General features: G+C 38.4%; 1 protein-coding gene and 1 pseudogene across 1 annotated transcript; both read left to right on the top strand.

Annotated features, from left to right (window-relative positions):
• The first annotated feature begins 7,968 nt into the window (after positions 1–7,968).
• On the top strand, positions 7,969–54,924 carry TM2D1 (TM2 domain containing 1). Its single transcript, XM_025871743.2, has 7 exons — positions 7,969–8,153; positions 10,208–10,281; positions 22,051–22,159; positions 28,466–28,557; positions 39,359–39,432; positions 52,503–52,632; positions 54,607–54,924. The coding sequence occupies exons 1-6, from the start codon at positions 7,996–7,998 to the stop codon at positions 52,611–52,613; spliced, it is 618 nt and encodes a 205-aa protein (XP_025727528.1). The 5' UTR covers positions 7,969–7,995; the 3' UTR covers positions 52,614–52,632; positions 54,607–54,924.
• A 4,104-nt stretch (positions 54,925–59,028) lies between these two features.
• Positions 59,029–59,618, top strand: LOC112824064 (rRNA-processing protein FCF1 homolog pseudogene; annotated as a pseudogene).
• The last annotated feature ends 12,471 nt before the right edge of the window (positions 59,619–72,089 follow it).

Raw genomic sequence — 72,089 nt, forward strand, 5'->3', positions numbered from 1 at the left:
CCTCGTTCTCTCTGTGAGGAAACTGTACTCCTGATAGGTTAAGTGATTTGCCCAAAGTTTGGGACCACATGGGATCTTCTGACCCTTAAGTCCTGTTTGACTTAACTATACATTTGTAACATTTTTGGTCTTGATATCATAACTTGACATTGAGAAAGATCTGTGTAAAACTCACAATTCCACTCTCTTTAATTATCCCACTCTCTTTAATGTAACTAACTTAAGAATTTTGATGATAGGCCTTTTACTTTGTATAATAAGGTCCATGCATTAACCATAAAGAAAATCAATCTTCAGGTCTGTATTCATTGAACAGATGCAGTATTTGTTAGGCACTGTGATTGACTCTGTAAAATGTTAAAAAAGGGGATTCCTGTCCTCAAGGAAGATGAGGCATATACACAAAACAACTGCAACATAACATTTGTTGTAAGATAAAGCACTTGGCACTTCACAGTGTTGTTAGTTTGCTTGTTTTAAAGGAAATATTACTTTCTAGGCCTGGTAAAAAGATACACAATTGCGGCCTGCTTCTTAGGGACTAACAAACTATTAAGGGAAATAAATTTATACAATAACTTAGATTACCAAATAGAATGAACCCAGAACTTGCAGAAAATAGACTACGCTTGTTGAAAGCATCTGTTAGGACTTAAACAGGTTTTTAACAGGTATTTGGGATTAAGGTAAAATGGAGCAGTCACTGGTATGGCATACATGTGGAGATCAATTCTCTTGAAGCATCACCTGGCAAGCATTGGTTCTCTTCTTCGTCTAACATTTGATGGTGGTTGTGAACATATTCCCCCTTACCCATAAAATAATGTGACTTTGAATTGATCATGAAACAAAGTTCAAGCTTCTTTTCTTAATATGCAAGGTCCTCTAAATTCTCTTCCCTCCTGCTCTCTTCAACCTAATCTCCCAAACAAGCCTAGTGCAGGTCCTTGGAGTCACCATACCAGGGCTTTTCTGTGGGTTATTTCTTCCCTTTCCCAAGGCTGGAATGTCCTGCAAGCCCCACCTTTCCCCTAGGGCTAGACTCAAATCTAGCTTCTAAAGAGAAGCTGCCTCCCTGACTACCCCAGCAAACATCCTTCACCACCATATTTAATCTAATTTTCTCCACATTTTTGTGTTAATTTAATGTGAGCTTTCCTTTGGCTTTTACCTGGAATTTAAAAACATTTATTTAATGTATTCAATACATTTTTTAAGGAGCTTACTCTATGATAAACATTTTCCGGCACTGATTTGGTTTTTGTTTATTTTAACCTCTGAGAACCCTCAAGAGTGTCTTATTCATAGAACGATGAAGATGAACCAAATTTTTAAGAACACCTCTGTGAAATCAGAAGATCTGAGCTTGAAACCTGACTCCACTATTTCTGAAAATATGTGATTTTGGCAAGTTACTTAACCCTTCTAATTCTCATTAGTGAAATTGAGGTAACAGTGCTTACTTCATATGGTAGTTTCAAAGGTTAAATGAGGAAATGCATGTATTGCATATACCTGGCACATAGAAAGTGCTCAATAAATGAAGCAGCCCGTAGATGGGAATGACACTGACAGATACTGGTGACAACCAGGGGATCACCAAGAGTAGTAATAAATAAAGTGAGACCAGGGCAGATGGAGGAGGACCGGAAAATATTTTGGGGAACGTTAGGTTATGAAACTTTATCCTTCATCTTTAAGAAATTAAAGAACCACTGAAAAACTTCTGAATAGAATGTGTCTATTAAAACATTTAATGACTGATGTTTATTCTTTTTTCTTTTAAGATTTTATTTATTTATTTGACAGAGAGACAGTGAGAGGGAACACAAGCAGGGGGAGTGGGAGAGGGAGAAGCAGGCTTCCCGCTGAGCGGGGAGCCCAATGTGGGGCTCAATCCCAGGACCCTGGGATCATGACCCAAGCCGAAGGCAGACATTTAACGACTGAGCCACCCAGGTGCCCCTGATGTTTATTCTTTTAAAAACTATATATTTTTTTAGAACTTTTAGGGTCATAGCAAAACTGAAAGGAAGGTACAGAGATTTCCCTTATACCTCTTACTCCCACACATGCACAGCCTCCTTCCATATCAATGTCCCCCACCAGAATAGTATGTCTGTTACAACTGACGAACCTACATTGACAAATCATAATCACCCAAAGTCCACTGCTTACATTAAGGCTCGCTCTTGGTGTTGAACCTTCTATGGGCTTAAACAAATGTATAGTGACATGTATCCACCATTACAGTATCACACAGAATATTTTCACTGCCTCAAAAATCCTCTTGTACTCTGCCTACTCTATCCCCCACTCTATCCCTAATTCCTGGCAGCCACTGATCTTTTTATTCTGTCTGTAGTTTTGCCTTTTCCAAAATGTCAGATAGTTGGAATCGTATAGTGTATAGCATTTTTACATTGGCTTCTTTTACTTAGAGATATGCATTTAAGGGGCACCTGGGTGGCATAGTTGGTTGGGCACCCAGATGGCACAGTCGGTTGGGTGCTGGACTCTGGGTTTCAGCTGGGGTTATGGTCTCAGGGTCCTGGGATCAACCCCTGTGTCGGGCTCCGCTAGGTGTGGGGTCTGCTTGGGATTCTTCCCCTCTCCCTGAGCCCCTCCCTGCTGTGTTTGCACTCTCTGTCTCTAAAAATAAATAAATAAATATTTTTAAAAAAAACTATTTTAGAAATATGCATTTAAGATTCCTCTACATTTTCTCCAATGGTGGAGTCAGGTTTATAGCTCTTTTTTTTTTAAGCACTGAATAATATGCCATTGTCTGGATGTACCACAGTTTATATATTCACCTACTGAAGGACATCTTAATTGCTTCCAAGTTTTGGCAATGATGAATAAAGCTGCTATAAACATCTATGTGCAGGTTTTTGCATGGACATAAGTTTTCAACTCCTTTGGCTAAATGCTTTGTAACTGAATGAAGATTTAAAATAGAGTAAGGAGGCCTGAAGAGGAAGGGCTCATTCCCTATCAACTTGAGGTCAGTTGCAGACCCTCAAAAGAAGACTACTTTACTGCCCCAGCAAGAGAGAGGAAGATTTTCTCCTTGCCCAGCAATAGCCCAGCCAGTGAGAAACTGCCACAAGTCAGCTGATGAGAAACCATCACCACCCTGAACTCTCACTTGCCTCAAATGGATCTTTGTTCAAAGCAGCCCCTCCCAGCTTCCTCCTTTTTCTCTATAAAGTAACATTCATCTCTTTTGTTCTCCTGATTTGTCAATGGTTGTCATAGCTTGCATGTCTCAAATTGCAATTCCTCTGCTATTTCTGAAAAAACCCATTTTGCTAGTAAAATAACTGACCGTTTTATTTTCAAGGTCAACAATGCCAAGGAGCTTAAGTGGGATTTTGAATAAGATTTTGAATATGAAATAACAGGTTTTTCTTTTTTTGATGAAAGATTCATCAGAAGCAGTATAAAAAAAATGGACTGGCCAACTTAGAGGGCCTAGAATCAAAAGGAGGAAGAAGCCACTATAGCAACATAAATGGGAAATGATAAATACCTGAAATAGGGTAAGAATATAGGATTGAAAAATGAACACAAAAATATCAGTTGTTTACTGATTAGATAAAGGGATTACTGAAGAATAAGGAGAAAACTAAAGTGTAAAGATGATTCTAGGGGCGCCTGGGTGGCTCAGATGGTTAAGCGTCTGCCTTTGGCTCAGGTCATGATCCCAGGGTCCTGGGATCGAGTCCCGCATCGGGCTCCCTGCTCCTTGGGAGCCTGCTTCTCCCTCTGCCTCTCTCTCTCTCTCTCTGTCTCTCATGAATAAATAAATAAAATCTTAAAAAAAAAAGATGATTCTAAATTTTGAACCTGATAGAAGGGATATTGGTGGTGACAATGAGAAAAGCCAACTTATTCTGTGTTACTTTTTTGAGAAGCAGATTCTGGTAGAGTCAGTATTAGGTCCTATGCATAGAGTAGGCTTTATTGAGTGATGTCAAAGTTAATTAGATAGTAGGCTGTTAGACTAGTGTACCAAAGAGAGGACACAATCGGAAGTACTTGAGAGACAACAGCATGGATGTAGTAGGATTCCAGATATGCTAAATATCTACCAGGGACCCTTCCTGGCTCAGGGCATGCAACTCTTGATCTGGGGGCTGTGAGTTCAAGCCCCACATTGGGTGTAGAGATTACTAAAAATAAATAAATAAAACTTAAAATAAAAATCTACTAGAACTTTGATATTATGAATTTATCACAAGAGGAAAAAATTGCCCATCACAGTCAAATGAAAAAGAAAATTTTTTGGAGGGTAACAATCTTTTACCTCTTAATGTTTCTGTCCTAACCATGGAAATGGGAGTCAGGTTGGTTTCTTTTCTTCTTCTTCTACCCCCCCGCCACAAGATTTTATTTATTTATTTTTTTAAGTAATCTCTACACCCAATGTGAGGCTCAAACGCACAGCCCTAAGATCAAGCGTTGTATGCTCTACCCACTGAGCCAGCCAGGCCCCCCCAGGTTGGTTTCCTCAGGAACTTTGGTGATAGGTGAAACTATCTGTTATTGTAATAAGGTCTATACTAAAATCTTAGGAATGGAAAGAGCCAATGTGCAGAGCCCTTAAATCCTAGAGGAACTTTTTTCAGTCTTCACTGGTAATCTTTCCTAATGCTTCTATACAGCAATTTCCATATCGGACTGTGCTATTCATGTCTTTTGCTTCCTATAGAATTCTATATAATTTTTATGTGACAAAGAAATTTGGCACTGAAAACATACCTAGGATTGAGATTTAAGAACTTACTAAAATGAGAAGATGTAGTAATCATGTGATCAGAGACTATGTGTGCAAAGAAATAATGTATTTCACTGAACCATAAGAAAATAGATTAAGGGGCAGTAAGAAGAGAAAATGATTTTTTTGGGTGAGGGGTTATTTATTTGTATTTTTGGTGGAGAATGTGGGCAGTGACCTGAGAAAGTGAATTTTTAAGTGTACCATTGGTTCAAGAGTTAAAAATTCTCTATTGCTTCTTTACTTTTGTGGGAGACTCTTTTGTTCTTTTCAGTTTATACATTGTAGGAAAGAATGAAGATAATCATTAGAACCATAAAAATAGATTTTGTAATGGGATTAATCAGCAAAGCATAAGCATTTTCAGATAGTTAATTGTTCAAATCTATATGAAAAATGACACAAAGATCAGCAATATTCCTACAGTCATAAGCAAAATACCTAATTTTGTGGTACTTTCAATAAACTTGGACTAGAAAGTCTTCCTTTCACATTCTGATTAGATTGTATTTTCAAAATCAAAGCAGGACATTTTGAAAGTGTATCAAAATGAGGGGTGCCTGGGTGGCTCAGTTGGTTGGGCGACTGCCTTCGGCTCAGGTCATGATCCTGGAGTCCTGGGATCAAGTCCCGCATCGGGCTCTCTGCTCAGCGAGGAGCCTGCTTCTCCCTCTAACCCTCCCCCCTCTCATGTACTCTCTCTCTCTCATTCTCGCTCTCTCAAATAAATAAATAAATAAATCTTTAAAAAAAAAAAGAAAGTGTATCAAAATGATAGTCAAAATGCAAAGTCACTGTCTTTTATTACCAGATAATAAGGTAGCAGATATCCTGAAACGTATCCTTGGATTTTAACTAATCCTTGACCCCAACCCCTTTGCTAAATTTCATCTCAGGATGAGGCTGAGAGATGGTAGTTGAGTTGTATGTTATATATAGTATCGGTATTATTTTAACTTAAAGTTAATAGTTTTCTAGGCTGTATGTTTTTAGATGGTCATGTATCCTATGAAGATACAACTCTGTTCCTCCAGTTTGGCCTGGATTTTTTTTTAATTTTATTTATTTATTTGACAGAGAGAGACATAGTGAGAGCAGGAACACAGGCAGTGGGAGTGGGAGAGGGAGAGGCAGGCTTCCCGTGGAGCGGGCAGCCCAATGTGGGACTCGATCCCAGGACTCTTGGATCATGACCTGAGCCGAAGGCAGACGCTTAACAACTGAGCCACCCAGGTGCCCCTTGACCTGGATTTTTAATTATTCTTATGACTAGTGACAGAGTCACAACATTTTTAATTACTCTTATCTAGTGACAAAACATTGTGTATCAAGTACTGTTTTGGGGGGAATATCTAATCCAAACCTTTGTCCTACTACAGTAACTAGTACAGGCTTCTATTTTAACAATTGTCAAATAGTACTTTAACTGTTTAGCTTTTCCCCTAGTAAACATAACATGTTTAATTACTAGGTTCTTGTCTCCTCATTTTTTGAGTCTGTAGGGTCTTGCCTGATGTTGGGCATATAGTAAATGCTTGATAAATATTTCTATGGAGGGGAAGAGAGAGAAAAGAAAAAAGAAAAGAATAAAAGGAGGAAAGAGAAAAAAGAGAGAAGTCAACTTAAAACAGAAAGTTTAAAAATTGAACTAGTAAATTTCAAATTTCCTATCACTTAAATCTTTAATTAAGCATAAATATTTTAATTTAAAAATACCATAGTTGGGGCGCTTGCGACTCTTGATCTCCAGCTTGTACGTTCAAACCCCAACTTGGGTGTAGAGATTACTTTAAATAAAATCTTCAAAAAAATAAAAATAAAAATAAAAATAGCATAGTAATGCCGAAAAATTGGTTTAAGAAAAATTTTAACTGTAGTTACAATACTAAAATATTACTGCAAATGATTTCATGTTCTCTTATTCCAAAATGATACTTTGAATAATACATTATCCGATGCTTCTCAAAGTGTGGTTCTGGACCAGCAATCTCAGCATCTCTTGGAAACTCGTTACATATGCAAATTACCCTGCCCCACCCTAAATTTTCATAATCATAAACTGAGGGTGGGTCCCACTCTTGGTGTTATAACAAAGCTTCCAGCTAACTCTGATACGCCCTAAAATTTGAGAACCACTGAATGATGCAATTCGTCAAAATTAGTGCTACTGTGAATGAGAAGACACCAAATTCAAATATTTTTACGTTAAAAAAAAAGAAAGAAAGAAAAGATGGCTTAAACTTTCACTAAAGAAAGTAAACGTATTGGGGGGAGGGGGATGGGTTAGCCTGGTGATGGGTATTGAGGAAGGCACGTTCTGCATGGAGCACTGGGTGTTATGAACAAACAATGAATCATGGAACACTGCACCAAAAACTAATGATGTAATATATGGTGATTAACATAACAATAAAAAATAAAAAAATAAAAATAAAAAAATAAAAAAATAAAAAAAATAATAAATAAATAAATAAATAAATAAATAGAAAAGAAAGTAAACGTATTGCCCAGGATAAAAGATATGCCCACTACAGAATTTTTAGAATATACAGAAATTTAGAAAGAAGAGATGGAGGAAAAAACCTCCAACTTTTCACTTAGTGTAGTCGTAAATTCTTTAATATCCTTTTCTCACAGGCCCTCTCGCTCGCATAAATGTCCACTACTAAAAATAAGTGTAATGCCTATTTTTGTGATGGAGTCCTTAAGTTCTGTTTAAGAGCCTTCCATAAGTTCTTCTCTAAGCGAACAGATAGGTCATTATATCATAACAGTAAGAGCACAGATTCTGAAATTGGGCAAATATCAATTTGATCCCAATTCAGTAACTAAGGTCGACATGTTTTTTAGCGTCGTTGAGCCGGGCTCATTATCTGTAAACCCAAATCCTACCAGGCCTAACCGAGATAATGTTTGTAAAGCGCTTAACAAATCTCCGGGGTGCCGCTGGCACATTTGTAGGTGGAAAAGTCACAGCAGGGTTAGCTCGGGAAGCAGTGGATGCAGGGCCGCTGATTCTCAAAACTAGCCTTCTTGCCGATCTCAAAGACAAATCACAGCTCTCCCAGGAAAATCCGCGGCCCTGTAGGGGAAAAAACCGGCCTCCAACCGAGGCACGGTCCCTTTAAGAGCCTCGCTCCCTCCGCCCTTCTCCCGTCCCCGCCTGGGCAAAGGCGGAACCGGAAGTGGTGGGGGACGCGCCGGTCCCCAGCATGGCGGCCACTTGGCCGGCTGCTCCGGGGGCCGTGGCCCCCCAGCTCCTCGGTGTCCTGTGGTTCGTGTCAGTCACCACGGGACCTTGGGGAGCTGCTGCCATCGCCGCCACCGGTGGCGAGGAGACGCTTAAGTGCGAGGACCTCAAATTGGGACAATATCCTCTCTGAGGAGCCCCCCCTCCGCCTTGGGGGTGAGGTAGATTAGGGGTGGCGAGTGGGTCGCGGCCCTCAACAGGGGCCAGGGTTGTGTTTAAGGGATTGGTGACTTGTGGCTTTTAATGACCGACGGACTCTCGGATGTGAAAAAAGATGTGGGGGTGGGAAGGACAGCGTGATTTCCTTGGGATTTTACTGATTGTTAGCTCTTCCTCTTCTGATCCACCAATTTTTATTAATTAATTACTGGTGGGCTTATTTGTTCAACAAACACCTAGATCCTGAAGTATGCCAGGCCCTGTTCTAGGCACTAGTAATAAAAAGATTGTTAGCGCTTCCTCTTCTGATCCACCAGTTTTTATTATTAATTAATTAATTAGCGGTGAGCTTATTTGTTCAACAAACACCTAGATCCTGAAGTATGCCAAGCCCTGTTCTAGGCACTAGTAATAAAAAGATTGATAGGCTCCACCCTAGAAGTTAGCTGACTTGGGGGAGGAGACAAATAAGTAGTTAACGATATATTCCTTGTATATTGCCCAGTTATCATTAACTCTTTGCTTATTACCTTACATCATCGTCAAACTCCGTGAGATGCCAGACTGTCAGGGGCATACTCCTCCGTGTTCTAACTGTGGGCCAGTTATCTGAACTCTGTTTTCTCTTGAGTAAACATGTAGATAACAATGGTACCAACCTAAAGATTTGTTGTGAGAAAGTAGTGCAAGTGAATCACGTAGAACGATGCCTGGCACATAGTAAGGACTATCTGTGTTACTTATTTACAGATGAGGAAACAGGCTGAAGGGGTTAAGTGGATCTGTTCATTTTAATAGCTCTGATGATCCATATGAAATGGGAGTTACAGTCAAAATAGCTACTTTTGTACAAAATTAGATCATTTTATAGAAGTTGTAGAGCAGAAAAATTAATAACAGAAGCCAGAGATATAAGAAAGACTTGAGACAAAATTTTAAAATTAAGAAAATTCTATCATATACTATTTTTATGTAGGTTGGAGAGAGGCAGCCATTATTAGATGCTTACACAATAGCTCTAATTTACTGAATACCGTTATGCTTGGAGTTTGAGAATCACAGACCTAGTAAGTTGAGTCTTCTTTGGCAAAAATGTCAGAGCGATTTGAAGAAATAATTGGATGGTATTAAGAGTTGTACGATTTGAACCTTAGAGAGATTGGGCTGAGCATTTGGTGATGAAAACTGGAAAATGTCTGTTACTCCTGGCATGAAGATGAAGTTTCCAGTAGTGCTTAAAAAACCTTAAACAGGTGTCAGGTTCTCTGTTTCCAGAGACATCTTGTGAAAACCTTATTTATCCCATTTTAGTGACAATAAAATACTTAGGAAACAAAAGCCGCCTGCGCGTGTTTTGAAATTAGAGGACAGTTATTATACCTGTTTTCAAAACTTAAGATCCTGTTGGGGAGACCATGTAGACTCACCTAAAAGAACTATCTTCTCTGCAGTCTAATGGAAAGCACTCTAGGCTTGGAATCAGGAAACCTGATTTTACTCTCTATCACTTATTACATGACTTTGGATAGGTCTTTCAAACTTTGAGCCTCAGTTTGTGCTTCTGTGATATGGGAATAATACTATCTACTTCACAGGGTTATTTGTGCTACATGAAGTTATGTATGTGACAATACTGTGGGGCCCCATAAATTAGTTCAGTCAAATCTCTGGAAACTGATTTTTTCCAACCTGAAGCTCTCTTACAATAATTTGGTAAAGATTTTAATTTCCAATTTTCCTTTATGCTTTATGCTGACTGATGTTCTTTAAGGATGGCATCCTTTGCTAGAGCTTTTAATAAGTATTAAGTTAATATACTTTTCCTGTAATAAATTAATGTTCAAGTAGTATTTAGTAATGCTAAAGGTATATTTGTGGTTGTGCTTGTTGCTTTGGACCAACAGCTTTTTTTTTGACGTGTGAATGTAAACATGAGTATATAATACAAGATATTAAAGATAAGATGATAATGTATTGTGTTGGGATGTGGTTCATATTTCCTTAACTTTTCTCACATATATTTGTAAAGATCCAAAAATAAATGATGCTACACAAGAACCAGTTAACTGCACAAACTACACAGCTCATGGTAAGACTTCCAGAAACATGTTTTTAAAAACAATTTTTGAAACATAACTTCATAAGTCAGTGTATGATCACTAAAACTAATAAATGTGTGCTTTTTCTTGAGTTAAAACATTCAGTTTCTAGAACAACTTGGAGAACTGGCTAAGGGTTGTTAATATTTAATTTAAGAAGAATGTTATTAGTTTTGTGAACTGGAGAGTTTTATATACTCATTCATTTTTTTTAAAACCTTTGAAATCAGTTTATGTAGCTTAAGCAGAGATGCTTCTTAGATTTTTAATTACTTGAAAAGAACTTAAAATGGGACTCTTAGCCCTGTTAAGTCCAATGAGAAGTTGTATCACCCATATTATACAGTTGTAAAATAAACTTAGGTACATCCTAAGTATGAAAACAGTACAGTTAGGATTTTAAATATGCATCAATATTTTTTTTTAAGTATTATAGAGATGTTTTGATAATAGATACCACCCTCAGCCTAATGGTTTTGGGGAGCTTCTAAATTCTAAAATATGTAGAATGCCAGATAAAAACTAATGAATTGTTCTGAGTGGTCTTTTCTTCTATAGGGGTATGTGTTGGAAGGGAGGCAGACAGATGTATGTTGGAACTATTTAGCCTTCTTATTTGGCATCGTACATAATGATGGCAGTTACATGGTATTATTTTGAGAAAAGAGCACCTATTGAGTATATACTGATTGTTTTATGTATTAGGCAGGAAATAAGATAGTAATTGACATTTTCTTTTTAAATAAAGTCTCTCAAACAGATTCATTATGTAAATGAGATTAAAAGAATTGTTTTTCCTTTTTTTTAAAGATTTTATTTATTTATTTGACAGAGAGAGAGAGAGCATAGGCAGGGGGAGTGGCAGGGAGAGGGAGAAGCAGGCTCCCTGCTGTGGAGGGGGAGCCCAATGAGGGACTCTATCCCAGGACCCTGGAATCATGACCTGAGCCGAAGGCAATCGCTTAACCAACTGAGCCACCCAGGCGCCCAGGAATTGTTTTTCTTATAGCAAAACACTTCCATGTTTTTCAATATATTCAAATAATTGACCTCTTGATTATGAATTCGTATATATTTTATTTATTTATTTATTTATTTATTTATTTTAAAGATTTCATTTATTTGACAGAGAGACACAGCTAGAGAGGGAACACAAGCAGGGGGAGCGGGAGAGGGAGAAACAGGCTTCCTGCCGAGCAGGGAGCCCGATGCGGGGCTCTATCCCAGGACCCTGGGATCATGACCTGAGCCGAAGGCAGACGCTTAACGACTGAGCCTCCCAGGCTCCCCCATATATATTTTAAAAAGCAGATCTTCTTTTATCTTTTTATATCTTTATATTTTGGCACACTACTAGCCCAATTATAGTCAACAAAGATACTTGAAAATAAATTGTGTTAAACTTTTATAATTGGCATTTAGCTACTATTCTGAAGTAGTGAAGTTTTACCATATAAACAGTAATAGGTTTTACATATATGTATATATATGATTTGTATAGTAAATATTGCTTAATATGTATACATATATTTAATTTAGATGTGTTAAAGGAACTTTGTTTTTTTAGTTAATTTATAAGTATACTCTGATTTGTCTGTTTTACATTTCAGTCTTTTATATTGTGCTTTCGGAACACAGAATAGAGTTAACATATATAACGAAGACTCAGCTTTCAGATACTCAACCATTTATATGAGAGATATTAGAAATCTGTGAGTACTGTTTGACTCAGGTATCTAAATTAGGAAGCAGGCAGCCACCTATTTCAAAAAAGCGTTTTCTAGCCTATAGGGTTCTTTGCAGTTATGAGGATTTTGAAGGAAATTATGCAACTAAAAAGAATAGTTTCTGCCCAAAAGAGCTTTGCTCTTCATTTAGGAGTCTCTTGTGTAAAACAAGGTTGAATCCACTTGTGCAATTATTGATAAGTAAGTTTATAAACACAAAAAATCAAATGATCAGACTAATAGGAAGTAAAAGGACTTAGAGGTATTATGGTACTATCATGGCTTATCAGGTAAGTACTCATAGTTGATGTAAGTCAAAGAGCTACAGGACAATAAAAGGAAGGTTTTCTATAAAAGGGAATGATATGATTATTCATTTGGAGAGAAGAAACCAAGTACCATATTAAATGTGGGAACATATATAAAATGTAGATTAATAAATAAATGACTTTAAATCATTGTCATGATTTTAAGAAGAAAATAAAGTTTCCGAGACAAAGATGAGTCACAGGGTGGCTGCATATGGATGTACAATTTGTACATGACACCAGTATCTAGCTGAGAGCTGGGATAGATTCTGCTGTCCCAGCCCAGTGCTCATGAGGCTGTGTCTGTCCGTGGGAAGTTTTTCTTTTAATTGCCTTTTTAAAAACATACAAGGGCTAGTGGAGTAGTCATGGTGAATCACTTCTAAGTCCTGATCAGAGAGGACATCTAAATGACCCTTGAAACATGTTTTTGGGTCCTAACATGGAACTGATTAACAGGAGAAAAATATTAGGAGTTGTGAAAAGTGTGAGTTAAATGGTCTTTCTCAGCCTCCAGCCAAGATTGTTCTTCCTCTGTTTTTTCACTGTGTATACGAAGGACTATTACAGAATCCTCAAACTAAGTTTAATTTTCTTTCTTTTTTTTTTTTTTAAAGATTTTATTTATTTGACAGAGAGAGAGACAGCGAGAGAGGGAACACAAGCAGGGGGAGTGGGAGAGGGAGAAGCAGTCTTCCCGCCGAGCAGGGAGCACGATGCGGGGCTCGATCCCAGGACCCTGGGATCATGACCTGAGCCGAAGGCAGTCACTTAACCAACTGAGCCACCCAGGCGCCCCAAGTTTAATTTTCTTTAACAGTGCTTTTTGGGTAGGGATAAGAACAATGTTTTACAAGAGGGTAATTTCAAGATAAAAGAATTGGGACCAAAGGCAAAGTAATTCAACTGTAACATTAAATTAATGTGATCTTTTTTTTTTAAGGTTTTATTTATTTATTTGACAGAGAGACAGCAAGAGAGGGAACACAAGAGAGGGAGTGGGAGAGGGAGAGGCAGGCCTCCCGCGGAGCATGGAGCCCCATGCGGGGCTTGATCCCAGGATCCTGGGATCATGACCTGAGCTGAAGGCAGACGCTTAACCGACTGAGCCACCCAGGTGCCCCTAAATTAATGTGATCTTAAAATGGTTCCCAATTAGAGTACAGGCTTCCAGTTATGGAATGAATTAAGTCACAGGGATGTCAGGTACGGCATACTTCCAGTGACTTCCGTCACTGGTATTATAATAGCATTGTCTGGAACAGATGGTTGGTACACTTGTGAGCATAGCATAATGTATAGACTTGTCCAATGACTATGTCATACACCTGAGACTATTGTAACATTGTGTGTCAACTATATACTTCAATTTAAAAAATAAAAAATAAAAACCCTAAGGACAACCTATCACAAAAAGTCAGTGAGACCTTTCCAAATAAGGCAAATACCTTCTTAAGATATAACCAATCAAATAACTTCCTTGCTTTGCTTCCATTTCTCTATAGAAGTCTTCTAGCTCCTGCAGGTGGGTAGAGCACTCTAACCACTTCCAGTTTGGCACAGCCCAATTCAGATTGATTTTTGCTCAAATAAACTCTTACAATTAAAAAGAAAAATAGTTTCCATTTAACCCAGTGCCAACTAACAAGCATATTTATTTATTGAGAAATGATTTGTAATAAATAATTTGATAATTAAATTGATTAAAATAAATGGATCAAGATAATTACCTTAATGAAAATTTATATTATAGGATATTATTTATTGGGAAATTATTTACTGTATTTATTGAGAAAAATTACATGGCAGGCTTCTACTACGTATAAATAATATATGAAAGAAGACACAATCTCTGCCCTAAAAGAGTGTTCTGTCTACATTGTACAGACATACATAGGCAAGTGTTTTCAATTTTCCAATCAGTGAAATACAAAAGTATTTAGATTCCATCTCTAGAAAATTTTGCTCTGGTCCTTTGGCAGGTCTTTTTTATTTTGTTAAGTTTTTATTGAAATATATTTATAGGAAAGTACACAGAAGTGTAACTCAAATGATTTTTCTCAAGCTGAACACATTTGTGAATGTTCCAAATCAAGAAATAACATTATTAACATACTAAAAGCCCACTCATGCTCTCTTATACTCACTCTTCTGCCCTAGTGGATAACCCATTACCCTAACTTCTAACAATATAAATTAGTTATGCAAAGAGTGTGTTATTTTTAGACTCTTTATTTGGAGATAATGTCTTTTTTAAATATTTTTATTTTTAAAATATCTTTTTTTTAAGATTTTATTTATTTATTTGAGAGAGAAAGAATGAGACAGAGAGAGAGCATGAGGGGGGGAGGGGCAGAGGGAGAAGCAGGCTCCCCCTGAGCAGGGAGCCCTATGCGGGACTCAATCCCAGAACCCCAGGATCATGACCTGAGCCGAAGGCAGATGCCCAACCGACTGAGCCACCCAGGTGCCCCTATTTTTATTTATTTTTAAAGAGAGAGAGTGTGAACACATGCACATTTTCCTGGGTGAGGGGGAGAGGGGTGCAGAGGGAGAGAGAGAATCTCCAGCAGACTCCACTCCCAGCGTGCAGCCTGACACTGGGGCTAAATCTCAGGACCCTGAGATCATAACCTGAGCTGAAATCAAGAGTCAGACACTTAACTGACTGAGCCACCCAGGCGCCCCTACTTGGAGATAATTTCAAACTTACAGAAAAGTTGCAAGAATAAGAGTAGTACAAAGAGGGATGCCTGGGTGGCCCAGTTGATAAAGGGTCTGCGTTCGGCTCAGGTCATGATCCCAGGGTCCTGGGATTGAGCCCTGCATCAGGCTCCTTGCGCAGCAGGGAGCCTGCTTCTCCCTCTCCCTCTGCCTGTTGCTCCCCCTGATTATGCTCTGTCTCTCTTTGTCTCTTTCTCTCTCTTTCTGACAAGTAAATAAATAAAATCTTAAAAAAAAAAAAAGTACAAAGAACACCCATATATCTTTTGCCCAGATTCACCAGTTGTAAACACATTATTATTCTTGTTTTATCATTGTATGCTCATGCATTCTCTCTCTCTCTCTCAGTTTGTATGTATTTTGCTCCTATGTGTGTTTTTCCTAAGAATAGAGATTCTAGTTGCTGTAAACTTTAGTAAATTTAATATATGTAGTTTACCATCCATACTCTAATTTTATCAAATGACCCTAAGTAATGTTTTTATAATACTTTTTTGCAGTACAGGATCCTAAGATCAGGTCTTGACCCTTAAATCTGACAGATCAAAACTATAGTCCAGACTGGAGTAGGATCCCAAATCACTTAACTCCCTAGGTCAGTCCTTTTGATCATTATGAAACGTCATTGTTTATTTCTGATAGCTTTTTTCCATTTAAAAAATAATGCTACTTTTTATAATCAAGAAATACTGTGTACTTACTGGTTTAAACTGATGCCATTTAGGGCGCCTGGGTGGCTCAGTTGGTTAAGCGACTGCCTTCGGCTCAGGTCATGATCCCAGAGTCCTGGGATCGAGTCCCACATCAGGCTCTCGGCTCAGCGGGGAGCCTGCTTCTCCCTGTGACCCTCTCCCCACTCATGCTGTTTCTCTCTCTCTCTCTCTCTTAAATAAATAAAATCTTTAAAAAAAAAAGTTAAAAAAAAAAACTGATGCCATTTAAATCAGACATTGGCCAGAGCAAAACTTTTTTTACAGGAAATCTGAGAATTGAGTAGTTTTCAGGTTGTAGCATGTTGCTTAATTTTGTCTACTAGTTAACATTTATTGGTAACCGGCTTTCTTAGTCTTATCATATTGATTTGTTATTTTTGCTTGTTCCTGAAATCAGTGTAAGCATGGAATTTATGGTATAATGGAAAGAGTATTGATTAAGAAATAATGAGTGTTAACCTAGGATTTCCAGAGTCTTACTCATAAGGCTTTTGTCAAGTCATTTAATTTCTTAGAATCTAGTTTTCATGTTTGTGAAAGAAAAAAAAGGAACATATTACTAGTTTTGTCTACTTAATAGGGTTTTTTAAAAATAAGGGTCAGTGAGACACCTGGCTGGCCCAGTTAGTAGAGCATGCAGCTCTTAATCTCGGGATCATGAGTTCAAGCCCCACATTGGGCATGGGGACTAACTTGAAAAAAAAATAAGGGTCAAAAGAAATTACCATGAAGTATGTAAAAATAAACTCTAGGGTTGTGGGCTTTTTTTGATTAATTTCATTACACAAAATCTTCCCTTAGTGTTACAGCCACTCCCAATGTTATATTCATTTCTCATGTCAGGTTCATTCTTCGTTTTCTCAATATTGAAGTTCTCTAATTTGCTAGAGTGGAGAACCTAATACTTGTTGAACATTTTCTGTAATCAAGTATCATGCTTTACACACCATATGCTTTTACTACATACCCAATACCATTACAAGAATAATATCCACATTTCACAGATGACAAAAACAAGATTCAGTGAGGTTTTGTAACTTACTCAAAGGAACAAACTCGTTAAGTTGACAGAGTTTGGACTAAACCCAGATTTGTCCAGTTCTGAAGTCCTGCTCTTTGGAGTTCACTTCAAAGAAATCTGATTAAATCAGTATTGATGTTTCTCTTATTTTCTCATGTAATCTTGTATATATTTGGAGCAGCAGCTTATCCTTCCTCACTAAAGTATATAATTTTCATCCCTTGAAATAATTATCTCATACTTCTCTCAAACCTTAGAATCCTTTTAGCAATATGGTTTCTTCATTCTGGTACCTCTTTCCACTGTTTGTAGCTTTCCTGAGGTTCTGAGCCTAGAGCATTGAGCATTTTTCTCTCATATATCTCATGTCAAATATAAATCATTTCCTATAATAGAAATAAAATACCATTGAAAACTATAATTGTCAAAATTTATTGTTTGAACAATTAATAGTATCTAATTGAAAATAGAAAGGTATGATTTCTTAGTATTTAATATTCTTATAAGGCCTTTTTTCAACTCACCTATCAATGTTTGATTTTTTTTAAATGTACAGGAAACTGTCATCTCAAAAAACAATGGATTTTTATTAGGCAAGATGTATTGGACAATAACCCCAACTGGAATCATAATTACAGTGTTTTGCATTGCAAATATCTCTAAGATCTGATTTTAGATAGTCTGCAGGAAGATCTCACAAGATCTGGCTGTAAGACAAGAAAGTGACAGCTTCAAACTGAGCAAGTAAGTGCAAGGTAATACATTTAGAGGAAGATTATCTAAAATTTAGCAATAGAGGGGCACCTGGGTGGCTCAGTCGGTTAACCATCTGCCTTCGGCTCAGGTCATGATCCCAGGGTCCTGGGATTGAGCCCCACATCGGGCTCCCTGCTCAGTGGGGAGTCTGCTTCTCTCCCTCTCCCACTCCCCCTGCTTGTGTTCCCTCTCTCGCTGTTTCTCTCTCTATCAAATAAATAAATAAATAAATAAATCTTTAAAAAAAAATTAGCAATAGAATTCTGTTTAATGACACAGTTTGCCAATCCAGAACTTACTATTTTGAGGATTTAAAAAAATTAAAGATCCATTTTTAGGAAAAACTTGTGTTTATAGATTTCTTGCAGGTCACTTGTTTGTGGAAGTGGAATGGGCCTCATCAAGGCAAAAAAGTAACTTTTTAAACCAGACATCTCTTTGATTTATATGCCTGATGCCTAAACTCTAGTAGTACATGTACTCCTGGAGGTAGACAGAGCTTTCCAAGAGGTAAACAGGTATCATTGTTGAACTGGTTTCCTAAGGCTGTTATAAGAGTGTTAAAATAGACATTGACGGTCTCAGTCCTAGAGACTAGAAATCTGAAATCAAGGTGTTGGCAGGGCCATGCTCCCTCTCAAACTCTGGGTGGAATCTATCCTCCTTTCTTCTGACCTGCTGATGGTGGCCAGCAATCCTTGGCATTCCCTAGTTTGTAACTGCATCAGTCTGGTCTCTGCCTCTGTCCTCACATAGCATTCTCTCTGTGTGTCTTCAAATCATCTTCTTCCTGTTAGGTATGCATGTAATTTCCCCAGTTCATAAGGACAACAGTCTTATGGGATTAGGGCCCACCCTAATGACTTCATTTTAACTTGGTTAAAGCTGCAAAGACCGTACTTCCAAATATGGTCATACTCTGAGGTACTGAAGATTAGTACTTCAACATATCTTTTTTTTGAGGGGGGTATGGCATAATTCAGCCCATAACAGGTGTCTTTAAAGGAATTGATTTCCAGATTCTCAGATACTATGTGTTTACTTTTCCTAAAATTGATGTAAATTTTCTGAATTTTATTTTTTTTTAAGATTTATTTATTAGAGAGGGAGCTCATGGGGTGGGGGGCAGAGGGAGGGGGAGTGAAGCTGACTCCCCACTGAGCACCAAGCCCAGTACAGGGCTTGATCTTTAGATCCTGAAATCATGACCTGAGGCTAAATCAAGAGTCCAATGCCTAATTGACTGAGCCACCCAGGTGCCCCCAAATTTCTGAATTTTCAAGAGGAGCTCTTTCTTATCCATTCTCTGTTGGATGATGATGGCTATTTAATTGTTGTAGTGTTTAGATTCCATTGTAAAGCGTTCTATAACATTTAATGGCAATATTTATAATATGCTGGAAATTATATTTTTTCCAACCATTTAAGTCCATGATGAAAAACTTTAGATATCAACTTAAGTGTGTAAGGGAGTACAGAGTTGTAAAAAGTTACTTTAGGAAGTGTGCGAGTAAAATTTTTTGAAGACCACTGGTCTAGAGCAGGGTTTCTCAACCTTGGGATTGTTGATGTTTTGGATTATGTAATTCTTTGTTGTGACGAGGCTGTTTTATACATTGTAGGATGGTTTGGTTTTTTTTAAGATTTTATTTATTTATTTAATAATTTTTTAAAAAAGATTTTTTATTTGACAGAGAGAGAGAGAGCGAGAGCAAGAACACAAGCAGAGGGAGTGGGAGAGGGAGAAGCAGGCTTCCTGCCAAGCAGGGAGCCCGATGCGGGGCTCGATCCTAGGACCCAGGGATCATGACCTGAGCCGAAGGCAGACGCTTAACGACTGAGCCACCCAGCACCCAGAGATTTTATTTATTTTTTGACAGAGAGAGAGAGACAGCAAGAGAGGGAACACAAGCAGGGGGAGTGGGAGAGAGAGAAGCAGGCTTCCTGCCGAGCAGGGAGCCTGATGCGGGGCTTGATGAGGGGCTTGATGAGGGGCTTGATCCCAGGACCCTGGGATCATGACCTGAGCCGAAGGCAGACACTTAACGACTGAGCCACCTAGGCACCCCTGCATTGTAGGATGTTTAGGAGTATCCCTGGCCTCTACCCCCTAGGTGGCAGTAGCAGCTCCTCAGAGGTGACAACCCAAAATGTCTCCAGATATTGCCAGATGTCCCCTGGGGAACAAAATTGCCCTTGGTCATTGAAATAGAGCATATTGATCTTCTTTCAGTCAATAACATGGAATATAAGCATTTCGGACATTTGCTAATCTCAATTTTGAGTTATCTACTATATAGTGCTAGACATGACCTAAGATGGCAGATTTTCAAGAGATACCACCTAAGGGTCGTGGTAATAATTTATTCACAAAAGTCAATACATTTTATCCCAGTATCAAGGCAGGTGTTCAAACAGCTACATATAAATTGTCTGTTAACTTTTGCCCTATCTTTGTAGATTATAAATCCTTGCTTATATCTGGAGTCAAGAAATGGTTGTGTGGGAAACCTCTATGTTTTGTAAACCTTCTTATTGAGGACTTTCTCTGTGTTTCCCTGGGGTCATGAACCAAACCAAGTTCCTGCAGTCACTTAGAGGTGAATTGGAATGCTGTCTTTGAATTATACCACAAAAGCTCTGTAAAGCTTTCTGTCTTAACTATCAGGAAGCTCTGATCTAAATTTGGGGCTCAATTACAATGTCTTCTCTTACTTGTTTCCTAGTACAGTTGACCTTTGAACAGTCAAAGGGTTAGGGTGCTGGCCCCTGTGCAATAGAAAGTGTGTGTATAACTTGTGATTTCTCCAAAACTTAATTTCTGATAGCCTACTGTTGGCCAGAAGCTTTATTGATAACAGTTGATTAACTCACATTTTGTATGTTATATGTATTATATACTGTATTCTTACATAAAGTAAGCTAGAGGAAAGGATGTTATTAAGAAAATTATAAGGAAACTATATTTACAGTACTGTGTTGTAGTCACTGAGAAAAATCCACATATATGTATGCAGTTCAAACCAGTGTTGTTCAAGAGTCTACTGTATATTATTTCCTCACTCTTTGTCTTCCCTTCATTTTATTACTTTTTTGCTTGTTATAAATGAGAACCATATAAATGGTTCTCATTTATACTGAATCTGTGTCTTTTAGTGTAAATACCTGGTTTTGGACATGTAAATACATTAAATAAATTAAGTTTATAGGTGATATAGTTTGAACTTTCAATAACCCAACAAAAGTGTGTAAAGTAATTTTACATTTTTTTTCCGACATCATTTTCTCAGTGTACTACTCTGGCCTATAAAAGGACAATGATTTGTTGGAAATCATAAGATAATTATAAAGTAGACAGAAAATGAATACCGTTTTCCTTTCATGATAAAACTCTAGGCTTCTGTGGTTTTTTTTAGACTATTATACAAGGTTCTATTTTCATTTTCTCAAAAAAAAAAAAAAACAACAACACAATCCTGTAATTATTGATCCTAAACATAGAGATGTCTGAAACTAGCCTAAAAGCATTAGTACCTTTTAATCAGAAATGGTGAAGAGGAAAAGGCAATACATTTATTGAATAGCTACTGTATGCTGTGCTTTGTACTAGGTACTTTATACCATATTTAATCCCCACAATGGTCCTATGAAGTAGGTGATCTTAGTGCTATTTTTATCTACAAGGAATGCAAGGTTTTGAAAAAGGCAATGCACATAGATCTTTATACAATAAGGCTATAAAGGCTTCAGGACAGCTCCTGCCTAGCACATAGTAAGCTCTGTATTACTTCCTCTTATTATGTCATCTGGGATAGGAGTAAAGATCAAAAACGCTTAAGTGCTAAAATGGTATGCTACATCAATTCCTAGAGGGAATAGAGAAACAAATACACTTGGAATAAGTAATCTGGGAGGGGTGGCGCCTAGCTATCTCAGTCAGTAGAACATGTGACTCTTGATCTTGGGGTGGTGAATTCAAGCCCCATGTTGGGCATAGAGATTACTTAATAAACAAATAAAATGAACAAACAACTTTTAAAAAAGAAAATTATTTAGAGTAGATGAAAAGAATTTTAGTTTATAATAACTGTCTTCTGCAAGAGTTAATATAAACTGAAAATACTATCACATCATGTTAAATTTAATGAATTACCCAATGAGTTGCCAACAAAAATTTGAGAAGTATTCTTTACCCTAGAGATGGAGTAAAGGGCAGTAATACCGTACAGTTCTTTCCTTGTCACCTTTGTCAGAGGCAGAAGATTGAACTAGAAGGGTCATGCATTGAACCCAATGTGACAATTCTTATATTTTTGTGTTGAGACCACTATATCATATTATCCTTTGTTTAGATATTCCTATCTAAAGTCTCATGTTAGGTGTTATATTGGGAGGTGGTGTTTTATAATTTTGTATTTTCTTGTGCTTTTTGCTAGTCTTAAACATGATTACATACCTTTTCTGCAGAAAAACAGTGGTTTCTTGCTTTTTTTTTTCTTCCTGCCTTTAGTTCCTTGTTTTCCAGCACCCAACATAACTTGTAAGGATTTTGGTGGCAATGAAACACATTTTACTGGAAATGAAGTTGGTTTTCTCAAGCCTATATCTTGCCGAAATGTGTAAGTCTATTACTGAAGCTAAATTTTTAGGTTACTTGCCTATGTTGTATCTTGACTACATAGAATAAAGAGATAAAAAGTTAATTTATGGGGGGAAAATACTGCACTAATATAATTTATCTTTTTTGCCTTTCTCAGAAAACCTCTATTTTAAGTGTGCATATTGTTAATATAAATGCAATTTACCACCAAGTAAAGCACAGTAGTTCATTATGTGGGATAAATAAAGACTGTGAATAGCCTCATGCCATGTTAACTCAGTCAGTTTATGCCACTAAATGAGTTATGAAAAATTCTGTTTTTAAAATTTTGGGGATTTCTAGAGTGCAAAAAAGGATCGTGTAGTTCTAGTATTAAAAGAATGTTGGGGTGCCTAGGTGGCTCAGTTGGTTAAGATCTGACTCTTGGTTTTGGCTCAGGTCATGATCTCAGGATGATGAGGTCAGGCTCTGTGCTCAATGTGGAGTCTGCTTGAGATTCTGTCTCCCTCTCCCTCTCTCTCAAATAAATAAATCCTTAAAAAAAATAAAAGAATGTTAATTATTAATCATTTGCATATTAAGGGCATTCTGAAATTTGGTTTCATTCTTTGTAATAGGTATGGATGATGAATGGTTAAACAGAATTTAAAAATTCATTTGGGATGTTAAGACAAGTGGCTTTATTTCGTTAGGAGTGTTCTTTGTTTAAAGGACTTTTAAGTTTGCTTTTTATTTTTGCTGTAGTAAAGCTAATATCTTATATTTCTGCCTTGTACTAAAAACATGAGTTAGTTTTACCCATTCTTATTAATTGGTGGCACTATACTTTTATCTCTTAACTGTACATTGTTCCATTTTATTCGATGGCACCTATTTACAGTTGTATCAAGAAATAACCACTGTTTGGCTTCTTTCTCTTCCTTCCTCCCTCCCCCCCTCCCTCCCTCCCTCCCTCCCTCTCTCTCTCTCTTTCTGTCTTTCTTTCTTTCTTTCTTTCTTTTAAACTATTTGGCTATTTCTACCAGTTCTATTAGAATTCCTAGAAATTACTAGTGGAGTCTTATTTTTCTTTTGACCCTCCTTTACTGAGTTAATGAGAAGCTTTAGATTCTGTCTTGCTGTGTAATCCTAAGCCAATCACTTAAGCTTTTTGGGTTCCAAGATTTCTCATTAGTAAAGTAAAAATTGCTAAAAGGAATTACTTCCCAAGTACTTACATATGGTTTAGCTCAGCTTTGAATTTATGGATTGATATTTCTTTTTTTAAAAATATTTTATTTATTTATTTGTCAGAGAGAGGGAGAGAGTGGCCGTGCCCAAGCAGGGGGAACAGCAGGCAAAGGGAGAAGCAGGTTCCCCACTGAGCAAGGAACCCAATGTGGGACTCGATCCCAGGACCCTGGGATCGTGACCTGAGCCAAATGCAGATGCTTAACTGACTGAGCTACCCAGGCATCCCTGGATTGATATTTCTACCATAAAAATTCCAAATGACTACCAATTTATTAAGTGCTGATCTAAGACATCATAGGTTATAATACAACAACTTAGAAAATCAATCATCTGTTGAGAACAGCTAACCACTCAGGTCAGACTTACAGGTTTATATTACCTGTAATGGTAACACCACAATGGTCTGTTACTCAATTTCCAAGTTAATTCTGATTTTTCTTTCAGGGTCTATGGGTAGATTAGGCTCAGTGTGACTGAGCTATACTAGTCATGCTCACAAGACACTGATGTCAGTTATCAGAAGAAATGTAATTATCAGGGAGACCAGATATTCGCAAGTATACTGGCCAATTTATTCCCCTCCTATAGTAAAATCTGCAGTTCCAAAATAGAATTTGCCTAATGAGCATTGAATCAGAACAAGGGGAGCTAAATTGATGGGTAAATTTAATGATAAGTCACAAAATTAAGATCACCCCATAAATCATTTTCTTATATCAGAATATTCAGTACATGCCTACCGAAGAGCCAGCTCACTGACAAATTCTTACTCATTGAATGTTCCTTTCCTAGTTCACATATTTTCCTTCTCCTGTTAGCATATTCTTTTTCAAAATGTATATAATATTGATACTTGATGACAACTCCTGTCTTACTATTGCAGATGTGGTCATTCTATAATGTTTTCTCCAGCGACTGAAGTCTGGTAACCATGTCTGATTGATCACCAAGCCACACACCTCTTTATACTAGCCAGCTGTTTTAGTTGGAGCCGACTAACGGCTGCAACAGATGTCTTTAGAATTTCAGTGGCTTAACACAATACGAGTTATTTCCTCCTCACCTCGTAGTCCAGTTGGTGTTGGCGTGGAGGGCTGGGTGAGGCAAGGGGAGTGATTGTTGCTCCAGGCAGTCAGACGGGAGCCTTGCTCCTTTCACCTCTGGCTTGGCTTCCTCTTGTCCTCAGAGACCTTTCCTTTCAGCCGGCAGATGGGAAACAGGAAAGGAACCCCGGGGAGGTGTGTTTTATGGATCAGATCTAGAAATGGCATATACCATTTCTGTCCTCGTTACATTGGCCAAAACTCAGTTATGGCTACAGTTAACTGCAAGATGGGCTAGAATATGTAACTTCACTGTACGTCCATGAGAAAAAGGTCAGTGGCTCAGTGAACAATTAGACAGTCTCTGCTCTGCCACCCATTTTCAGGTTATTCTTTAGGGTGATCTAATATATAGATAATTGTGTTTCTAATTTCATTCCTCTTTCCAGCCAAGCTTTTTGAAAGGCTTGTTCCTATAATACTTACCTTTTATGAATTTTTCTGTTTAATGGAGTCCAGCTTTCGGCCGTGCTGAAATTCACCAGCAATCTTTGTTCTATCGCAAATGGATCTTTATAGTCCATATCTTAATCTTTCTACAGCATTTGGCATTTCCTTCTCTTAAAATTCTTTCCTTGACTTCTAGTATAAAACACTCTTCTGTTTTCTTTGATACCTCTTCTTTTGTTTTTTCCTTAAATCTCATGTTCCCTTTTTCATTCATTCACCCCTTTGGCTTTTTCATCATCTTTATATATATTAAGGTCCCAAACTCCATCTATCATCTCCTTCAAGTCATCTCGTCCTTTGTCTTAGTGAATGGCACCTGTCTTACTCAGTTTCTTAAGCTGAAACTTTGGAGCATTCTTGACTTCTCCTTTTCCCCCATTTCCCACATTTCCCTCCTCCTTTTCCCCCATTTCCCACTTCTGCCTTCTTAGTATTTCCCAATTTTGTTTACATTTCTGTCCTACTGCTACTACCCAGTAGGTTATACCTGGAGTTTCTACAAAGCCTACTGATTTATTTCTCTATTTCTAGTCTTGTGCCCCATTCCAGGGTAGATGGGACACCACTGCCCTCAGCAAAAAATCTGACTTTCAATATTAGATGCATAAACAGGATCTCTGGTCCATCTACCATCTCTCCCAACTCCCCCCAAATGTCCTAATTGTGAGTGAAATGCAAAAATAAAACAGGATTGTAAGACTGACATAATCAGATTTGACTTTAAAGTGAAAACTCCAGCTACCTCTCTGTTTCTTTCCTTCCCTTTTGAAGCAGAACTCCTTCAAAGAGTTGTCTAATACTCCTGTTCTTCAATTTTCTTTTTAATTTTTTATTGTTATGTGAATCACCATACATTACATCATTAGTTTTGGATATAGTGTTCCATGATTCATTGTTTGTGCATAACACCCAGTGCTCCACCCAGAATGTGCCTTCTTTAATACCCATCACCAGGCTAACCCATCCCCCCACCCCCTCCCCCCCAGAACCCTCAGTTTGTTTTTCAGAGTCTATCGTCTCTCATGGTTGGTCTCCCCCTCCGATTTCCCCCCTTCATTCTTCCCCTCCTGCTATTTCAATTTTTTTCATTCCAGGCTTTCTTAAGCCTGCTCTGTTTGGTCTTTTTCCTGTACCACATCACCAGAATTGCCCTTGCTGAGGTCATTAATGAACTCCTTTTGATTAAATTTAGTGGTAAATTCTCAGCCATTTCTTAAGTAATCTGTCAGTCACATGTGGCACAATTGATCACTCTGTTCTTAATACACTGTACTGTCTTCCCTTGACTTGCAGTATACCACAGTCTTCTAGTTTTACATCTTCCTCACTGTTAGCTCTTTCTCAGTTTTTTCTCTTCTTGATTGCTTAATATTGGAGTATCTCAACGCTTAGTCTGTGAATCTCTCTCTCTCTCTCTTTTTGACAGGGAAATGTCCTGGTTTAAAATACTTCCTACAGGGCGCCTGGGTGGCTCAGTCGGTTAAGCGACTGCCTTCGGCTCAGGTCATGATCCTGGAGTCCTAGGATTGAGTCCCACATCGGGCTCCCTGCTCAGCAGGGAGTCTGCTTCTCCTTCTGACCCTCTTCCCTCTCGTGCTCTCTATCTCTCATTCTCTCTCTCTCAAATAAATAAATAAAATCTTTAAAAAAATAAAAAAAAATACTACATGCTTGCAACTTCCTAATTTATATCTCCAGCCCAGACTTCTCTCCCTAACTCTAGACTTGTAAATCCAGCTGTCTTTTGAACAACTCCACTTAGATATCTGATAACTCTCAAACTCACATGTCCAGCATGAAATCCTTAACACCCTTCCGGGACTAGACTACCCTCAGCCTTCCCCAACTCAGTTAATGCTAGCTTCATCTCTCTAGTTACATAGGACAAAATCTTTAGCTTTATTCGTATTCCTTTCTTTTTTCATTCCCTAAATTGAATACATCAGGAAATCCAGTTGTTATACTTCACAATATTTCCGGAATCTGATTACTTCTCAGTGTTTCTTTTGCTCTGACTCCAGGTCAAGCCACTATTAATTTTCATCGGATTATGGCAAGAACCTTCAGACTCCTTTGTCCTTGTGGTAGCTTGCATTTGTTAAACAAATTCCTCCCTCTCAATCACTATTAACTGGGTGATGTATACTTTCTACTCTGTTGATTTGGGGCTTGACCACATAATTGTATTTGTTCTATGTAATGCTAGCAGGTATGAAACAAGCAGGGGCTTAAACGTGTTTGTGAGGTTTAGCTCTCTTCTTGAATCTTGGTGATATGTTCTGAAAAGAACTTGTCTCAGGTAAATGCTACACCTTCAGCTGGGCCCTAGAAAAACTTAAGAGGAACTGATTTGAACTAAATAAGTAGCCTGGATTCAGACTGACCCAAACTTTAGCCTAAAGCAGTATCTCCTGGCTGAACCCACTCTAGATCAACCAAACCACAAGCAATTGCAGTCTACGAGTATGAGGATAATTGCTTATTGTTGTAAGCCACTGAGGTTTAGGGTGGTTTGTTATACAATGTTACTGTGACAGTAGCTCACAAGTACTCCCCTATAGTCTATTTTCAGCAGAGCAGCTAGAGTTATTTTAAAATCTAAATCAGATCATATCACACATCTACTTAAAATCCTGGAGTAGTCTCCCGTATCCTTCAGAGTACAGAGTCTTTACAGTGGTATTCAAGGCCGAGCATGATTTGCCCTCTTTGCCCCTTGTCATCTCTCTGACAGCTCCTACTATATTCTTATGTTCTCTAATTCCATGCCTGCTATACGGGCCACCTTTATAGACCTCAAACATGTCGGGTGTGCTGCGCTCACCACAGCAGTTCTTTTGCCTGGGATGTTCCTCCCTTAGAGGTGTGGCATGCTAACTAATTCACCTCCCTCAGGTCTTTGCTTATATATCACTTTCTCAATGACACCTACTCTTATTACCCTATTTGTATCTTAGATCACCCTTCTCTGTACCCCTGGCATTCTGAATTCCCTAAATGACCTGCTCCACTTTTTTTAATAGCATTTATGACTTTTTTTTTTTAAGATTATTTATTTGAGAAAGAGAGAGCATGGGCGGGAGGAGGGGAGCAGAGGAGCAAAGGGAGAGGGAGAAGGGGACTCCCTGCTGAGCAGAGAGCTAATGCAGACTCAATCCCAGGGACTCGATCCCAGGACCCTGAGATCATGACCTGAGCCGAAGGCAGCCACTTAACTGACTGAGCCATCCGAGTGCCCCCATGTATGACTTTCTAACATAATATATGATTTACTTTTAAAATGCTTATTTTTATTGCTTGTTGCCTATAGATTGAAAGCTCTTTAGGGGCAGGGATCTTTGTTTCTTTTGTTCATTAATATATCCCAATAGCCTAGAATAGTGCCTGGCATGCAGTAGCTACCCAAAAGGCATTAATTAAACGAATGAATGGATGAATGAACAAATTAACAAATAAGTGATAATTAACACTTTTGTTTCCTAAAATGTTTACATGCTGGGAATACATGTATATAACACTCAGGTTCTAATTTTGTACAGAAATGGCTATTCATACAAAGTGGCAGTTGCGCTGTCTCTTTTCCTTGGATGGTTGGGAGCAGATCGATTTTACCTTGGATACCCTGCCTTGGGTGAGTATGTTTCATCAAGAAAAAATCCTTGTGAAACTTGTATTTCAGGTAAATATACCTGTTCTTTCCGTTTTATTTTTTTAGAGATTTTATTTATTTATTTGAGAGAGAGAGCACAAGCAGGGGGAGGAGCAGAGGGAGAGGGACAAGCAGACTCCATGCTGAGCACAGAGCCCGATGTGGGGCTCAATCCCAGGACCCCTGACATCATGACCTAAGCCGAAATCAAGAGTTGGACACCCAAGCGACTGAGCCACCCAGGCACCCCTAAATATACCAATTTTTATAGATTAAATCTTTGCATACTATTAATAGTTAGAAGTTCCATGTAATGGAGTTGAATAGCTAATGTTCTTTTGTGAATATAGAGCTAGCTGTTAGCTCTACAGTTCAGCTTGGGTAAGGAATATTGACTTTTCCTGTATTTTCATCTTTATGAAAACACACTCAAAATAGTAAAGGCACTTCCTTAGGACAGTAGGCTTGAGTTGTCATTGTTAGTCCCGGGAACATGGTGGACATTTAATAAATATTTTATGAATAAATGCGTATCTTTTCTATCCTTCTAAGAATATTTGCCTTCTACCTGAACCTCTGTCAGTGTTCCCTTGGGAATAGAAACTTTCTTTCAGGAGAAGCTTGGGTTGGAACTATGGCAACCGGCATGAGCTGGTGTGGAGCCTGACTTCTATTAACCTTAGCATCCCCCCACACACGTTCCTTCTAGCTGTAATCTTCCCATTTACCATAGTTACTAATGCTTGTGAAAACCATTTACATTTGATGATAGCTTTCGTTTAAACAATACTTTTATATGTCTGCCCTTAGTTAAGCCTTACAGCTCTCTGACTTTATCATCCTCTTTAAATCTTCTTTACCAGGTAGGGAAATTGTCACCAGAGAGGTTAAGGGATTTACTGACCCTAGAGGCCTTGTTTTATTCTGTGACATATTTGTCGTTATCATCCTTGTTTTATGGATAGGGAAATTGTCATGAGATTAAGAGATTTACCCAAGGACACTCTGCTAGTGACCTGAATTTGAACCCAAATTTTCTGGCTCAAGAGATCATGCTTTATTTACTGTAGTACTCTGCTTCTATATTAGCCCTTTACTGAGCAAATTTTAAAGTTTCTGAATTCTCTGCTTTCCAGCTAGCAAGGCTAATCTTATTCTTTCCATGTTGCTACCCACCAGAGATCAAAGAGGAATCTTTACTGTGGTGTTAGTGGGAAGTATGTTTCTGACAGCCTTACCTGGAACTCACAGATTTGTTCAGTTAATAGACATTTATTCTACATTTACTATCTGTTAAGTAAGTAACTAAGTGCTCTGGAAATGATGAAGATCATAGTTTATATTGGTTAAAAAGGAAATAAATATGTTGGTTGGTCCATTTATGATACAGCTATTACAGAACCATGACAAAGTGCTATGAGAGCACAGAAGAGGGACTGATTTAGTCAGCCTTGGGGTGTGAAGGAGGACTTCTTAGATGAGGTGACATTTGAACTAGGTTTTGAAGGATGAACAGATTACAGAGATTGAGGGCATTACACAGAACAGCATGTGCAAAGGCACTGGGTGTGACAGCATGTGTGCATGCTGAGAGAATGGTGGATAGTTGAGCTTTTGTTGTAGGAAGAATAATGGCAGGAGATGAAAAATGACTGTAGAGGTAGTCTGTGGGCAGATTATAAAGGGCTTTGAGTGTCTTGTTATGGAGTTTGGACTTTACCCTTTAAACATCAGAAGCCATAAAAGTTTTTAAGCAGAGAAGAGTCATGGTCAGACTCATATTTCAGGGAGATGCTATTGGAAGAATTGAGGGAAATGGCTGAGAACAGAGAAGGACTGGTGGCAGAGAAAGGTGGAAGGAGATTGATGCCATCTGTGGTCCTGGCCTGAGTGACGGCGCAGCTCACTTTCCTACCATGTGTTAGAGCAGCCATATCTTTCCCTACAGCAGAAAGCCATGTGATCTGCACAGAAGGCCTTGGAGTTGCTAAAAGAGCAATCCTTTAGTCTAACTCTCTTTTTAGATGATGGCTGGCTGGCTGGCTGGCTGGATGGATGGATGGATGGATGGATGGCTGTTCAGACAGAGAAACCAGATTCATAATGAGAAAGTAAAATGATGTGGTGTTGGTAAGAATACACCTGAAGCCTTCTGCCTTTATCCTCATATTTTCTCCATGTTCTCTTTACAAAGACAGACTTATGTGTATATGTTGGAAAGATTTCTAACTTTTAGTAAGTTTTTAAAAGGTTAGGAGGAAAGGGGAAATACTATTCTTTAGAACAGTTTATTCTGTGATGATTTTGAATAGTAAATCTGTTTTATATATTTGGCTTAATGAGTGACTTTTTGGCTTCTTGGGATGTGTGTCAGATGAGCTGTCACGTCATATATGTAAGTTAATGTGTTTGTTCTTACTGCAGCACATAATAATATGTCGGCATGTATATTGTGAATTTTTCTTCCTGCAAAGTAAAGCTCTGGGTAACAAAGCTCTGTGTAGTGGCTCTGGTTAGTGAATGTTTGTTTCCTGCCACGAGCTGCTTTTCTCTGGCCACCGCTACTCCAATCTATTATGAGCTTAAGTCAAAGAGAACCTTTCCCTTGGAGGCTGAGATTCTATAAACTTGCAAGTGCAATTTTTTTTTTTAAAGATTTTATTTATTTGACAGAGACACAGTGAGAGAGGGAACACAAGCAGGGGGAGTGGGAGAGGGCGAAGCAGGCCTCCCGCGGAGCAGGGAGCCCGACGCGGGACTCGATCCCAGGACCCTGGGATCATGACCTGAGCCGAAGGCAGATGCTTAATGACTGAGCCACCCAGGCACCCCTGCAAGTGCAATTTTTAACATTCAGCATTATGCTACAGTGTAAAGTTTTCTTTTGTTTTGTTTTTATCATTAAATAAGTTACTGTATTTTTTTTAAAAGATTTTATTTATTTGTCAGAGAGAAAGACAGAGAGCACAAAGCAGGGGGAGTGGCAGACAGAGGGAGAAGCAGACTGCGCAAGGAGCCTGATTCAGGACTTGATCCCAGGACCCTGGGATCATGACCTGAGCCAAAGGCAGATGCTTAACTGACTAAGCCACCCAGGCATCCCAATAACTTACTGTATTATCCCAACCACCTTTGGATGTTTGTTAGTTCAGCAAATATTTTTACTGTTGGCCTAAGATACAACTTTCTCAAGATTGTTAAGTCTGTCACTTCTCATTTGTCTGCTTTCCAGCTTCTGAGTTTTTGTTGCTATTGTCTTATCTTTTATTCTCTTTGTTCTATTGGGTTTGTGGACTTTAAAAATTCCCTACCATCTTTTAGTGGGGTCTTGGAGTGAGAGGAGCTAAGTAGGCATGTCAAAGTCATGATCTTTAACTGAAAATCCTCTTATTTCTTTTAAGCATTCAAATATTTTGATTGTATCTTGCATTTAAGCTGTCTTAATATTTAGGATTTTGTTATGTTTTATTAACTGATCTAATATGTAAAGTTACAATGTTTTTAAGTTTTACAATTTTAAATGCTTTTAAATTAAATTTTAATTTTTACTAAGAATTCAGGGTTAAAGAATTTTGGTATTTTTGATTAAAATGATTATCATTGTAGTACTACCCTTACTACAATGTTGACTGGAATGGAAATAGTTATAGATGGAGCCTAACATTCTTTTTTTTTTTTTTAAGATTTTATTTATTTGAGAGAGAGAGAGAGAGCATGAGGAGAGAGAGCATGAGCAGAGGGGGGAGGCAGAGGAAAAAAGCAGACTCCCCACTGAGTAGGGAGCCCAATGTGGGGCTCCATCCTAGGACCCTGGGACCATGACCCGAGCTAAAGGCAGATGCTTAACTGACTGAGCCACCCAGGCGATCCTGTTTTTCTTATAATCTTATTTAATCTTCATGGTTATGAAAAGCAGTGGTAGCTTTTTAAATTCTTCCCTAAACTCTTTATGACCATTGGAATTTTATAAGAACAGAATAAATAATATAAATCATGCAATATGAAACTTGCTTTTTCTAAGTAGTTTAGTGTTGAATGTGATATTTCATTATATAAATTTTACTTCAGGATTAAATAAGGGAAATGTGTTGGAGGTGAGGCTGAATAAAATTTGGTAAGATCTAAAAATTCCTTTAAGAAAGTTAAAAAAAATTTTTTTAATTTAAAAATTTTTATTATTATTATTTTTTAAGATTTTCTATTTATTTATTTGACAGAGAGAGACACAGCGAGAGAGAGAACACAAGCAGGGGGAGTGGGAGAGGGAGAAGCAGGCTTCCCGCCGAGCAGGGAGCTGGACACGGGGCTCGATCCCAGGACCCTGGGATCATGACCTGAGCCAAAGGCAGACACTTAACGACTGAGCCACCCAGGTGCCCCCAAAATTTTTTATTTTTAATTAGGGGCTTGAACTCATGCCCTGAGATGAAGACCTGAGCTGAAATCAAGAGTTAGATGCTTAACCGACTGAGCCACCCAGCCACCCCCAAAATTTTCTTTTCAGATATTTCAAATTCCTTTTTAGCCCATGACTATGATTTATATATAGCTTTATTTCCTTTAATTGATTTATTCCTCAGTATGCAAGTGCTACATTAACTAGAAACTTTTTTTTAATGAAAGCTTATTTTTCTAATAATATTCTCTCTTTGTATTCTTAACTGTGTTAACATCTGTGATTTTTTTTCATATGCAATAACTAGCATATTTTGTTTTGCCCAACTGTAGCATTAAAAGATTATGGATTCCCAAAGGTAATAGCTCTTTTGGAGCAGTTAACAGGGGAGAGATACTCTTTTCATAGTGGTATTCCTTTTAAAATGTAAATACTTTCTTATTATGAGAATAACAAAGTGTTTTTAAGCCCAAATCTTAAAAAATCTTTGGTTATATTATTCCTTTTTTGTTTTTTTTTTTTTTTTTTAGTTTGAAGTTACCAGTTTGGACTGGTATATAATATCCACAGATCATGGGACAAATAAAGGGATATATAGGTTAAACTGTTCTAAGCTTTGAAAGCTCTCCTTTATAGGTACAGGTACAAAAAGAAGAGTGGTAGCTAATTACCAAATCATTCTAGAACACCTGTGGTTTAGGAAATAGCAACTTCAATATGCAATAATCTACATTCTCTAAAACAGTTATGCAGACAGCAGTATTTGCAAGACTCAGCCTGTAATAAAAAAAAAACAGAATTTTTTTAAATACCCCAAATTAATCTCTGTTCTTTTTATTTTATACCCATATAAATCCTTTGATTGAATTCATGTTTTTAAAATGTAAAGTTTAGGTTACTAAAGTATAAAGTACACTCAAAACATGAGCTTTATTATTAATGTCATCTGGCAGCATAATCTTTTTGAAAGAATATATCTATAATAGTAATGGTTCAGGATAAGAATGGATCGTTCTTTAGTAGAAACACTTTTATTTGGAATTTTAAAACAGATTTTAAGATCTAAAACTGATACTTCTTTTCACATAAGAAGTTAGTAAATAGTGTCTGTACCAAGAGACACTTTTTTATTTGGAAAAAAAATGTCAGTCTACTTTTGGTAGTTCACAAATAACCTCACTTTTTTAAAAACTGGTATGATGCTCAAAATAATGAAATCTATAAGAGTAATGGTTTGTATTTGTTTTAATAAATGCTTTAGAATGTATGCCACTTTGTGTTGTTCAAGTTGATCATTGTTTGCAAATAAGATAATTTATTCTTGATAGGGTTTGTTCCTTCAGTAGTCATATTGACTAGGCATGGGAATGATCCAACAGTGACTTCCAGTTGCTCATGGAAGGGAAGGGGAAGACAGATAAATAAAAATATATAAGCCGTATCGTGGGATATGTGCAATCCTGAAAGTTAAGGGCAGGGCTGGGGAGCATCAAGGAATATTATTAAATTCATCCTGAGGACATTAGGGAAGACTTTCTAGGAGTTTTAAACAACTCTTAGAGGTTAGCTAGATGATTGGGAACGGCATGGGGAGTGCAGAGGAGGAGTCAAGGAAGAGAATAGTGTAACACATGGAAGTGTAGACATGGCTGAGGAGACTACAAGAACACTGCACATTGGAAGGGATCGTCAGGTAGTTTGGGAGTAACCCAGGCAGAAGGAATTTGCAAGATAAGAGATTAGGTTAGATGATCCTACTATTTAAAGAATGTGACTTATGCTGTCTACATTTATCAGTGAATAATAATTGTGGGAATAGGTGAAACAGTGGTAGGAGACATAATGACTGGGCTAACATTTCAAATGTTTGCCATGTGCCATGTACTATTCTAAGTTTTTACTTTTTCTCGTTATCTCCTTTAACCCTTAGTGTCCTTCCTATCTTTTTTTCATAAAATATTTTTATATTTTGAAAGCTATAACAAGTTTAAGATAGCAGTATAGGCAACTTCCATTAGTAAACTTATCCTTTGTGTTACATTTGCAGAAATAGGTGGACCATAGTTAATACTATAGGTTCAGAGTGAAACAGGATGTAAATCACTGTAATGATTTTAAACTTTGATTTTTTTTTCGAGATTTTGTTTTATTTATTTGAGAGAGAGAGCGAGAGCACAAGAGGGGGTTGGGTCAAAGGGAGAAGCAGACTCCCTGCTAAGCAGGGAGCCCGCTGCGAGACTCGATCCCGGGACTCCAGGGTCATGACCTGAGCCGAAGGCAGTCGCTGAACCAATTGAGCCACCTAGACACCCTCAAATTTTTTTTTAATAATCAGCTTAGTTCCGGGGCACCTGGGTGGCTCAGTTGTTAAGCGTCTGCCTTTGGCTCAGGTCATGGTCCCAGGGTCCCGGGATCGAGCCCCGCATCGGGCTCCCGGCTCAGCGGGAGGCCTGCTTCTCCCTCTCCCACTCCCTCTGCTTGTGTTCCCTCTCTCACTGTCTCTCTGTCAAATAAATAAATAAAAATCTTTAAATTAAAAAAAATAACTAGTTCCTTAATTTTTTAAGCAGCTTTATTGAGTTACAAATGATATACATTAACATGCATATTTTTTTATTATTATGTTATGTTAATGACCATACGTTACATCATTAGTTTCAATGTAGTGTTCCATGATTCATTGTTTGCGCATAACACCCAGTGCTCCACGCAGAACGTGCCCTCTTTAATACCCATCACCAGGCTAACCCATCCCCCCACCCCCCTCCCCTCTAGAACCCTCCGTTTGTTTCTCAGAGTCCATCGTCTCTCGTGGTTCATCTTAACATGCAAATTTTAAATGTACAGTTTGATAAGTTAGACATATGTGTACACCTATGAAACAGTCCCCATAATCAAGATAATGACCATATATGTCACTCCCCAAAGCTTCCTCCTGCCCTTTGTAATCCCTGCCTCTTGGCCCTCCTCATCCCCAAGCAAACATTTATCTGCTGTCTGTCACTGTAGGTCAGTTTGCAGATTGCTTAAATGCTTAAGTATCATCTTGGATCTGTTCTGTAGTTTCTTTAAATGTATGACTTCAGGAGTAGGTGACACTCACTGAAGTTCCAAACATACATATCATGCCCTTATCTATTATTTTATCTGAACAGGAACCTCTTATATTCATTTTTCTGAAGCACCCTTAAGAAGGGGTTCAGCAGCAGAATATCAAGATTTTAATGACTCATTATTGTTCTCTTTTTGAGTGTTACCACATTACTTTGCCAATAAATATACTTTTATGTCATTGTTTTAAATAGCTGCATAGTATTCTCTCCTCTTACTAGGTATACCTTGATTTTCTGAGATAATTTCTCCCTGTTAAACATTTAAATTGTTGCTAGTTTTTTGATAGTCATACAAGAAATATTTATCAAACTCTTACTGTCTGTCAGGTACTGTTCAAGGAATTGACTTGAGTAGATAAGGACCCTGTCTTGAGGAATTTTCATGGCAGAGGAAGACCGAGAATGAATGAACAAACCAACAAACGAGGCTGTTACAGATTTTTAATTGGCACCAAAAAGGCAATAAATAGGGGAGATGTGATAGGGCCAGGGGCTTTGTGGAGAAGCTGTGTGCTGCTTTAGATAGACATGTTAGACTTCTCTGAAGAAGTAGTGTGAGAAATGAGATCTACAGTATATTGTTGGAAGGGGTCATGACAAGAGCAAAGGCTCTGACATGGTTATGTTTTCTTAATGGGGTAGCAAGTAGGTGTTTGTAGCAGCAAAGTCCACAATAGCCCAAACTGTGGAAAGAGCCAAGATGTCCATCAACAGATGAATGGATAAAGAAGATGTGTACATATACAATGGAATATTATGCAGCCATCAAAAGGAATGACATCTTGCCATTTGCAACTACGTGGATGGAACTGGAGGGTGTTATGCTGAGTGAAATAAGTCAATCAGAGAAAGACATGTATCATATGACCTCACCGATGAGAGGAATTCTTAATGTCAGGAAACAAACTGAGGGTTGCTGGAGTGGGGGTGGGGTGCGAGGGATGGGGTGGCTGGGTGATAGACATTGGGGAGGGTATGTGCTATGGTGAGTGCTGTGAATTGTGGAAGACTATTGAATCACAGATCTGTACCTCTGAAACAAATAATGCAATATATGTTAAGAAAAAAAAAGATAGCAGGAGGGGAAGAATGAAGGGGGGTAAATCAGAGGGGGGGAAAATAGAGTAGCAAGTAATTAAAGACAAACTTTTTTTAAAAACTTTTTTTTTTTTTTAATAGAGGGGGAAAGGGGCATTGGGGAAGGAGCAGAGGGAGAGAGAGAGAATATTAAGCAGGCTCAATGCCCAGCGCTGAGCCGGACGGGGGCTCAATCTCACGACCCTGAGGTCATGACCTGAGCTTAACCAACTAAGCTACCCACGTGCTCCAGAATCATTCTTAAAATTAATCTTGTTAAAAGAAAATTGAAGAAAGGGAACCTCTGTGATATTTCCAAATTTACATTAAATTGCTGTGTGAAGAGGGATACATTTCAGAACTAGAATGAATGAGTGGATGGAGAGAATATACCAGTTGAGTGGATCAAGTTCCCTGGGCAACTATAATAAAATGCAACTAATGAAAAAAATAATTAAAGGAGTTGTTATATAAGATAATGGCTAAAAAGTTAGAGGTCTTTAGGAAACAGAAAAGCTGAGACAACTTATCCATTCATTTTACAAATATCGAGCATCTGCTATGTGTTAGGCGATGTTGTAGGTACTAAGGACACAGGAGTAAATAAACCAGATAAAAGACCCTCCCCTAATGGGACTTCCATGAGACAGATAGAACAAATATAAAATAATAGATAACATAACAAATATTTTGAGAAAAGTGAAAGCAGAATTTTATATAATCTCTATATTTTAGTAGTTTTAAAGTGATTTCGAACATGTGTTATCTTAGTACTTACAACATTATTCTGTAATATGTCTAATACTAAAAAGGGAAAAATAATCATCTAATGTGCTTACATAGTTCAGTCTTATTTGTGTATTTCCAAATTGTGTGCAGGAGGTGATCTCATCCACTCTTGTGATTTTAGCTGGCATCTGTTTGTAGTTGATACTTAGAACTACCCTTTCACGAAGAGTCTTGTTTCCTACCATTTTTATATGTCTGGAAGGCAATTTAAGTTTAAATATAGAAGAAAGATTACTCATCCCACCCGCACCCCCAACCTGTCTCTTTATTCCATCATCATGGTTTTCTGTTATATCGTGTATGTCCTAGATTCTATGCTCTGTAATGATCTGTTCAGTACCTTAGTTCCAAGGTTGTGACTGAAGGCAGAGATGTATATAATGCATAGATTGTTGATTTTGAGTGTAGAATTAACGAACATGAGATGCTTTTTTCTAAAAAATATAGGATAAATTTAAGATAAGTATAGGATAAAGATAATTGGGTTGCTAATAAAAGTTTGCAATTTAACTATAAGATAAAAGTTTTATCTTGGTTATTTTTTCTGTGACTTGACAATATTTGTTTGAACTTCTAATGTAAATGTGTATTAAAATTTCAGTCACAATGTATTAAGTCTAAATAAATAAGGACTAAGAGATGTTCTATAGCTCTGGCATAATGCAATTTAAAGATTTATTTCTTTAGGACTTTTAAGAAATTTTGTGACATTAGAGTGAGTTTTTATTTCAGTTCATAATACTTGTTACGTGAATTAATTTTTTTTGTGGCTTTTCTATTTGGAGGGTCTTTTATTTTTTATTTTTATTTTTTATTTTTTTTAAAGATTTTATTTATTTATTTGAGAGAGAGAATGAGAGAGAGAGAGCACATGAGAGGGAGAAGCAGACTCCCTGCTGAGCAGGGAGCCCGATGCGGGACTCAATCCCGGGACTCCAGGATCATGACCTGAGCTGAAGGCAGTCACTTAACCAACTGAGCCACCCAGGCACCCTATTTGGAGGGTCTTTTAAACCTTTCTCATATTTTCAGGTGAAGATTTGAGTTTTTAAAGTGTTAATTTTAGGGGCGCCCGGGTGGCTCAGTCGTTAAGCATCTGCCTTCGGCTCAGGTCATGATCTCAGGGTCCGGGGATGGAGCCTTGCATCAGGCTCCCTGCTCAGCGGGAGGCCTTCTTCTCTCTCTCCCACTCCCCCTGCTTGTGTTCTCTCTCTTTCTCAAATAAATAAATAAAATCTTAAAAAAAGGAAAAAAATGTGATTAATCACACACAAAAAATAAGGTGTTAATTTTATATTCTTGATATAAAGAGTTTGTGGTATAGTATACATAATGATTTATTGGGAAATAGAAAAGTTAATATTTATAGAACTTCCAGAATTTTAAGTGACTTTATCTTTTTTTCCAGGTTTGTTAAAGTTTTGCACTGTAGGGTTTTGTGGAATTGGGAGCCTAATTGATTTCATTCTTATTTCAATGCAGGTAAGTTAGTTTCTGTCCAGAAAATGAACTACTTTTCCATTCAAATTTGAGTTCTGTGATCTTTTCCTGGTGTATTTTAAATATATAGAAAGCACACTTTATCTCTTAACTCAGGCAAAAGACCCTGCAGGCAGAGTATCCCCCAGTGGGAACTGAAATTACCCCCTCAAGCAATAAGGATTGCCCCAAGCCAGCGAGACCCCACGTGACCGACCCCCAAGAAAGTGATCAACCTGACCTTTGCTGCCCCTGCTGCACGTACCCACCGACCTTTGTCCCTCATTTTCCTGATAAAAACCTGGAAGTGTTTTCAGCACTTTGGAGACAGTCTTTGAGACGCTAGTCCACTGTCTTCCCAGTGTTGGCCTCATTGAAATAAATTCCTTTCTTGTTTCAAAAAAAATAAAAATGAAAGTAAAAAATTAAAAATAAATATTTTAGAAAGCAGTTAGGAATACTTTTTCAGTTTTTTTTTAGATACTGCATCTAAGGGATCATAGCCATGTTTCCTTAAGTAACATTTCCCAACCTATGTTCTACCAGTTAGTAATTCTAAAAGACTACTATCTTTTCATTAAAAAAAAAAAAGGATTCATGCTCAAATATGATTGTAAATGGTAGAAACTGAAATCCAGCTATCTTAAGCCAGAAAGAAAAAAGGAATGTCTGGGCGTTCTGTAGAAAATCTGGGAGTGGGGCTGGCCTCGGGCACAACCAAATCCATATAAGCAAATGATGTGTTCAGGAACTCTCCTGATACCTCTCTCTGCTTCTTTATGTTAACCTCATCTTTTCCGGCTGCGATAGTGTGGAGGCAGGCGTAGTGTGTGAAATGCTATCCTTTAGCGTTTAAAAGTGCCACCAGATGTTTTACATTAAATTACACTGAACTGATTGTGGTTAACTTATGAGGATTCTTAAATTAGAGAAGGAGATGAATTTATCACAACAAATGTCACAAAACAGCATTTCAGTAAGCATTTATGGAGCACCTCATGTCTTCAGTAAGAGTGTCAGTATGTATGTAGATCATCATCAGTTTTGGTCTTCTTTCTCATACAATATTTCCACTCCTCAATTCTGTCTGCTTGATGTTAATCCTTATGTTTTAAAAGAAAGTCAAAATCCAGGAGATTTTGGTAGCATACTGTGAGGAGGGTACCATACTGTGAGGAGGAGGCAGCATATGGACCAATAAGATACCAGAATTAAACAAGGAAAATATTTGGTTTTAAAGTTGGAATTTTCCTGTCTTTATTCATAAACATATGCCTAACCAAATATCCTGCCTTCTCTGACTGGGGGACAGGCAAGCAGGCATGAAGAGGCTAAGGTACTTGTGCACATATGCTTAGAAATGGATTTCTCACTTTAAATGAGGATCCAAGGAATTTCATGTATTATTGGGATTCTTTAAAATATCCAGAATTCAATGTCTTTGAAACCCATTTACTTAATATTTTCACACTAGGTTCTTTCTTTGGTGATGTCATTGCTTTATATAAAGCTTTACTTATATCAAATTACAGAGCTTATTTGATTCAGCGATTGCTTTCTGGTACACAAATGCCTGAACTTTTGAGAACAAATCGTTCTTTAAGATCTCCAACTGAACCTATTGCATTAAGAAATACTAAGGCAGAATTAGAGTGTTTGAATTTCTGCAGCACATTTCCGTAAGACATTTTAACAGGTATGGCCACATTAGCTTTAGACTGCTCTCAGATTGGGGAAAAAATAAGTTTTTAAATGTAGCCAAATAAGAGGGGTAGCCTCTTGTAATATACTTAACATGTGATGTTGACTACTTTAGTTTTTAAGAATTATTTTTTCAACAATTAAAATGTTTTTAATATAAATATCATAAGCTATGTTAATGTTTTTGTCCCAAATATATTTTTTCCAATGTCTCATAGACCTTTTACATTTGTCCATCATCTTTTTGTTTATTCTTCTTTCTCATTCTCTCCATCCTGTTTTTTTTTTTTTCTTTTTGCCATTAAATATTGTTCCCCAGTGAATCGCAATGTTTTTCTATTGGGCTATGATCCCAGAAACATATTGTGCATGAACTCAAGACCTATAAAAACATACTTTGCTTCACAGTGTTTATAACAAAAATCCAGGAAAATCCTCCTTAAAAAAAATAGGTCTAGTTATTTCTTCTTTGAACCAAAGTAATATAAAGCATAATGCACCTATTACTAAAGTAACCTTTACATGTCACTATATTTACTGAAAATACTTTAATGAGTATCTATTTGTTAATAAACTTTTGAAGTTTCTTCTTTTTTTGTTCTTAAAAAGTATGAACATGGCAGTGTGAATTAATAGTATAAAATAATACATAGAATTAATTCGGCCCTTTTGTGCATTCAACAAAAGTCTAAATCAGTGATATATTTGTAACATACAGTCTTTCAATTATAGGTAACTGTTGTGTATAATTACTGTATGTATAATTATTCATAAGGCAGTTCTGAAGATTTTAAGACATTCTTTGTGCTTATATATTTATATATATATGTTATGATGGATTGATTAGACATTTAATTTTTTTGTCAGAAAAAATATGAGAATATTTTGATTTCATTTAAATTTTTTTCACTCACACAATCTGGATGTTTTTAATTGTACCAAAACCATTGATGTGGAGTCTGCAATAAAAGGGAAAAGAAAGTTTCCTTTGTTAAGTGGAGATAAGATAGCCACAAATCGGAAAGATGAAGATGGGTAGAGGGAAAATGGAAATACGAAATTGAGTGTAGAAGGCTGTAGGAAGGAAGTCAGGGTACTCGGTGACAATTTTAAAAAATTCTATGCATCATGGAAGAAATTGCTTTCATTTTTATTCCTGTTAACATTACAGAGTAGATCTCCTTAAGGGACTAATAACTATATGAGCAGTAGAAATTCACAGAAGCGGCATAATTTCAAGACATTATGAATTTTATACATTTGTAAAATTTATAAAATATCTCATTAGTTTGGTATTTAATATAGATAATCCACTTTAGCACTGAATTATATAGTGTTTCTGTGTTATTTTTTAACTTTTAGACATGAGGTTTTACTTTTCACACATAAATTTCTTTAGGAAAAAAAGTTTTTTTACTATAGCACTGGTAGTATGCTAAACATAGCATATACTATCGAAAATTTTGGCTGATTTGAACTGAATGCAGTATACCTTGTGAAAAGTGTAGCTTTGTACCAATTACAGGGAAGATGAGAAGCTAAAAAAGGTAGTTTTAAAAAGTGCTTGCTTTTTCTTTAGGACCTTGAAGTGTTAAATTTCTTAGTGTCACTTGAGAAGTAATGAATAAAATAAAAGTTGATATGATAAACTATAAATAGTAGGTTTTATGCCATCGGTGAAAATGGGTTTAGTGAGCACCAATCAGGTATAACTAGTTGAGGTCCTGCCCTAGAGAAACTTATAATCTATCCCAAAAGTGTTCTGATAATAAGATTCCATTTATTATCAGAAATAAAATGTTTCCTTGGGAACTGCAGGCTTAAAATAAAAATGAGCTGATTTTATCTTGTTTAAATTCTTTGAATTTTACTGAAAATTTTAAAAGACTAGGCTTTTCAGTTTAGAGCATGAGCAAGGCTCAAGTTGTAGGTTCACTTTTGTGTTTGCCAGTTTGTTTTGTCCAAGACATAGCCTACTCCCTTGCCCTGTGACATATGTATACTGTTGATCAAAGGAAGAACTAAATCTGTAATCACCCTAAATCTGTTACCAGTACTGGAAAAGTTGATCAAAGTCCTTGATAGTTCACTAGATGTAGGACAGCAATATATAAAAACCAGTAGACATTTTATAGATATCAAGTCTTTCAAATTGCCTGCTCTATTATTTATTTAACCCTGGTGTGATTTGTTGGGGAAATTAACTGGAAAACTGAGGAGACTGATAATTTGTGTAGCCTCTGCTCTGTCCTGTGACCTTAATCAGGCAGATTTCACTTAGTTCACTTTTCCTGTGGGCAGGTATTTATTCAGTGAATTAAAGGAATGTTTAAAAAACAAAGAGTATCTTTTTTTTTAAGATTTTATTTATTTATTTGACAGAGAAAGACAGTGAGAGAGGGAACACAAGCAGAGGGAGTGGGAGAGGGAGAAGCAGGCTTCCCACTGAGCAGGGAGCCCGATGCGGGGCTCTATCCCAGGACCCTGGGATCATGACCTGAGCCGAAGGCAGACATTTAACGACTGAGCCACCCAGGCGCCCCAACAAAGAATATCTTAAACTGGTTTTGAGATTAATCCCAAAGCTGTGTTTTCTTCAGGAGATATAATGTATGAATCTTATTCATTTCTTGAGGAATGATGTTTATATTGGTTATTTAGGATTAATACTAACCAGTCTTTACATCAAATGAAGTCAGGGGGTCTGCATGCATAACTTCTGGCACTTTGTAGGAATTTTGGCGTTTTATTTACTTATTTTTTAAAGATTTTATTTATTTATTAGAGAGAGAATGAGAGATAGCATGAGAGGAAAGAGGGTCAGAGGGAGAAGCAGATTCCCTTCTGAGCAGGGAGCCCAATGCGGGACTCAATCCCAGGACTCCAGGATCATGACCTGAGCCAAAGGCAGTCGCTTAACCAACTGAGCCACCCAGGCGCCCTGGCGTTTAATTTAAATGTGACTAATCAGATGGTTTTAATAGCCTCACATTAAAATTAACCACACAGAAGTCAGCTATGAACACAAAAATGTAATTTGACTTTTAAAAGAATATATATATTTTTGGGAGGACTAGGAGGACACAGTTTGCATCATTGTGCTCTAATTGCAGACAATGGAGTCATTTTACTTTTTTTGCCAGGTTAATAGGTCTTTAGGAGATGATTTAATCTTGCCAGTGTTAGTATTTGCATTCTTCATATGGAGAAACTCCTAAGTGGATTAGATCGCATAAAAGGGTGCATTGATAGAGTTGTATAAAGTGTTCTTAGGGGCGCCTGGGTGGCTCAGTTGGTTGGGCGGCTGCCTTCGGCTCAGGTCATGATCCCGGAGTCCCAGGATCGAGTCCCACATCGGGCTCCCTGCTCAGCGGGGGGTCTGCTTCTCCCTCTGACCCTCTTCCCTCTCGTGCTCTCTATCTCTCATTCTCTCTCTCTCAAATAAATAAATAAAATCTTTAAAAAAAAAAATAAAATAAAGTGTTCTTAGTTTTCCTTTCCCTCCTTAATTCATTCATAACATTTTAAATTTGTAAGATAATTTGAGTTACCTAAGCCAGTATGACTTCAATGACAATGCAAAGACATTAATGAGGGAGCATAGATAGATAGCTATTGTTAAAGGTTAGGTATGAAAGTACTTACTAGTAACCACATTTTTTCTTTAACTTATTAAATATTACTTAAATATGTTCAAGCAAAAATACATTTTCCACTAACAAAATCAAAAGTTTATAAATTGCAAACCTACAATATTAATAAAGTTCACATAAAGTAAGCTCTCCTGGTGTGGTAAAAATATATATATATAATATAAAATTTGTTATTTTAAACTTTTTTAAGTATACAGTTCAGTGGCATTAATGACATTCAAAATATTGTACAACTGTCACCATGATCTATTTCCAAAACTTTTTCATTACTGTAAACAGAAACTCTGTACCCATTAAGCAATAATTCCCCATTTTCCACACCTCCCAGTACCTGGTAACCTCTGATCTACTTTCTGTCTCTATGAATTTGCCTATTCTGGATATTTCATATAAGTGGAATTATATATTTATCCTTTTATGCCTGGCTTATTTCATTTTAAACAATGTGTTCAAGGTTCATTGATATTGTGGCATGTATTTGAACTTCATTCCTTTTTATGGCTGAAGAGTATTCCATTGTATGTATATACCACATTTTGTTTATTCATCTGTAGATGGACACTTGGGTTGTTTCCATGTTTGGGCTATTATGGATCATTCTGCTTTGAATATTTTTGTATAAGTATCTATTTAAGACCCTGTTCAATTCTTTTGGGTATATTCTTAGGAGAAGATAGACTTTTTTTTTTTTAAGATTTTATTTATTTATTTGAGAGAGAGAGAGATTGGCAGAGGGAGAGGGAGAAGCAGGCACTCCATTGAGCAAGGAGACCCATGTGGGCCTCGATCCCGGGATCATGACCTAAGCTGAAGGCAGACGCTTAACCGACTGAGCCACCCTGGCGCCCTAAGATAAACTTTTATATAAAGCTAATTGAAGAGAATATCTTCATGACCTTAGATTGGTTAAGTCTTTTTAAACAATATCCCTAAAATGTAAATCATAAAGAAAAAAAATTAGGGAATTTGATTACCTTAAGATTAAGAAATTCTATTTTAAAAAAGATACCATAAGCATAGACCACCTTAACACTTAATAGACTGAATAAAAGGATACTAGCAACAGGAATTGATATGATGAATATACAAATAATTTCTGCAAATCAACAAGAAAATATAGATCCTAATAGTTAAATGAGTACAGCGAACTAATAGGTGATTCACAGAATCACCCAAATAACTAATACGTAAACAAATACTTCTGGGCATTTACTCTAAAAAAATTGTACTGCTGTCCACAAGGAGTCATGTGCAAAGATTTTGTCTGTTGGAGCCTGTTTGTGGTAGCCAGAAGTTAGAATCAACCTAGATGTGTACACTAATAAGAGAATGGATGCATCCTTTAACACTAGGCTGCAATTACAAGCACTTATCTAGATGTACATATGCTACATGGAAAGGTCTTAAAATTACAGTATCCTGTGAGAATTGTTTGAAACTGAACAAGGTCCACAACAATATTATTTGGATAAATTAAAAATATATATTCAAAGAAAATGTTTTTTAAAAATAAATATGTATCCAGCTCATATACCAAATTAAGTGTATGCTTATTATTTGTGTGGGTAGGTGGTAAGTGGGGATTGTAGAGAATTAGAATGGAGATCAGAGGTAAAGAACAAAAAAAGGGAATTTGGTGACCACTTCTTAACATTCTCAACTTAATGTGTATTCCTAAGTTTCTTGGTTTATTCTCTTTGCTGTAGACTTTGTACCTATAGAAAACTCTACCTCTTAAGGTAAACAAGATTTTTTTTGCATTTAAGCTGCTAAAGAGAATCAGAAACAAAGAATTTAAATTCCACCCAATGCCTCCAGACCACCACCATTTCCTTTTTTATTTTTTTTTTTAAAGATTGTATTTATTTATTTGACAGAGAGAGACACAGCGAGGGAGGGAACACAAGCAGGGGGAGGGGGAGAGGGAGAAGCAGGCTTCCTGTGGAGCAGGGAGCCCGATGCGGGGCTCGATCCCAGGACCCTGGGATCACGACCTGAGCCGAAGGCAGACGCTTAAGGACTGAGCCACCCAGGTGCCCCCCACCACCATTTCCGTAGGAGAGTATGGTAGGACGAAAGATACCCATGTTAAATCCCAGGAACCTGGGAATATTACCTTATTTGAAAACAGGGCCTTTGCAGATGTGATTAAGTTAGGGATCTTGATATGAAGAAGTCATCCTGGGTTATCTGGGTGGGTCCTAAATCCAATGACAAGTGTCCTTATAGGAGACAGAAGAGGAAAAGATAGAGCAAAGAAGGCGTTGTGAAGACAAAAACGCAGATTGGAGTGATACGGCCATAAGCTGCGGAATGCCAAGGAATACTGATGCTGTTGAAGGCTAGAAGAGGTTTAGAACAGATCCTCCCCTGAGCATCTGTAGGGTATGGGGCTGTTGCAGATAACCGTGATTTTAGACTTCTGGCCTTAGATCTGTGAGAGTAAATGTCTACTGTTTTAATCCACTAAGGTTTGTGGTAACTTGTTACAGTAGCCACAGGAAACTAATATAGAGGATATGATGTTGTTTTCTTGTGGTTTTAAGGCTTCTCACACAAGAGACCTTGATACCTATTGTACAGAATAGCTTCCCACAGTGTAGTGACCCTCCTGTTTCCCCTTTTGGAAGATGAAGACCTGTAGCAACCTCTTGGTCCATGAATTGGACCCATAGATTATGGAAATTTCCCCATTTTATCAAATGGAAATACTTCATGCTGTAGAATTTGGCTTCAGGCTATTTCTTAGCAGAGAAACAAACATAATTTCAGGTTTCATACTCTGTTGCCAATAAACAAATGGACATTGGCATATCTAACAGTAAAAAATTTCTCAGCATGGGATATTTTTAAAATCTTGTAATTTTATAATTAACAATTTAATAATATAATAAAGGAATTCATAATAGGCACATGTATTGTATATAAGTATATATAAGATGCTTAAAAACATTTAAGTTTTCGATTTTGGTGAGAATAGTTGAAAATTTTGCAACAGATAGTTTTCTTAAATGTTAAGTAGGATGGACGCCTGGGTGGCTCAGTTGGTTAAGCGACTGCCTTCGGCTCAGGTCATTATCCTGGAGTCCCGGGATCGAGTCCCGCATCGGGCTCCCCGCTCAGCAGGGAGTCTGCTTCTCCCTCTGGCCCTCCCCCGCTCATGTGCGCGCGCTCTCTCTCTCTCTCTCTCATTCTCTCTCTCTCAAATAAATAAAATCTTAACAATATATATAAAAAAAATGTTAAGTAGGATGAACAATTTCTTCTTTGATGGCATAGTTCAAAGGAAAGTATATTGATAATACCTTGTAGATGTGTTTACATTTAAATGTCATAGTCATACAAGATGTAGAATTTAAAAAGTACCGTATAGATCAGCTTATTCTATTCCTCTTTATATGGATACAAAAACCTGAGATCCAGAGAGGATTCCTCCTTTTCCAGTTCTCCCTTCCTCTGGTGCTTTCCCACAGTGACCGAATTTGTTTGTCTTTGGGGAAGCTCTTCAGGTGGTTTTAGCAGAGAGTAGCAATGAGAGCCGTGCTTTGGTGATCTGGCAGTAGTGAGGAGGGGGTGCTGAAAACTAGTGCATTATCAGGTGTTTTTGGCTACAAGTAACAGAAACCTCAATTTAAATTTGCTTTCATAATACGGTAGTTTACTATATCATACCAAGAATCTAGATTTAAGGTAGTTAAAAGATTTGTTAATTTAGAGCTGAAGGACATAATGGTGGACCCTCCCTCCCATTCTCATCCCTTCCTTCCCTCCTATTTCTCCCTCTCTCCTTCCTTCTTTCTCTTTGCCATCTTCAGGTCTTTTGGTTAGCATCACTTCATTATATAGTGCCTGTCAGCAGCAGAAAGAACCCATGTCCCCCCCCCAACACACACACATATCTTCTTAAGGGCAGATATGCCAACAGTGAACTTGCATTATTGGTGGTTGGCCAGAATTAGATTCCATGCCCAGGCAGACCCAGTCTCTGGAAGGAGGAGTGGAATTCCCGTGCTAGAACTGGTTGTTGAGGAGCCACAGTGACAGAGTTTGAGTGGAGAGAAATGGTAAGAAAATGGCTGAGTTAGATACAGATTTAGATCCTGTATTACCAGGTAATAAAACTGTATCCTTCTGGGCTATCTTCTCTACAGAACAGAGGAAACAAAACAAAAACACAAAAACAACACATTATTTTTCTACATGTTAACTACTGACTTTACAAGATTGTAAAACATGTGGGTCCTGATTGGCTTTAGTTAGTTTTACATTTCCCAAGAGAGGCAAGTGAACCTCAGGTAGACTTAATAGAAATGCATGATAGGAAAAGGTCACCTAATCATGTATTTTCCTTATTTCCAGCCTTGAATACTTTTTTTCAACAGGAATAGGGGAGACGGCAAAGGAAGAAAAAGAGAATGGGACAAAAGGCCTGGTCCCAAGCTATGCACATGTTCCTAATTAGGCAGTTGTTTTTTTTTTTTTTTGCCATATGATTTGGTTTATTTCTACAGGCTGGGCTTTAGTTTTTCTTTGTTCCCCTCGTCCAGTCTCAAAACACGTTGTGACTCCTAGTCACTCGTTCTTCTCTTTCTCGGCTTAATGCTCAGAGTAGTTTCCTCTGGGACCTTGATTACTGCAAAGGTTTTTTTTTATAAAGATTTTATTTATTTGAGAGAGAGAGAATGAGAGATAGCGCGAGAGGGAAGAGGGTCAGAGGGAGAAGCAGACTCCCTGCTGAGCAGGGAGCCCGATGCGGGACTCGATCCCGGGACTCCAGGATCATGACCTGAGCCGAAGGCAGTCGCTTAACCAACTGAGCCACCCAGGCGCCCTACTGCAAAGGTTTTATTAAATTCTTTTTTATTTTTTACTTTTAAAAAAAGATTGATTTATTCATTCGAGAGAAAGAGCAGTGGTAGGGGCAAAGAGAGAGGGAGGGAGAGAATTTCAAGCAGACTCCAGCTGAGTGCAGAACCTGACCCAGGGATTGATCCCAAGACCCTGAGATCAGGACCAGAGCCGCAATCAAGAGTCAGACGTTTAACCCACTGAGCCACCCAGGTGCCCCAAGGTTTTATTACATTCTTAAATAACATTCATAAATATCAAACCAAATTAATCTTTGGAAAATAAGCAGAGTGCGTAACAGTACCCAGCATGGTATTTAGCACAAAAGTGCTTTGTGTTATTTGAATATTAATATTTATAGTTCACTAGTATAAGCTCTTCGTGGGCAGAGATTGTATCTCATTCACTGTTATGTGTATAATGCCAAGCACAGTGCCTGGAGCGTTGTAGGAATCCAGTATTTGTCAAATAGTTTTAAAAACCAAACTTATTTTTAAAACGAAGCATGCGCTACAACAGTGTTCTTCAAACTCTGGTTGTATAACCCCTGAAAGAATTTTTTTTAAAAATCCCTACCCTCCACACGTTTTTAAGTTGACATTTAAGTTTTCCATCATAAGTTTAAATAGTTGCAAAGGATATAATTTCTGGTTTGCAAATATTGACATATTTAAATAAAACTGTTATATCAATTTTAAAATGTATCCAATGAAATATAAATACCATAGAATTAAAATATCATTCATTTAAAAAAGACATGAATGAACCCTTCACTAAGCATTGTGATCTTTACATAGTTTCTTTTTCTCCTTGAATTTGTATTTCTAGTTCCATTCTCCCACAGAATTTTATCCTAATGTAATATTTTTTAAAATTTTATTTATTTTATTATGTTATGTTAATCACCATACATTACATCATTAGTTTTTGATGTAGTGTTCCATGATTCATTGTTTGCATATAACACCCAGTGCTCCATGCAATACGTGCCCTCCTTAATACCCATCACTGGGCTCACCTATCCCCCTAACCCCCTCCCCTCTAAAACCCTCAGTTTGTTTCTCAGAGACTCTCTGTAGTCTCTCATGGTTCATCTCCCCCTCCGATTCCCCCCCTTCATTTTTCCCTTCTTTCTCCTAATGTTCTCCATGCTATTTCTTATGTTCCACAAATAAGTGAAACCATATGATAATTGACTTTCTCTATGTTTTTTATGCTTGAAAAATCTTCTACTGATCAGTTTCATTATCATGATTTTCATGATTCATTAAAAGATTATAAAAGTTTCTGTAATTACTGGATTGTTGTCATAATTGTTGATACACAGTTGATCAAAACAGCATAAGCATATTATATATTATAAAAATGATTTAGCAAATTACTTTTAAGCAAAAAAAGTAAAATGTTACTGGGAATGCAACTTTTGAAAAAGATGAGGCAGAGCAAGCATATTTTTGGACTCTTGATTAAAGGAGATTTCCTGAGGCACCTGGGTGGTTCAGTCAGTTAAGCAGCTGCCTCTGGCTCAGGTCATGATTTCAGGGTCCTGGGATCGAGTCCCGAGTGGAGTTGGGCTCCCTGCTCAGCCGGGAGCCTGCTTCTCCCTATCCCTCTGCCACGCCTCCTGCTTGTGCTTTCTCTCGCTCAAATGAATAAATAAAATCTTTTAAAAAAATGATTTAAAGGAGATTTCCTGAAGTCCTGTATTTTGAATTATCCCTTTGGCTCATCAGAGGCACTGTTCCATCATAATACCTGCTTTGATGGCATGCGTGGTTTATTGTCATCAAGTTTCTTCTGGAGAAAGGACCACAGGGAGAGGGAAGTGGGAAGGGAACTCTGCCCCCACCGGGGCTTGGTATCAGGTCGATCACTTTTACAAAGAGTATTTATGGGAATTAAGGGTCTCAAAATTGATTTCCTTTAAACCATCTGGGCTCACATACATTTTGGTAAATCTTTGTGTGCCCCTAGGGCTACAGTTTGAAGATTGCTATCTTTTTTTTTTTTTTTTAAGATTTTATTTATTTGACAGAGACAGCTAGAGAGGGAACACAAGCAGAGGGAGTGGGAGAGGGAGAAGAAGGCCTCCCGCAGAGCAGGGAGCCCGATGCAGGGCTCGATCCCAGGACCCTGGGATCATGACCTGAGCTGAAGGCAGACACTTAACAGACTGAGCCACTCAGGTGCCCCATGAAGATTGCTATCTTAAAGAATAATTTGTAGAAATCATGTTAACTGGATTGTCAGAAATGTGATTAGTGGACAAGATGACTGTAATGAGCGTGTGTTGTTTCTTTTCTATCTCTTCCATTCCACGTGGTTCTGGAAGGATGTCCCACAGGGACTGGCCTAGCCAATCACATTAATTCTATTCCCTTGGCTATCATAATTTGTCCAGCAGTAGGCATAAAACCCAAAATCAGTCCTTCCCTGGAATTTGTATACAAACACTGAGGAAGAAAATTATACTTTCTACGGGGAGCTTCTGAGCTTTGAAGATGTAAATCTGGAGCTGTTGGCAAGCAGGTGGGAATGCCTCTCTGCAGAATGAAGGCAGAAGAGCTAAAAGGCCCAGAGGCCAGACCAAGGGCGGTGGCGGGGTGGGGGGGGCAGCGGCGCGGTGTGTGTGCATGTGTGCATGGAATTTCAGTCCTTGAAGCCTTGGTTCCTGCAGCTCTTTGGATCCTGTGATTGTCCCCAATATCCTTTTCAGCTACCTGAGCCACTAAGTTACTTTTTTTGCTTGAGTTCAGTTAAGTTGTATTTTGGTGCTGCTGAAATAATTTAGTAGCAACCGAGCAAAGTAAACACAAAGTATTGTGAAAATGTCTTTTGTAAAATGGTAATTTTGAAAATTTTCTCTTCTAGATCGTTGGACCTTCAGATGGAAGTAGTTACATTATAGATTATTATGGAACCAGACTTACAAGACTGAGTATTACTAATGAGACATTCAGAAAAACACAGTTATATCCATAAATATTTTTAAAAAGAAACAGTAAGTCATATGCATGTATAATCTTTATTATGGTATATTATCTGTATAAAATTATGAAAATGTGAGAGCCACAGGAAATTTAAGATCATCTAATGTTATAAACCTCTCATTTTGCTTATCTAGAAACACAGGTCTCCATTTACCTGAACCATCTCTAGTCTTTTATAAAGCATTTTTATGTACCCTCATTGCTCCTGCAGTTCCTGATTCAGTCTCTCTTTGCAGAGATTATGGTTAGAAGAGAGAGTTCACAACAAAAAGATAACATCAAAGCAAAAAGATATTTCATAGTATTACATGATGGTTATGAGGAAAGTATGTGTTGTAGAGCGTTCAGTACGGCATGTCTTTGCTGCTCTCCTGCTTTCCTGGGGTCAATATGATCCTTAAACCTCTTCCTTCTCTTCTTCCCTAAACCTGAAGGTTGATTGAGTCTTAACCCTGAACTACTATAAGTACTTAACTCTAACTTAAAGTTTGGCCCTGCCCATGAGAATTATTAACTGGCTGCAGCTTTAAATAGGTAGTACACTTGGATAAGTCAGAGATATCAGTCTTCCTGGTTCAACTCGCTGGTTCTCTGGGACTCTGCTACTACAAGGTTTTTATTTCCAGGGCTGTACATTAGTCTATTCTAATAAATAATCTTCCAATAATGCTAGATTTTTCTCAGGATTTTGATAGACCATCAGGAAAATGATTCCCTAGCACAATCTCCTCAGCAATGGAGAAGTCCTATATAACATGTAGGGTGCAGGGTACTTGTTAGGTGATAGTTCACTTTGAACCATCTAACAGCTCTCAGAGAGAAGGCAGAGAGAAAAACAAGCTAGACTTTTTTTTTTTTTAAGATTTATATATTTATTTGAGAGAGAGAGAGCACCCATGCGAGCGGGTTGGGGGGCAGAGGGACAGATTCCTCAAGCAGACTCCCCACCGAGCGTGGAGCCTGCCATGGGGCTCAATCCCACAACCCGTGAGATCATGACCTGAGCCAAAACCAAGAGCCAGACCCCCAACCGACTGAGCCACCCGGGCGCCCCAAGGCAGGCTAGATGTTTTGGCCAAAGTCATAGTCCTAGGGTTTTTAGTTGATTCTGTCTCAGATAGTGCTTCTAGAGGCCAGGAAAGGAACAGACATTTATTTTCTGTGTTATAGTGTATAAATAGTTTATGAAGTATAATTTTGCCACAAAGGTAGATTTTTTTTTTCTTTTCTCACAATAAAATACGGGATCTACTTTATTTATTTTCATGAGAGTTGAACAGTGACAGACCCTGTCAGGATCTGAGGAATTTATTCAACTGATTGGCCAAAAAGTTTTTCATATCTTTTCTTATAAACTATAAGAATCTTTGGATTTAAATGAAGCTTAGAGATCCATCTGCCTCTTCTTACCAGGGAATAAATTGAGACCTGAGTAAGTCCAGACTAAGATACAACTAATCAGTACAAAGCTGAATGTAGAATCCAGGATTTTGGTGCCTTCCACTGGTGGTTCTGCACTGCCTACCCCACCCCCTCCCCCACCAACTCTGTCATTTTGCAGTAAGCATCTTCATTTTGGAAATTGTCAGTCCTACTTTATGAGAAAGCATGTATAGTTTCACATAGCCCTATTTTCATACTGTAAATTGTCGTGTCTCTTTCAAAAGTTTACAGATTGTTTTTAAGCCATAATGGGGAAGAGTTAAGCAAATGCAGTTGAGTAAGCAGTTTCATTCTCTGTAGTCTGTTATATAAACTTTTAATTGGGATTCCAGACTCAGATTTGATATTTAAAACTTGAGGGGCTCATTGAGAAGGCAGATCTCTGCACTTTCATTCACATGATCTCCTACAGTATATATAAAGTGCTCCAAGAGAAAGAAAAAAATGTCCTGAGTAAATGAAGCATTAAAATGTGCATCTGCAGTAACCTCATTTGACTCTTAAAATACTGTGTTTTAACGTATTTCTTTTTTCTGTTTTAGGATTTGGGCTTCCTTGATTTCAATAGAGCACTCTCAGTATGTGGATTTCCAGATTATCCTTTTTCTTCATATACCACTTTATGGATTCTTTATAACTTTTTGTTGATATTTTTTGTTTTGTTGTTTTACTTAAAAGCATATTATTCTGAGATTTATTTAATTGGACTTTCTTTGAGAGCTGTGTGATAATTGAGTCTTAGGCTACTGTCTCCATGAGATAGATAGCTTATTAACCCAATATTCTTTAATGCCTTTTCCAAAGGCAAGTTGCGACTTGTCATTTTCGCTTCTGAAAAATAAAAGAATGACTTATTCACATTTTTTTTAGTGCTTTATTATTAAGAAAACCTTATATGTTGAATGTAGCGGTCTTTTGCATTTTGATCCTTCAAAGCAGTTAATCCACAGTGTGAACAAACACCATTTCCTATATTGCCTGGGGCTGGGGCCGCAGTTGTGTATGAGAACCCACCTGTTTTTCTCTAGCTTTCAGATCTGCCTCTGCCTTGGTATCCATCGAGTGAAAGATCACTGGGGAGTCTGAAACCTTGAGGCAACATGGATACTTCTGGCACTAATGCAGGCCTCTGAAGTGTGAAGTTGTTCCTTTTTGCTTTGGGAGTGATGCACTAGCTTTTGGAAAACCAGCTGCTGACTCATCTAGCTCAGCGTAGTTATATTTGAAGCTGGATGGACAAGGTGGGAACACCAAACAGATGATGAATGTCTTCCATCTGTTAGCGCTGCCAGGCAGATGCTGGTACAAGTGCCTTGGGTGATGCACCAGTGTCTGAGGGAAGCAGCCCCTGTACCTTAGGACTGGCTTCCTCACCACGTTTGGGAGGGTGGTAAGAAGATGGAAATACCGGGAATGTTATATGTCCTCATAATACTGTCATGCTTTCTTTAGTAACAGGCATAACGATTTCACAATTACTTGGGTCCCAGCTCCTCAAGAGTAAAAACCATCGTTTTTTATCATTCATTTTTCTCAAAAGTATACAGTGACAGTACAGTTAGCTTCCTAACATGTTAGTCATTCAGTAACAGCTTCTGCAGTTGGTGGGAGATTATGCAGTATTGATACATGAAATGAATTTGGATTGACTCCTCATGTACGCCAAGAATGGTCTCTCTGATTCATTCGTTAGTTAAAATACTGAGTGTCTACTGCGTGGGAGTTCCTGTTCTAGATGCTAGGGTGCAGCCCTGAACAAAACACAAACAAACATGTCTGCCCTTCAGGAGCTAATGTTCCCTGGGGACCGACTTTTCACAGTGATAGTATTTCTGGCTGCAGTTAAGCTAGCTGGTAGATATCCATTTTCTAGTATTTCCTAGCTCCTTTTGGTTGCAAACAGTGCTTTGGAGTTTAACCTTAGGATCCCCTAAGCCCAGATTTGAAGTCTTTACGTTTCTACAGCCATTTAATTCAATTATATAAGAAATACCTGCAATCAAATCTTGAAAAGTAATCTTGATTCTTGTGTGATTGTTAGTTATTAACATGGCCAGTGGGAAGTCTGTTTCAAAGCAGGTGCTTCTCAAAAGTATTTATTCATATAAGCTGTACTCTGAAAGGGTTGTAGAGAAAATCTAGAGAGAAAGTCTCTTCACAATACATTCTTAAACCCGTAGATTCTGTTTTCTCTATAATTTCCTAAATTTACATGACAAGAACACTTCAGATTTTCCGGTTTGCCTAAATCTCTGTTGTCTAATATATGTCATTCTTTAACAGACGGTTTTCCTGTGTATTATTATATTTGTTTTTTATGTAAATGCATTTAATACATGTAAATGCAGTTTTTGTTTTGTTTCGTTTTGCTTTTGTGGAGCACTATTTTGACTATTTGTTAATAGTGTCTGTGAGTACGAATCATTTTGAGGCCTCTGTATGAGGTTTTTTTTTTTTAAGATTTTATTTATTGGGGCGCCTGGGTGGCTCAGTTGGTTAAGCGACTGCCTTCGGCTCAGGTCATGATCCCAGGGTCCTGGGATCGAGTCCCATATCGGGCTCCCTGCTCAGCAGGGAGTCTGCTTCTCCCTCTGCCCTCTTCCCTCTCATGCTCTCTATCTCTCATTCTCTGTCTCTCAAATAAATAAATAAAATCTTTAAAAAAAAAAAGAACACTTCAGATTTTCCGGTTTGCCTAATTCTCTGTTGTCTAATATATGTCATTCTTTAACAAATGGTTTTCCTGTGTATTATTATATTTATTTTTTATGTAAATGCATTTAATACATGTAAATGCAGTTTTTGTTTTTGTTTTGTTTCGTTTTGCTTTTGTGGAGCACTATTTTATTTTGACTATTTGTTAGTAGTGTCTGTGAGTACGAATCATTTTGAGGCCTCTATATGAGATTTTTTTTTTTTTTTAAGATTTTATTTATTGGGGCGCCTGGGTGGCTCAGTTGGTTAAGCAACTGCCTTCGACTCAGGTCATGATCCCGGAGTCCTAGGATCGAGTCCCACATCGGGCTCCCTGCTCAGCAGGGAGTCTGCTTCTCCCTCTGACCCTCTTCCCTCTCGTGCTCTCTATCTCTCATTCTCTCTCTCTCAAATAAATAAAAATCTTTAATAAAAAAAAGATTTTATTTATTTATTTGACAGAGAGAGACCCAGTGAGAGAGGGAACACAAGCAGGGGGAGTGGGAGAGGGAGAAGCAGGCTTCCCACCGAGCAGGGAGCCCGATGTGGGGCTTTGATCCCAGGACCCTGGGACCATGACCTGAGCCGAAGGCAGCCGCTTAATGACTGAGCCACCCAGGCGCCCCTGTATGAGATGTTTTATATGATAACTCTGCTTTTAGAGCAGTGACCAAAATTGTGAGATGGATTAGCTTGGTCATTCCTTGGGTTACTCCTAAACCCTCTAGGATGGGATGGAATGGGTTCTTTCAATGCTACAGAAACAGTGTTTCTCTAGAAATATTTTCTTTTTTTTTTTTAAAGATTTTATTTATTTATTTGAGAGAGAGAGAATGAGAGATAGAGAGCACGAGAGGGAAGAGGGTCAGCGGGAGAAGCAGGCTCCCCGCTGAGCAGGGAGCCCGATGTGGGACTCGATCCCAGGACTCCAGGATCATGACCCGAGCCGAAGGCAGTCGCTTAACCAACTGAGCCACCCAGGCGCCCCTCTAGAAATATTTTCAAATGATACTACTTTAGCCCGAAAGAATTAATACGATTTCCAGAAGTACCTCTCTACCCAGGAGGATTTCTTACCTATGCTGTATTAAAATAAAAGACCTCTTGAGGACTTGAAAGACTGTGCTATGTGTATGGCCAGCATCTGTTCATGGGATTCCTAGGACTATAAGAAATATTGGTTTCGGGCGCCTGGGTGGCTCAGTTGGTTAAGCGACTGCCTTCGGCTCAGGTCATGATCCTGGAGTCCCGGGATCGAGTCCCGCATCGGGCTCCCTGCTTGGCAGGGAGTCTGCTTCTCCCTCTGACCCTCTTCCCTCTCGTGCTCTCTATCTCTCATTCTCTCTCTCTCAAATAAATAAATAAAATCTTTAAAAAAAGAAATATTGGTTTGTGGGTATGTTTTGTTTTACAAAAAAAATGTGTGTCTTTTCCCCTTATTTTAACCTAGATGCTTAAGGCTAGGTTAAGTATATAATACTGATAGGCAGCTAGGAAGCTAAAATAGATCTAATAGCAAGAACTAGCAAAAAGAAAACTTAGTTCTTAAAAAGTACAAGTCTAAGATGTCAATTCCTCTTCCTCATTCAAACACCTTAAATGTAGATATTCCCCAGGGTTCTGGCACCTTCCCTCTTCCTTTCTCTAATTAAGTCAGCGTCCATTTTGCTTTTTTCTATTTACAAAATTAATACAAGTATAATGCAGAAATTCTGGGAAAACACCAAAAGAATATAAAGGAAAAAAATTCCATAGTTCAAAGATAACGATGTTCATATTTTTATGTCTGTCCTAGTAGTTTTTCCATGCATTAGTTTCTTCACAAAAATGATACATTAACCATACTGTTTTGTAGCCTGCTTCTTCACATTGTAAAGATTTTTCTATTTCAATATCCTTTTACAACATTATTTTTAATGGCTGCAGAATATTCCGTGTCTGTATCATAATTTATTTATGTAATTCCTTTATGTATTCTTTGGTATTTGTTATTCCAATAAATCAACAACACACGTTTATGATTCTTTTTCTCTAGAATTGCCATTCTTAGTAAAAACAAAAATCATATATTAAACTTCTTGATACCTATACACAGTCCTAGTTAACCAGGGTAATGAAGAAGTATTGGGGAATGATAGCAAATCGAGTAGTTTGGCACAGGATGTTGAATAGTTGAATTATCTAATGCCCTCCAGAAAGCTTCAAGATAGAGGCTTTTTGAGAAGGAGTAAGTAGGAGGTGATCCCAGAAGAAACAGGTGCAGTGTGAACATGGGGAAACAAAAGAAGGCAAAGTATATGACCATGAAGTGAATGCTTAGAGATGAGAGACTTAAAGAGAGGAATAGATTAACACCTAAAAAAGAAAGAAAAGAAAGATACCAGTGCACCGAAGGAAAGAGAAGTCTTCCAACATCCTTCCTGCTTATTCTTCCAATATAACATGTGGCTGGGCCCATCTGGCCACATCCTGGTTGATACCAACTTTATCAAACTTTTCCATTAAAGCCAAACTCAACTAAGTATAGTCAATGATGGACTGTCTGTATGCCAAGTGTATCCCTTGAATAACTGACTGCATAATGGTTGAAACTGAGAAATTGGGGCTCAAGTATTGTGTAACCCTAAAGATTGCCAGGGATCCAAGATCTGAACGATTACCAATGACACACAAAGGAACTTAGGCAGATGACTGCTTAGTACAGAGAGAGTAGCTCACAAGTGTCACATTGTGGTCACAGTTGACCGGGACCTTAAATGAAGGATCTGGAAGATCTCTGGAATTCCCATCATGTACATTTCTAACCATAGGTACAACATTTGAGTGGATACCAGATGATTATGGAGCCCCTTGGTTCTAATTCTTAAAGGTAAGAGTTACTCTGCCTTCCTTTACCAACTTTTCCTGTTGCCTGTTCATTTAATAATAGGGTATAACATGAATTATTATTCCATTTATCCATTTGCTCTGTTACAAGCTGAGTATGGTTAAATACACTGACTTTTTGACATTGTTTAAAAAAAAAAAAGTAAGTAGGAAGCTCAATCTCAATGGTCTTTATTCTCCCCTACTGAGAGGGAAAGGAAGATAGGTAAATTCAGAAAATGAGAAAAGTTACTAATTAGGAATGAATAAAGGAATTCTGAACAGCACTGAGTACCCGAATGAGTCCTGGATTAATTCATCTGTAGCTGAGTTGATGAGCGTAATAGTAATAAGTAATAGTTACTTATTCCTATTACCGCTCTCTTTTTTATTTTTAAGATTTATTATTTGAGGGGCGCCTGCATGGCTCAGTCGTTAACCGTCTGCCTTCGGCTCAGGTCATGATCACAGGGTCCTGGGATCGAGTCCCGCATCGGGCTCCCTGCTCCGCGGGAAGCCTGCTTCTCCCTCTCCCACTCCCCCTGCTTGTGTTCCCTCTCTTGCTGTGTCTCTCTCTGTCAAACAATCAAACAAACAAACAACAAAAAAGATTTAAAAGAGAAACAGGTGTTATTATTTAAGAGAGAGTGTGTGAGCAGGGGGAGGAGAGAGAGAATCCCCTGAGGGCAGAGTTTGATGCGGGGCTCGATCCCACAACCCTGAGATCATGACCTGAGCTGAAATCAAGAGACGGACACTTACCCAACTGAGCCTCCCAGGTCCCGCCCTCTTTCTCTTTAAAGTAATCTCTATATCCAACGTGGACTCAAACTCACTACCCTGAGATCAAGAGCCAGATGCTCTACCAACTGAGCCTGTCAGGTGCTCCCCTGTTACCTTTTTAAATAGAGCCTACTATCTTAATTCTTAGTAAATGTAGCAATGCTCTTAAAGCTGGTCATTGTCTGATGGAGACAGAAGGTTATCTACCTTCTTAGAAAATAGATATTTTTTTAGGAAAGATAAAAATATTAAGGCTTAAAATCTTTGAATTTCAAGAAGATTTTAACTTGTTAAAAGGTCCTTTTACCACTCTCCATGTGTAGGATGGTATGTTAAGCTCATTTTTTAAAAGATTTTTATTTATTTATTTGAGAGAGAGAGAGAATGAGAGAGAGAGAGAGCATGAGAGGGGGGAGGGTCAGAGGGAGAAGCAGACTCCCTGCTGAACAGGGAGCCCAATGTGGGACTCGATCCTAGGACTCCGGGATCATGACCTGAGCCGAAGGCAGACACTTAACCGACTGAGCCACCCAGGCGCCCTGCTAAGCTCATTTTATATTTTAATTTTTTATTTTAATTTTTATTTTTTTAAAGATTTATTTATTTATTTTGAGAGACTGAGGATGAGAGAGAGAGAGAGAGAGAGAGAGCGAGCGAGCACATGAGAGGGGGGAGGGTCAGAGGGAGAAGCAGATTCCCCGCCAAGCAGGGAGCCCAGTGCGGGACTCGATCCCGGGACTCCAGGATCATGACCTGAGCCGAAGGCAGCCTTTTAACACTTTTTATTTTTTTTTAAATATTTATTTATTTGAAAGAGAGAATGAGATAGAGCATGAGAGGGGGGAGGGTCAGAGGGAGAAGCAGACTCTCTGCTCAGCAGGGAGCCCAATGCGGGACTCGATCCTGGGACTCCAGGATCATGACCTGAGCCGAAGGCAGTCGCTTAACCAACTGAGCCACCCAGGCACCCTCATTTTATATTTTAAATGATTTAGTCCTCACAACATTTCTGTAGGGTCTTTCTAAATAGTTAATATCATCATCCCCACTTTCCAGATAAGTAAACTGAGTCCCACAAAATTTGAATGATTTGCTCAAGGTCATGAAATAAGTGGTGAAGCCAGAATTGAAACCCAGGTCTATATCTGCCTTATTCTGCCTTCAGTGTTATAGTTACAACTGTCTAATTCTATGAGACACTGCTAATGACTGTATTAAGAGATATTTCTTAATATGTTGTTTCATGTTCTCAGTATGGAAATTATCAGCCTACACCAAGCCTTTTTACTTAACCGATAGTTTGCTGGTAAAAAAAAATTATTTCAACTTCTCAACTTTGCATCATGCAGATGCCAGCATGCTTTATGAATATCTAAATGAGACTATGATGAAGGAATGATTTTCTAAAACCCAAGGATTTTCCTGCTGCCACCTTATCTGACATTTGCAGCACTTTCTGGACTAAAAGTCTGATTACGTTTGTATAACAAGGAGAGAGATGTTAGGTAGGACCATACTGTCATGCTCTGCTTAGTCCTGCTGTGATCAGATGATGACAGAGAAATCTGTAGATGGTGGGATTGCAGGTGCTTTTTATTTAGTTAGGGTGGATTTTTCTTTTTTTTTTTTGGCTTATCTGAATTTTCTAACTTTCCCACAATAAACATGCATTATTTGCATGCATGTATTTGACACAGTAAGTGATAGTATGGGTAAATTAGAACAAAGAACCGAAGAAAATCTTGTTTTCTTTGTCCTATCCTTCCTCCTCAAGATACACTTACCCTAATCTCTGATGTGACTCTGACTTTAAGGACTAGATAATACATTTAAAAGAAAAAGGCATATCTAACACATGATATCAAAGGTCTGACATCCAACCAGCACAGTTTGATGGGAAAATCATCAAAGCAGGACTGTGGAATCAGGCCTGAGTCTGTGTTCTGTCTTTGTCACTTGTTTTGTAACTGAGCACATAACAGTTATGAGCTCCTCTGTCTTCATATAAATAGGGATCATAATATCAATTAGATGATGTTGAGAGATTAAAATGAAATAGATAACAGTCATTATTTATTGAACATACTTTAAAGGAATAGAATGCATTAGGCATTCTATTGTTGGGGGGGGTTGTCCATCTGGAATTTGCAAGGACTTCCCTTATACTCGGGCTATAGTGTGGTTATACCTTGAGTGAAATGCTGGAGGACTTGAAAGTTCCTTTTACAGAAGGAGGGTAAGATGTGTTCTTGATAACATAATAATAAAAAAAAATTAAAAAAAAGATGTGTTCTTGGGACATTGTTTATCTACAGTAAACCTACCTCTATTATTGCTATTGTTACATAACCACTCTGTGTAATAAGGGTTAAAAATGTCTCCTTTTTCAAGAAAGTAGTGGGTTTTTTTTAAGATTTTATTTATTTGAGAGTACATGATGGGGGTGGAGGATGGGCAGAGGGAGACAGAGAGAGAGAGGGAGAAGCAGACTCTCCACTGAGCAGGGAGCCCAACTCAGGGGCTCGATCCCAGGACCCGGAGATCATGACCTGAGCCGAAAGCAGATGCTCAACCGACTGAGCCACCCCTTAAGAGAGTAGTCTTACTGGCACCTTCACTGCTTTAAGACTTTCCTAATGTAAGAGAAGCCTGCAATGTGGCAGATTTCATTTTCATTGCTTTTTAATAGGAAGTTCTTTGGAGATATTTATCTAATACATTTAGAAATGTTGCTATGAGGCAGGAATGTTGCTACTTTTGGCCAAAATTAAGGTTAATTGCAAGCAATCGCTACACATAGAACAGAATTTTGCTCTTACCCCATCAATGTTATCAGAAAATGCCAAGCATGTGGAAATTAAAACTTGAAAAATGATTAAGGTAAGAACTCTTTGGGCTGCATATGCCAAAGGAAAACATCTTAACAGAACACTTTAGAAAGTGTGTGGCGTTTGGAACTTTTAATCATATAAGCTCATTTTATATTTAAGAGGGTGTGAATATGAAGGCTCAAGGTTCTTTGGTTTTCCAGACAAACCTCAACATCTGACTATTTATTTGAATGAATGAAATTCCTTTATGATCGTGACATTAGAAACATAGGGGAAATGACGTGTCTTCTTTATGTGATTTGTGACTGAGTCAAAGTGTTGGAGTGAAGTGGCCGGAGATATGACACAAATTGCTCTAAGTAATTTTAGAAAGGTATTCAAAAGACATGAATTTATTGTTTATTAATTCTCAACTATATATTGACCTACTGTGTACCCCTTTTGCTCTTGCCCTTGTATATATAACAATATATTCTCCACACAGCAGCCAAAGCAATAAAAGTAAATGAGAACATGTCACTTTTTTGCTGATTCTTAATGGCTTCCTGTCATGCTTCAAATATGCCAAATTGGTTCCCACCTCAAGATTTTCATGCTGGCTCTTTCCTTTGCCTAGAATGCTTTTTCCCAGGTCTTTGCAAGGCTGGCTTCCTCATTTGTTTGAGTCTCGGCTCAAATAATCCCCCTGACTGTCCTTCTCAAGTACTACCCCAGTCGGTCCTCCACTGGTCACTCTCTGAGTCCTTACCTCTCTTCATTTCTGTTCACAGCACTAATGCTAGCCAAAATGACATGCATTTATTTATTCTCCCTTTGTTTCCCCTACTAGACTTTCTCTTGGATATCGCCGTAACTTCAGTTCTTAGAACAGTCCCTGGAACATAATAGGTGCTCAAAGGATATGCCCACTGGAATGGGAACACTAGAAAGGGTTAATAGGAATATAAATTAATTTGAGATTAAATAATCTTCTGCTTTGAATAATTTACTTTAGGAGTTGGCAACCAAACATGGTCCCAACCCTAATTATTGTCTACAGAGAGGGGATGGGTAAGGAAATGAGCCTATGCTGATTTATTCAAGTCCTTGATGGTCCCAGTGCTTGGGACGCTGCCTGGAACAGTATAATAATTTTATCAACATTAGATTCTTATCATGGGATGGATGATTGTTAGAGGTGGTTCTCAAAAAAACACCAGCAAGTAGATTTTCAGAAACAATAGGAAGGAGGTAGGAAGGAGGGAAGGGGTGCTACTAAATCCCTTAATATGTGTCATATTAGGTGTCATTATATACTTTCCTGACCTGATTATCTTGTTGGTAGGAAGACTAAGAGCCTTCTGGAGATATCCATGTCCTAATCCTCAGAACCTGGGAATATGTTACCTTATGTGACAACAAGGATTTTGCATGTGTGATTAAATTAAGATCTTAAAATGGTAAGATCATCCTGGATTACTTGGGTGGGCTCAATACAATCACAAGAGTCCTTAGAAGGGAAAGAGGGAGGAAGGAGAGCCAAAGACAAGATGACTGACCGGAGGCCAAAGAGGAGAGAGATTTGAAGATTCTGCACCCCTGGCTTTGAAGATAGAGGGGTGGACAATAGGCCAAGGAATGTAGGTGGGTGCTAGAAGCTAGAAAAAGAAGGAAAGGGGTTCTCCCCTGGAGCCTCCAGAGGAGCACAACTCTACTGACACTGTGACTTTAGCCTAGTAAGACCTATTTCAGACTAGTAACTTCCAGAACTGTAAGATTATGAATGTGGGTTGTTTTAAGCCACTAAATCTAGTGTAATTTGTTGCTGCCCCACTAGGAAACTATTACAGTTGTTACATTCAAAGTGAATTACTTACAGCTTGTTGTGGGATCATCCCTTTCTCCATTCTTGCTAGTCTTTGTCTTTTAATGGATGTGTTTAGACTATTTGCATTTAAATTAATTATTGACCTGTTAGGGCTTAAGGCTGCCATTTATTACTTGTTTTTTGTCTTTTTCTCTGTTTCTCATTCTATCTTTTGTCTCTTGGGCATTACCTGAGTATCTTTTTAAATTGATATTTCTTTATTTACAATGCTTTGGAGCATGTCACATTGCCTCATTTTCTTTAATGGTTGCTCTTGACATTACCCTATACTTACATAACTTGTCACAGTGTACTGGTATCAACATTTTACCACTGTTAGTGAAGTATTGGAAGCTTACCTTGGTTTAGGTGCCTTTACCTTTTCCACTTTTTTTTTTTAAGTTTTTTTTTTTTTTTTTTTTTTTTTTTAGTAATCTGTACACCCAATGTGGGGCTCAAACTCACAACCCTGAGATCGAGTGTTGTATGCTCCACCAACTGAGCCAGCCGGGCACCCTTACCTTACCTTTTCCACTTTTAAAATGGTACAGCAGCAATAAGGAACTAAGACAAGCCTCAAAACCTCTTTCACACATGGCTACCCCTATGGGCTCAGGAGTTAAACTTCCCAGGTTCAAATTTTACCCTCTGCAGTTAATGTGCTGTGTGACCTTGGGCAAGATACTCACCCTTCTGAGTCTCAGTTCCCTCATCCATAAATTGGGAAGGAAGTGGTAATACCACACTACCCATTAAACATTGCTATTTATATTTCCCCAGGCCCTATATGCAGCATTTTCAAAACTGTTCTCAGCTGCTGCTGCTGCTGCTGCTGCTGCTGCTGCTGCTTCTTCTTCTTCTTCTTCTTCTTCTTCTTCTTCTTCTTCTTCTTCTTCTCTTCCTCCTCCTCCTTCTTCTTCTTCTGATTCTTTATAACAGGATTTATTTTTTAGAGCAGTTTTAGGTTCACAGCAAAACTGAGCAGGGTGTACAGAGATTTCCCATATATATCCTGCCCCCACACCTGCACAGCCTGCCCCGTTATCCACATCCCCCTCCAGAGTGGCACTTTTTTTTTTATCATGGATGAACCTACACCCACACATCATAATCACTCAAAGTCCATAGTACACATAAGGCTTCACTCTTGGTGGCTTGTTATCTACAGGTTTGCACAAATGTATCATAACATGTATCCACCATCATAGTATCATACAGATACTATATTGATGTATCACACAGGCACTATATTCTCACAGGCCTAAAAATCCTCTGTGCTCTGCATATTCATCCCTCCCTTCCCCCTAACCCCTGGTAACCACTAATCTTTGTACTGTTTCCAGAGTTTTGCCTTTTCCAGAATATTGTTAGAATTGTGCAGTCTGTAGCCTTTTTAGATTGGCTTCTTTCATTTATTATGCATCTATAATTCCTCCCTGTCTTTTCATGACTTGATAGCTCATTTCTTTTAGTGCTGAATAATATTCCATTTTCTGGATGTACTACAGTTTATTTATCCATTCACCTACTGAAGGACGTCGTGGTCATATCCAAGTTTGGGCAATTACGGATAAAGCTGCTATAAGCATCTGTGTGAAGGTTTTTATGTGGATATGTTTTCAACACCTGTGGGTAAATACCAAGGAGCATGATTGCTGGAATGTGTGGTAAGAGAATGTTTAGTTTTGTAAGAAAACTTTAAACTGTCTTCCAAAGTAGCCAAATCATTTTACCCTTCCACCAGCAACAAATGAGAGATCCTGTAGCCCTCCATTTTCACCGGCATTTGGTCTTGTCAGTGTTTTGAATTTTGGTCCTTCTAATAGGTGTGTAGTGGTATCTCATTTTAATTTGCATTTTTCTCATGACATACAATGTGAAGCAGCTTTTCATATGATTATTTGTCATCAGTAGATCTTTGGTGAGGTGTCTGTTAAGTTTTTTGGCTCATTTTTAGCTGTGTTACTTGTGTTCTTTTTGTTGAGTTTTAAGAGTTCTTCATATACTTTGGACAGCAGTCTTTTATCAGATGTGTCTTGTGCAAATATTTTCTCTCAGTCTGTGGCTTGTCTTCTCATTCTCTTGAAAGTGTCTTTCACAGAGCAGAAATTTTTAATTTTGGTGAAGCTCAGCTTATCAGTTAATTCTTTCATTGATCGTGCCTCTGGTGTTGTATCTAAAAAATCATCACCAAACCGAGGTCATCTAGATTTTCTCCTATGTTATCTTTTAGGAGTTTTATGGTTTTGCATTTTACATTAAGGTCTATGATCCGTTTTGAGTTAATTTTTGTGAAGCGTGTAAGGAAAGCCTGTGTCAGGATTTTTTTTTTTTTTTTACATGTGGATATCCAGTTGTTCCAGCACCATTTGTAGAAAACTCATCTTCATTTCTAAATTTATTCCTCTTGTGTCCTACGGTGGGAGACAGCAGTGCCTCTACCAAGAGAGTAGAGTGCCTCCACTCAGCAGTTCTCTCTCTTTTTTAAAGATTTTATTTTTTTTAAGTAATCCCTGTGTCCAGTGTGGGAATTGAACTTACAACTCCAAGATCAAGAGTGGCACTCTCCATGGACTGAGTCAGCCAGGCGCCCCTTAGCCGTTACCTGTGGTGCTCTCTTGTCCCTACATCCTATGGATCACCGACCTTTTCAATCCCACCGTGTAAGTGCTCTGAAATCGTTACTGCATCCTCACTGCCACTCTGTTTTTCAGGTCCCTGAATTCCTGTCATCTGGGAACCTGCGACAAATTCCTGTCTGGTCTACCTGGCCAGTCCCAGCTTCCTTTCTGTCCCCATTCCTGCTCCCACCACAGTGATCTTTCTGAAAAGCAGATCTGATCATCTCTATGCTGCTTGCAACTGCTCAGAAGCTCCCTATTTCATTTCTAAGATGAAATCCAAATCCCTTTTGCTGGATTAACAGGTTTATCCTGACTGAGTCCCAGCCACCATGGTTACACCCCCCTTCACCGCCAGGACATATGAGCTGACCCCTTGAGGCGAGGGGGAGTATGTCCTGATCTCCCTCACCCTGAGACTCGTGCTGACTGCTGCTCACCCTGGTCACCCACTCCAAAGTATCTCTTACTTTCTTGAAGACACGAGAAGGAGGACAGAAGTTCAATCATGTCTCCTGGGGCTAAAATGGAAGTATCTGCAGGAACACGTCCTACTGGAGGTTCTAGGGGAGAATCCATTTCCAAGCCTTTTCCAGCTTCTCTTTGAGTTGGGTTTGAAGCCTTCTTCTGTCCTTCCGTACTACCCTATGCTTCCCTCCAGCACGGTACTGATGATTTATTATCGTGATGATCTCTTTAGGAGACAGTAACAATACTCCCGAAGTTCATTGATTTTGGCCTTATCGCGATATGTTGCAAATGAAACTAAAATGAAGAAAAGTAACGTTAACAGACACCTGTGTACTTGGCACTGAAGTTACATATATGGTAGTGATTTGCCATACTTGTTTAGGTTTCTCTTATGAAATAAGAGGTTATGCCATAACTAAAGCCCCACCCCTCCCAAACCTTTCTCCACCTTTCCTCCCTGAAGGTAAACACTAACCTGAAGTCAGGGAGGAGAAGTCTTTACTTCTGTGTCTCCCTCATCGAACAGTCGGTCAGCACCACAGGGCGGGCGGGGAAGATGGGTGTCATTTTACTGTGGTCTCCCCATTGCTGGCGCGTAGCACAGGGCTTGTCACATGTGCTCCTCGAGCAACCAGCTGGTGACACTAGCCTCAGTGGCGCCCCTGAACCCACTTCTGTCCAAAGCAGCTCTTTCTAGAGTCTTACACAGCTCCACCTGCTCTTACCCCACTGGGAGTTTACTCTTTCCCAGAGAAGGGCTGAGATGATTATGATGGGGGCAAAAAGGAACAGAGGGCAGAGCATGAATTTTGGAATCACACTTACTGGGTATGTGCCTTTGAGCATTTTCCTAATCTCTCTGGGTGTTTAATTTCCTTTTTTGGAAAAATGAGGCCAATCATATTCATTTCACAGGGGTTTTGTGAGGATTAAATAAAGTTAACTGTGAGTCCTCTTCCCTCGATGGTGGAATAGGTGCTCGATGAATGTTGCCAGGACCACACAAACAATTAAGTGTTTTATCTTTTTGTTTTTTCTTTCTCAGATTTTTCCCCTCACGGGCTTTTTATTTGCTTCTCCCCATGTGCCCATTCTGTTCCTTCTCTCATTCCATCGCCTCAGCCAGGAAGAAAGCTCCACAGTGCACTGCCTGTCTGTAGCCCATGTACCCTTAAGGTCCAGCTCCATGCAGTTCTGAATATTTCAGCTTCCTGTCCTCTTTTCTTCTTTAAACATGGGTCATAGATCACTTAACCTCTGTGATGAACTCTCTCGAATGTGGCATTTATGTTGGAGTGCTTTCCCATTCTCTTTGTGAGTTCCTCGTACGCCAGGACTGAGTCTTATATTTCCGTTACATTCCATGCTTCTCAGCCCTAACACAGGAGGTAGGATGACGTGGAGTCAGGCTGCCTGAGTTCAAATCCTTGTTCTGCTACTTGCTATGTGATCTGGATCAAGTAACTTCAGTTTTCTGGACCTCAGTTTTCTTAGTGTAAGTTGGGAGTAATAATAATCCCTCCACCCCAAGATTCTTGATGTAATCACATTTTCAAAGTCCCTTTTGCCATGTAAAAGAATATATTTGAAGGTTCTGGGAATGAGGCTTTAAACATCTAGTGGAAGGGCATTTACTCTGCCTCCCACACCAATATAGTAAAACTCATTCATTCATTCAACAAACATTTAATCATCACCTAGTATATGCGAGAGCTTCTTTTAGGCCCTGGGGTTGCAAATACAAATAAAAATAATTTCTAGTGCATAGATAGTATCGAGTTTAGTGGAGAAACTTTGTTGGCAGTGGACCTATCTTTGATCAATGGAGGGGCAGAAAATGGATCCAGCACAGCACTCAATAGGTTAAATACACCCTAGACCTGTGTTTGTGAATACATGTCAATTAGGTTAAAATATTCTTGAAATTGCTCTCCCAATGAGAAACCAACAGAAATCACATACACAATTTTAAAGTGAGAAAGAGAATGTGGAAGGGCAATATTGTCTTTTATTTTCTGTTTATCACCAACGTGGTATGTATGGATTGCAAGGATCAGGGAGAAAGGTTTTTCACTTGGGCATCATCTACCAAATAGAGTAGGTTTATTTCATTTACCTTCTCATCCATTGAAAAAACACACCGATTTGCTGTTGTTTTTTTTTTTTTTTCCCCACTCATGCTTTCAATTATTGATTGTGAGGTTGATCCAGGGGCATTAACACATCCTATTCACAGGAATAGAAAATGGGAGAATGAGCACAGGGATGGGAAGTACCTGCCAGAATGCTTAGAGATATGGGCCGTGGTTGGCAAAGCAACATGCTGGAAAAGAGAACAAACCAAAAGTAATATTTTCAAGTGACAAGTCAATCATGTCTTTATTTCTATTCCTTTGTCAGAAATGAGTAAAAAATGTCCCTCTTTAGACCCGTATTTCCTATTGAATAATCCTTCCTGACTTCTTTGAACACAGACTTGCCCTCCAGACTTCTTTTCTCCTGCACGGTTTTCCTCCTACATGACTGCCAAGAAGTGGGCTAATGACACCGAAGGACAGAAGCCAGAAAGGTTCTCTTCCTTTGCCAGGACTTGGCAACAGGTCACGTGTTTTCACTGGCTGGGGTTTGGGCTTGTTTGTGTTTTGTCTTCCTTAGCTCTGAAAGGACCAGAAATGACTGGAGTGTCTTAAGATGCAGGAAGTTCCCACCAGCTGCTTTTGTTTATTCATTATTTTAAAAGGTGAGACTTGTGTGAGTCACCTTGGTTTGTAGTGACCACACAGCTCTCTTTGTGAAAGTGACGCTGACGTTCTCTTTTTCAAACAAATATTTACTGGGTACCTACTGTGTGAAAGTTAGGTGCGGTTGGGCAGGAAGTAGGGAGGGAATGGGCATCTACTGAACTTAAGTATGTGTGTGCACTGTGACCTTTTATGCTTAGATAATTTGCCTAAGAAGCATAAGCCACTGAGGCGCCCCTGCACTCAGAGATTTTCATTGTGGAAGATGGGTTTCTTCTTTGTGCCAGCTCCCATTGTCTGTCTATGGCACCCTGTCATGAAGGACTGTGAGCTGAGCTCACACAGGATGGGAAAGCATGGTGAGATCGATAAATTATGTCTGCTCTACATGTGAGAGGGGACGCTGGTGACATATATGCGTGGAAATTTTCATGTACTCATTAAACTCTTACTGAACACCAGTCGTGTACTAAGCACCATGAAGGCATATGTGGATATAAAGGCGGTACAAAGCAATATGAGACAAATGCCAATAGATGACCACACACACACACACACACACACACACACACACACACACACACGGTGACACAGAAACGTAGAGAAATTGCTCTGGAATGGTCCAGAAGTCATCAGGGAACAGCTTTTTCCATGAATGGAGCCCTGTGTATCAGTCAAGGTTTCATCAGAGAAGTCGAACCACTATGAGTGTTATGGAATATGGGATTTATTATAGCAATGAGACATGACATCATTGTGGGAGGGTCTGGGGAAGTAAGATCCAGAAAAGGGAGCTGGAGGGCCAGAATTAAATTTATCAGCCCTCCTGAAACACTGGCCCTGATGGATAGGTAGGAGCTTGCATGGAAAACCTGGGAAGGCAGGTGAGTCTAGCTGCTGGGGTGGGACTACCAGGGGAAGCACTGGAGAAGCTCATGAAAGGTTGTTGATTCTGTATGTGGTGGTGGGCTGGAGCAGTGGGTGGTCATCAGGGCCAGCAACTGGGAACAAGGGCTGGTCACAGAACAGGGGGAAGCTAGGACGCATTCGAACCTGCTAGTGCCTCTGGTTTTGTCTCTCATCACATCTAATCAAGACTTCAACCTTCTAGAACTCTTGCAAATTTGTCTTTTGGTCAACTCTAATGTGTAACCATACAGGAAAAGAGATCAT

The sequence above is a fragment of the Callorhinus ursinus genome, unplaced genomic scaffold (genome assembly GCF_003265705.2).
Source record: "Callorhinus ursinus isolate GAN/ISIS: 27379988/994484 unplaced genomic scaffold, GSC_fseal_2.0 scaffold9, whole genome shotgun sequence".
NCBI classification, from domain to species: domain Eukaryota; kingdom Metazoa; phylum Chordata; class Mammalia; order Carnivora; family Otariidae; genus Callorhinus; species Callorhinus ursinus.

Coding starts and splice junctions, on each gene's coding strand:
- TM2D1 (XM_025871743.2), top strand. CDS start 7,996: ATGGCGGCCACTTGGCCGGCTGCTCCGGGGGCCGTGGCCCCCCAGCTC. Junction 8,154..10,207: donor GAGGACCTCAAATTGGGACA/ATATCCTCTCTG, acceptor AACTTTTCTCAC/ATATATTTGTAAAGATCCAA. Junction 22,160..28,465: donor CCTATATCTTGCCGAAATGT/GTAAGTCTATTA, acceptor AATTTTGTACAG/AAATGGCTATTCATACAAAG.